Source organism: Ipomoea triloba, chromosome 3 (genome assembly GCF_003576645.1).
Source record: "Ipomoea triloba cultivar NCNSP0323 chromosome 3, ASM357664v1".
In the NCBI taxonomy this organism is placed as follows: domain Eukaryota; kingdom Viridiplantae; phylum Streptophyta; class Magnoliopsida; order Solanales; family Convolvulaceae; genus Ipomoea; species Ipomoea triloba.
This window is the reverse complement of record NC_044918.1, coordinates 15998727-16056882: the sequence shown is the minus strand read 5'-3', so window position 1 is coordinate 16056882 and position 58156 is coordinate 15998727. Positions and strand designations below refer to the sequence as shown.

The window sequence follows — 58156 nt, the reverse complement described above, 5'->3', positions numbered from 1 at the left end:
AAAAAAAAAAAAAAAAAAAAAAAAAAAAAAAAAAAAAAAAAGAAACCACAAAGTTTACAAGTTCGGCTCTTAGTGGGACACTAGCGGCCTTTTGGTCTTCTTAGTTTGAGTTGGTTAGCTATGGGCAACCTAAGCTGGTTTACCTCCTTGTGGTCCTTTGCTGGTTAGGGTCACAAGGCGGGGTTTACTCAATGTACACCTTCGGATAGCGGCTGTGGATTACCCTCGTCACTCAAAAAAAAAAAAAAAAGAAGATTAACCAAGTAGGCTTTACCAGAAGCAATGGCTTGTCTTATATGCTTCAGCTCATCCCAAGCTGAACCTGCATGCTGTCATTTTTCCATTATTACTAAATGGATGATGGATTTAACACATAATGTTACTGAATAGAGAATAACATTAACATGTTCCAATTCTTCCCTGTTAGAATTTAGAAGGTATTTGATATCAAACTCCTCACTGCATCTTTAATACATGGTTTGAAATCCTTCAAGGGGCAACTCATATCAAGATAGCCAAACATTCTTCCTAGGATACTCATAAATACAGATACTGATAAAAGATGCAAAATTAACCAGGATACCTATTTAATGGAAAAAATGAACTGTATAAGATTAGCAGTCAAGATGGCCAAATGATGCATTAAAAGGTTCAACATGCCAGCTTGTTTAGTAGAATGCTGACACCATTGAAAGTTAAGCGAAGGGGAGAAACAATTACTCAGTTTGTATACCTTTAAGCTGTTAACTTGTTCCAACAAAGATTTCTATTTCTTTTTAGCATCTTCAATATAAACTGGAACTTACTTGATAACTGGAGGTGCTTCTTCAATAGCCTTCTTTGCTGCTTCTCATTCCTTGACAACTAAAGCATTTATGTCATCAACTTTCTTTTTCATGGCTTCCAGTGTTTTCGAGATTCCTGCAACTTATTAGTGTGCATTTTGGTTTGGGGCATAATTACCGATTGAAATCAATAATTTTACTCCTCACCTTTTTATGTATAGAATCTGCTATTGCAATAATAGGTTTTCACAATAACACATCCTTAAGCTGAGGGAATCACCTATTTATATGGTAACTTATAATATAAAGATTTAACATAGACTGAAGCTATGAAGAAAAAATGTCAGAGAATAATATCTGTTTTAGAAAATGAGAAACAATGCGTTGGGTTTTGGACCCAGGGTGCCTTGATTAAGCACACGCTAATAAAGATTAAGGAAATCTAAGACAACGTAAGTAGAAGAATGGATTCTTCACTATCAAGAAACTATCCCAAACGCTACGAGTGTTTGGGGAGCAATTCTATAGTATCAGTCTAGCCTGAAAAATTGTGTATCCTTTTACATGTTCTCTGGTTACCTATTTATACCCAAGGGTGGACCTTGTTTTCTTTCCCTAGCTAATAGGGCTTGTGCTTTAATCTGTTACTGCCTCCTACTCCACTTCTCTATGGGCTGTCCTTAAAGCTCCTTTCCCAGGCTTCGGCTGCCCATTCACGATTGGGGCATGTGTTCTGTCCGTTCGACCTTGTCCTCTGGTTCCCAATCATGGTCTATGTCTTCGAGCTCGAGCTCCTCTTCGTTTGGCTGCAATATGTCCCTTAGGGGCATGGGCCATATGCCAAAACCCCAACACACTGAAACCATGGGGGTATAAGAGGGGCGTGCCTGCGCCTGTACTTGAGCTTGTGCTTGTGCTTGTGCCTGTGCCTGTGCCTGTGCCTGTGCCCTTGCCCGTGCTTGTGCTTGTGCTTGTGCTCGCGCCTCTGCTTGTGCTTGTGCTTGTGCTCGCACCTCTGCTTGTGCTTGTGCTTGTGCTCGCGCCTCTGCTTGTGCTTGTGCTTTTGCTCGCGCCTCTGCTTGTGCTTGTGCTTGTGCTTGCGCCTCTGCTTGTGCTTGTGCTTGTGCTCGAGCCTCTGCTTGTGCTCGCGCCTCTGCTTGTGCTTGTGCTCGCGCCTCTGCTTCTGCTTGTGCTTGTGCCTGTGCTTGTGCCTGAGCCTACATGGGATTATAGCAAATTAAATCAAAAGTGAGACCAAGCAAATAAAAGTGGACAATGAATGGTTTTACAGTTTTAGAGTCTGAGGCACTGAATAAAAGTCCCTCACTAGTTAAGCACTGGAAAAACCTATGTACATGGCAGGTAAGCTTATGGTGGGCACTTGCCTTGCCACCTCCTGCGTGTGCCAGTTCATGTAATGGCAAAAGGTGGGTTTTTTTTTCTTCATTTTTATTGTTTCAAATATGAAAGCAGCAACTTCATACTTACAAACCCAGAAACCCTTCACATCTAATAAAACTTTCTCATCTGCAGCCTTATAATTAGAGTACGGACTAGGTTGTGAATCTTGGAAAGGTGCAGGGTAGTAGGCAATGGAGCTTCTATTAGTTTATATGCACATATTTTCATTACAATACTAAGATAGTTAGACTTTTACTTCCCCATAATATTCTATTCCAAAATGTCATAGGAACTAACCAGTTTTAGCTTCCTTAACTCTCTTCTAGCAACTCTTCCCCTCCATCTGCACTGTGAAACTATTGCTCCTCTTTTAAGCTTCTTATATTGCATATAAGCTTTATTGCAGCGCCATTGTGCCTGAGAAGAAAAGGCCACAATTTCAAAACTTAATAATGGAAGGCAAATTATGATAACCACAAGTGAACAAAGAAGAAGACAACACTACCTGAATCCTAGTAGCAGCTTTGGTTTGTTTCCTAAATCTGAATTTTTTGCAGGCATCCATCTTACGAAAACCTATCTGCAGCGCAACTGCTGAGGCGCGGAGGAGGTTATATTTTTCTCTCCATAGGTTTCGACGCATTTTGACCTGAATTTTTGTTGCAGCTGCCTCCGTTTTAATTTTAACAAAAAGTTTGACAGCAAGTCTACCTAAAAATCCAATTGAGTAATTAACAAAAACCCAAGGTTCTCTTCTTTTATTTTCTCTTAGCAGGAAGAAAATAGTAGAAACATGATGTTCCAATGCAAGAAAGTGTAATTCAATGCTAAACATTCTCTTTCTTATGGGCTTTCCTGTGCCTATGACTCCGATGATCAATTCCTTAAATAGCTCACCTCGGCACAGAGATTGCATACAAACTGCAGCCTCCCTCAGAGCTATAAACCTTTTACGAGCAGTATGGGTTCTCATTCGTCCTTGTATAACCTTTGATGCACTGCTTAGAACCTCTGCTCTTCGTGCATCCAACTCTGCCATTTGTCCAGCTCTAAGGAATACCTTTGTCTTGCCCATCTGTGAAGTGAAGAGGCATTAAAAAAGATATCAGAAGCAAATCTGATGGATGAGAACTAAATCCTGTGGCCATTGAAAAATGACAGTATTTTCAATTTTTAGTATGCTCCAGCTATTGGCATTCTGCAAATGTAATCAATGTTGCAGAAGGCGCTAGTCGGGCGCCTAGCTGCTGGAGTGCCTAGGCGGTTGAGTAATTATTAGAAGAAAAGAAAAGAAAAAGGCAGTGGGATGTTAGCTGTTAGATTGTTATAATCTCCAAACTAGTCAACTACATATGCTAGATTGTTAGTTGAGTACATGGTTGTAGGAATATAGAAGAGTAGCTGAGCAGGCGAGAGGGAATTAAAAGAATCACTTGGCTAAGTTGGGCACCGAGGTGCCGACTCGGTCAAGTTAGGCGCTGAGTCGGCTAGATGACTAAAAGCCGCCTAGGGATAAAATTGCCTCGGCCCAGGAGCGTCAAGGCCAATTTTTACAACACTGAATGTAATGGTGTGAAGTTAAGCATATAGATAATTTTTTTCTGTGATTTCAGGAAAATCAAATATTTTAATTTCCAATACCTGTGTAGACACAAAAAAAAAAATAAAAAAAAAATGGAGTAATGAGATGAGGAAACAGCCATCAGTGACCTCAAGAAATAACAAAAAAGATGGAATGGATCTGACGTTTACCTGGTACCCTTTTAGTCCCCACTTGTCCAGAATCTTCTTGCAAGCAGCCTTCTCATCATAGCTAGTGGTGAAGGGGATTTAGATTCCACAAAGACAATTGAAATATTAAGCCATAAATTTTTTTTTAAAAGTTAATAAAAACTGCACATATTAGTCAATTTAGCATCATCATCATCAATTCATCATCATCATAAACAGTTTTTGCTAATTCACTTCAAGTAGAAGAAGAAAAAGTAAGAAGAAAGACGAAAGGAAGTCACTTACTTTCCTACCAAAGCCTCTGTAGCAAGGAGCCTAAATCTGGTTATGAACTCAGAGAAAGGGCGCCGAGTGGGGTATCCAGAACAGTTTATTTTAATTGCCTCTAGTACACCCTTAAGAGAAACCAATTGGTCATAATCAATGCCATGTAAAGTGAAGATATGTACCTCCAAGGATTAGTACACTAAAACCATTTCTTTCTAAACTTTGTTTGGGGGAGCATACTTACAGCACAGCGCAGTTGTTGCAGAATGTTTACATTTTCAAATATGGCAGGTTTGAGAACATTATTAGGTTTAATGCATCTGATGTAGTGGGGTTCTGTAGCATTCAGTGTGTCCATTAACTGTTGTAGTTGTAACTGCATCATATATTCAGGAATTCATCAAATTGTCAGTTCTTAAGACAGAAAAATACAGAGTGGATGATAAGTATGAAATCATAGATTTAGACATGTCACAATCAATGTTGAGATACCTTGACACGTGAACCAATTGAAGAAAACTTGGAAGTTTTTGGAGATTTAGGAGATTTCATCGGAGATTTAAGCTCTTCAAGTATGTCAGGGAAAAGGCCAGCCACAAAGGAACACTTGGAAGCATTTAAGAGGTCTTGGTGTTCAGCAACCACATAGTCTTTGTTTTTGTCTAAAAATTGGTCAGATTGGTATTGCACCTGATAATATATGTAATGTTACAGGATATATAAAACCATAGTACACACTAATAACACTTCAAAAGCATACTCACTTCTCCAGCATAATGTGAAATTGTGAAGTCTGTGCGAGACAGTTTGGGCTTGATAAAGCGCTTATGTTTCTTGAAAGTCAGATAAAGTTTATTTGAAAATGTATCAGGTGTTGACTTTGGAAACATACTGAAAATAAATACAGTAGATGAGAACAACAAATAATCAAATGGCTAAACAAAACCTCAATCCCTAAGCTGCAAGCAAATTAAGTAAATATTGAAGGAAAACTTGTCAATTATAAATGTTAAGGCATGGCATCAGATATAGCTATCATACCAAGCTTCATCAAGCAAAGCAATGATCCCACCTGGTCTCTGCAAATGTACAAACTGTGAGTTACAAGATATGATGCAGACAAAACTAAAAGATTCAAATTTAAACAAGAAAAATTTGAACGACTTGTAAACATCTTCGTATGTGCACAGAAGACGCTTGAAATAAAACCATCAAAATTTTCAAATCTATAAATTTTGTAATTTATTAAACAAGGGACTTAAAGTTGTTTGCATTGCTTGAGTTTAAAGGTTGGCATAGATGATCATACTAGCAAAACTAGAGTAATTTGCTCAAAGGGGAAAGTGGCATACCTTTTCAATAAGATCTAAAACATCTTGGTTATCCACAAATTCAATGTAGCTCCAATCAATAGCCTCTTTTGTGTAATCTTCTTGTTGGCTCTTGAATACATGCTGTTAAAATGCATTGGAAGCTCAGAAAAGAAGCTATAACATACCAATGATCTATGTGGTCTTTTGTTCAATTGTTCAAAGCAGTACCTGATTAAAATGTTGCTGCAGCTTCTCATTTGTAAAGTTGATGCAAAATTGTTCAAAGCTGCAAGTTTATATGCTCAATAAAAATAACAGGAACTTGAAGCATTTAATATATTCAGCTCCTCTAAGTTATCACAGCTTGCAAGAAATCCCAGATGTTAGTAGCTGTTATACCTATTGTGCTTGAAGCTTTCAAAACCATAAATGTCGAGGACCCCAATGATACACTTTGATTGGGAATCTTGCCCAATTGAAACATTTATCTTATCTACCAACCTGCATATTTTAGGGAGGAAATGAATACATGTTATCATGAAATCTGTAACACCCTATTTAAATAAGAGTATTAATGGAAGTTAGCAAGTTGTTTACCAGTCAAATAACCTAGAATATATAGCCTTGGCCAATCCATCCCTGCTCACTGCAGCACTAAGGGGATCAAGACTGCGTTTTATAACTTCCTCAGGAGTGATCATTACCCGTTTACGCAGTGCATCTTCCAGAGCCACAGGGTCACACCTAAATGAAGGAAGAATTAGAGACATACCAATTCTGGAATGTAGAAATCATATGAAATTTCAAGGTGACAATGGGGCGAGAATCATTTATACATAAGAAGTTCTGTTGCTGTCTTGAGATGGAATTTGGCATTGGCATCCTTTAGAACTGATGAATCAGCCTCTTTTCCTTTTGCAAACTCAATATTACCAAGATGAAGAATTGCAGCAACAACTCTGAAAATTGCCTCCTGATGGAGTGGTGGATATGCATGTGAGTGGCTGGATAATCTTTTGTCATTCCACTTTACTGTTAAATAGTAGGAAGTAATTAAGCAAACGAACTCTTTCAAGGGCATACCTGCTCTTCCTTACTAATCCCAACAATATCCATAGCTTTTCTAGTGGCTAGATAATCCTGTGCGTCACTTACGCCTGCTATTTCATAGCAATTTGATTGGTTGAGGTAGTGAAATGTTTTGGGGTGTCCCAACTTATACTTATCAATTTCCTTGAATAAAAATGATTGTCAGCCACACAATCTAACAAAATGATAGAAATTTGAATCGGTACTGTAACTTTAGCTGTAACAAACCTCTTGTGGTGCTGCACAAAGTAGGTAAAAGCAGTGATAATTACGCTCAGCATCAGAAACTTGGCAAACACGGGATCTTTCAAGGAGGTAGGTTCTGATAGCTGCTCCTGATATTCTTCCATGTTTATCAAACTGAATCTCAACAAATTTTCCGAAACGGCTGCAGCAGTTTTAGATTTAGGAGAACATCAAACTCTTCAGTACAGCATCTATAATATCCTTATCTACAAATGATCACAATGGATGCACCTTTCTAAAGGAGTGCATTATGTTAACATGCAGAAAGCCTAACCAATCCACATTGTATTGCAATATTAAAAAATAATGAAAAAAAATATTATTTTTTTTAAAAGGAAAAAAAATTAAAGAAGACAAAAAGCAAAAATGCGCAATTGTGTCTAGAGATTAACCTGGAATTATTATTCCTAACAGTCTTTGCATTGCCAAATGCTTCGAGAACTGGATTAGACTGCACTTCAATATCAAGAATTATGTGATATAGAACCATATAACAAGAATTTAAAGACAGAAAGAAAGAAAGGAAAAAGAAGAAGACTATGGACATGGCGTAATATTAGAGAAGAGATATGTCAATATCATACTTTAAGAACTTGCTGTTCAACTGTACGATCTTCAGTAGTAGCTGCACGGCCACCCAAAAAGGCGAGATAATGCATAAGCATTTTTGTTGTCTCAGTTTTACCTGCTCCACTTTCACCACTAACCAGAATGGAATTGCTTTTCATTTCATTAATCATTGCCCTGTTTTCATTGAAGGTAAAAGATTCTTTAATGTAAATGAAAAATCATAGTCATTGACCCAAATTGGATGGGATTAACCTGTAAGCAGCATCAGCAACAGCAAAGACATGAGGACTCAGTTCACCTAGCGGTGCTCCCTTGTAATGTTGCATCGTCTGTGCACTATAGAGATCAGGCAGTTTTTGGAATGGGTTTATAGCAATTAGAATATTCCCAGTGTAAGTCTGTCATAGTACAAACATTAAATGAGGGGTCACTGTAGGCATAATGCACAAAGTTAAACCCAAAATGTAGCACGTGTTGAGAGACAAAACGCACATAGATTTCATTTAGCTCATATCTGAACTTCAGGTTTTGCAGAACTCCAGGCTCATGCAAATAAGATAGCTTTGTCATGTCATCAACACCTTCAGCAGGAGCTTCTGTGTCTTTAGGATAAACATCTGATAACTTTCTAACAACCTAAAAAGAATACGATAGAAGAACATGTAAGGCATTACCTGACAAAATTTCCCACATTCCGACACTGAAAGTAAGCATGATTTTCCCTCAAGCACTACTAGTCGACAGCATAAAGACTATTGATTGTAACACACAATTATATAAGGTACATGGAATGATGTAAATGGTTTAGATATATGTGTCTTTCTTAAACATGCAGAGCATAACAATGAAGGACATGAAATCATAAATTAAGACATAACTTTATTTCTCTGATGGCCATAAAGGAAAGAAGTTAATGGCAATTTGATTTTCAATCTAAATTACAAGAAAGCAATTTTTAAATAAACCTGACAAAATAAAAGAATGAGAATATCAAGTTGCAGTACCTTTTTGCCATCACTTGTCTGGATCTCTATTTTATCACCATTAATTTTGTGCACTTCACCATCAAGCCAAGCTACATCTGGGTCCTCAAACCAGACCTGAGATCCTACAATTATGTTTACTGAAGTTCCCTGCCAAAGACAAGATAAATAGACACATTATTAGGTTGGTCTTTTGCATTGACTTCAACTTTAAACAATTTCCTTAATTTGGCATGATCCAAATTGATCCCTTGCAATTTACCACCAAGAGAATATGGTATTGATTGAGCTATCTGATTAATATCAACTGCTTTTACTACATATTAAAAGTTGTACTTTGGTTTCAAAGACTGTTGTTGAATGCCTATTGCCCGAAGTTACAGGCATTTCTCCTTGATCCAAATAAGGTAAAAAGTTACTGCCATGCTAGAAAAAATTTCAGGGGATGAAAAGTATATGGTTTATTTTTTGTTGAAATGTAATTTCACAATTTCTGCTCAATGTTTTTATTTTTCATATAAACTTCATTATTTTAAATTCTTTGAACAGTACCGTCAAGCTCATTCTCAATGGTTCACTGTCATACAGCCATATATGCTTTACAAAGGCAAAATTATGTTGATAAACTACATTGCAAGACCAAATAAGTATTATAAACAATAAATAAGTAATACTCCGCAACAAATTTATTCAGATTCCAAGTACATTGTGAAATTATAGAGAAGATCGAGCTGGCATACCATTTTCAAGCTTTGAAGCTTAATGCTTGGCTCCTCAGAGATGATTTAACTTGTTCCGATCGCTTTTGATCACGCTATCCATCATCCTCCGGAATGAATGAAATTCCTTTCCGAACCAATCGTGACCGCAACAATGAAGCTTCTTCCTTCCTGGAATATCGAGCGTTGGTGTTGATTGGTATTGTAGGAAATAGCTTTGATTCTTCTTTAGCTCCGGCATTCGCGGATCCTCTCCTCTGTCCTCTCTCCATCTTCAAATCTCTAGTGGTTCCCATTCATCTCATTCTCACCGTGAAGAATATAGGTTAGCCATACTACAGTTTTATTAGTTGTAAACCGCCTTGTGCGGCCGTTGTGACTAAAAATGCAATATAATAGATAATTAAAGAACTAAATTCGTGTTTTCAAAAAAAAAAAAGAACTAAATTCGTTTAAATTAATTAACAAAACCAAAATTTCAAAATGGAAACAATTTAGTAGTCAAAATTGGTGTCATTTTTCCGAAAAATGTTTTTCAGAAAAATGACTTCTAAAAAATGACTCATTTTCGAAAAAATATTTTAGTAATATTTGGTGATAGTGATGGTGTGGTAATAATGGTAGTGGTGGTGGTATGGTGTTGTTGTTACGATGTTGGTGGCAGTAGTGGTGGTGGTGTTGGTGATGGTAGTGGTAGTGCTGGTGGTGTTGGTCGTCGTCGTTGTGTGATAGTGGTGTGGTGGTGGTGTTTGTGATAATGGTAATAATAATAATTCAGAAATAAACTTAAAACAAAAGAGATGGAAGATATATGGAAAATAAAGAATTCAAAACATGTATTCCGATTAAAAAACTAGGAATACATTTTCTATCAAATTGGGCATTTTTTTTTCCATTGACCAAAATGAATATTTCCCTGTGACTTCATTTTTCTTGAATATCCAAACACCAAAAAATTAAAAAAAAATGACTTCCGAAAATCATTTTCTTGATTTTCAAACAAACCTTTAAATATATTACCTATCAATTAGCACTAATGGGATTAAAGTGTGACATTTTAATACTCAAAACAGCCTCATCAATTCACTTGCTTCTAACTTATTTTAACTTATCCAAATCAATCTATTGTAAAATGTTATTATTATTATTATTATACCTTAGGGTGATAAATAATTAATCAAGGGCTTACCTTTTCAACACATCATTAACACTGATGGAGTTAAAGCTAAGCTGTGTGAAAATCACTGACCAATTAAGCAAAGAATAGTTGGTGACCAAATAATAAAGAAGATGATTATACTGTTGGCCAAACACTTGTTTGAATTGGTAAAAAAAAAAAAAAAAAAAAAAAAGCGCCCATAATTAAGAAGAGAGTGAAAAGGTCTTCAAGTTAATTAAAAATCATGTGAATGGAATCAGTAAAACTGAAACAAATAATTGACTCATTCTAAGGCTAATGTCTACTTCTTTTTTTGGCTTATAGGATTCAATATTTCATAATGTAACTGCAAGACTAATTCATATTTAATATGTATTGTTGTCAAAAAAAATTTGACTATTACTCAGAAATCTTAGCCTTTGTAGTTACTATAGTAATCTATTGTTTCAAATGGTTGAAACATTATGATCTACATTGTCACAGGCTGACAGGGAAAGCCGTTGTTTTGTTTTGACATTTTACGTTGTTGAGTTTTACAGTTACCTTCAAATTAAAACACACTACCAAATCAAAAGAACCTTCCAAAACCCGGAGAAATTTTCCAACGCCATGACGCTGGATTCTAGAACACCAACGCTATATTTTCTCCACCCTCCTTCACACCTACGATTCTCCTCAGCTTTATTTTCTGTCTGTCCAGTGCAAATACTTAACCAGCAATCTTCTTGCATTATATATAAATAATGTAAAGATAGTACCATTAAGTGCAAGATTTGAGGGTGATAGAATGGGGAGCAGGGAAGATAATAATAATAATGAAAGCCGCACAGGCAAGAAGAGCGGCAAAGAAGCAGTGAAGGTGAAGTATATATCAGATCCTGTAACTGTGAACGCCAAGGATGCGTCGGAGTTCAGAGCCATAGTTCAGGAGCTCACCGGGAAAACCAATCACGCCCGCCATGCCAATGCCAAACTGCCGGCCGGCGCCGTTTCCGGCGGTAGTTCACGTGCCAAAACCAGCTAGCCACGCTTTAATTTTACTGATTCAAAGGCAAGCTTACATAGTATATATTGTAATATAATAAGTCCGAGGAGCTGAGCATTCAGGTTAGAAACTTAGAATTACATGCATGTATTGCATTTTACATTACAGCCAGATAGAGGTGTTGTATGTTTAATTTTAACCATTAATATTATGCTTTCGAATTCCAATATGATATGATATGTTATAATACCGACCTTGATTCAATCAAAAAGGTTTCTTTATAAACAAAGTAATAGATGCCAGAAATAAAATTCCCAGACTTATCACTTAATTATTTTACCTCCCAACATGTGCCAAAATATAGTGGGGCTATTAGCTAAAATTAGGTGTACGTGGTAGAGTGATAGTGGGTATATCACCATATGAATTGGCCTAGTCAAACCACAATAAATATAAATATAAATATATATATATATATATATATATATATATTTATTTATTTATTTATTTATTTATAGACTAATATTCAATTGCATCCATCTATTTCTGAATGTGCATGAGTTGTATTTGTGTGCATGAGTGTAATAACTTGTGTGCATTTATGAAGAATCTCACAGAAAGATGTGATCTAATTTGATTTTATATGTACGAGTAAGATCTAGTGTAGTTATTGTTTCCTGTGTGGATGTATGACTTAAGTGCACCACCACATGTTCAGAAATACAACTAAGAGTGTTTAATTTACAAATGCACCATTCAATTTGTAAAATGCACGACACCTGGGTTCATTTTTTTAACACAATAATGATGTAAAGTTACACAGCTGCTATATATATGTGTGTGTGTATGCACTTAGATAACTGCACTTTTCCATATCATTTAGTGCACTTCATAACATTGATCAGTGAACTCAAAATTTGTCATAATTATCATATTATAACTATGTTCCTGTTTCAAAGCTAATAATTTGTCCATATCAACGGCTATTTCGTGTTCTCTATTTTCCCCAAGTATTGTTAGTTTCTCAAGTGAGTACCCAAATTATATAATGATAAAATCATACTAATTAACCATACACAATTGTATCAAGTACGATTGCTATGATGCTATTCAACATGTTTGTGACTTGTGAGTACCCATTAGATTGCCCTAAACTCTTGGGTGAAGCAAAAAGGTAGAAGAGCAAATCAAAATGACTTGAACATTTACATGATGATCAGTGCCATAAAGATGATAGACTAATTTGAAGATAAAAATAAACCCTAATTTGGTCAAAACACATAACACAAGTTTGTAAAAAGGGCACCTAAATTCAGTCACATACATAGTACCAAACCACCCTTAACCAGTCCATAAACCTGCAACTTTGTTCATTCCTCTTAAGCTACACTTTCTGCAAACTAAAACATTCCTAAGCGCACTTATAGGAACGCAGTCGTTTCATTCCTATCTCTCATTACCTCATCAGTTCCCATCGTCGGCGGCTTTTAAGTACAGCGTCTCGCCGCCGTCTGCGGCGGAGCCGGTGCGGGGTTCCATGGAGAGGGAGCCGCCGAGTTCCTGCTTGCTCCCGCCGCCCAATCCGCGGCTGAAGTCGGCGAAGCTTCCGGCGGCGTTGTGCGCCTCGCTTTGTAGAATGTGGAGGCCGCCGCCGCCGCTGCCGCCGGCGGAGCTCATCCCGAGCTGGCCGTGCAGGGCGGCCTGCTGCTGTTGATACGCCGATAGCGGCTGTTGTTGGCCGTACAGCATCGGCGAGCGCGCGGCGGCCATGAGAGACTGCGTGGAGATCTGCTGCGCCGCCTGTTGGTGCTGCAGGTATGCTCCTCCGGGCTGCATGATCCCGCTAGAAGGGAACTGCCGGGGCCCGAGAAAGGGTGGTTATTATAGGAAATGGAAACCAAGAACCGCCATAGCTCAGAGAGGAATTGAGGAAGAAACAAAATATTAATAGTGTCTACCTGAGAATGCATGCTGGGAGGTTGTGGCTGTGAATCAGCAATGGCGGCCAGATACATCAGGTTACGTTGAAGCCTGGCTTGGTTCCTATCACAAAATGTTTTTTGAGTTATACCACCAGTTTTTCTGAGCAGACCCTAACTATAAAAGACACTTTTAAACCACTACCATAGTATAGAAGACAACTTTAAACCAGTACCATATTCAGAATGCTATCACAAAATGTAAATTAGGACTCTATCATCATGTTTTCATAACATATTACACCCAAGAATATGCCTACTAAGAAGTAAATTCTGTTTTCTTACTACTCCGTAGTAAATTAAACTAGTCTAAATTGTTCATAGTTAACTGAATAAATTGTTCATAATTGACATAGTAAAAAGTTACTAGACAGCTTTTATGAGTCAGCCTTAGTAATATTATGGTTATCAAATCAAGAGTCCGGATAGCGGATAGGGTTGGGCAAAACATATGGTACATTAGGTTTTGCATTAGGATGCTGGACATTCCATTTCTTGCAAGGGAAAGAGGGAGGGTTCTAACAAAGAAGATGAAGAATGAAAGCCAAACCAAAGGAACAAATTTAAGAAAACCATGAAAACAAGCAGCTATTAATTAAATGATGGCAGAGACATATGATCACCAACTTTCTGGGCAGGACAACTCAAGAGTGAGGGGAAACAAATAAAACAAACTAAACAAACAACACATACTCAGCACACTCGTTGAGTTTCCCAGAGTTCTGGCTCTCAACAATCTTCAGAATCAGTGATTTGTTCTCATCCAGATACTGCACATACACAACAAACACAACAGGTAAACACAAGTATGAAGTTAAGTTGAAAACAAAGAAACAAAAGTGGTGAGACCCAATACTGAGAAACATGAAAAAGAAGCTATTGGAGCTAGCAAGCAAAGCCAGTTATTAGCAAGCTGACAATAAGAACAAGTAGCCAAAGACAGATAAAACCAGAATAAGGATATATATAGTATATATATGCACTTCATCCACCATGTATGTAGGGATGATGAAAACAACACAACACAGGGCAATAACAATAACAACAGAAAACACTACTGCACATATAACAGAAGAAAAAAAAGATCAGATATGAAGGTTGAAAGAGATAAAAGAAAAGAGGGTTTGGGAAGAAATTGAATTGAATAGAAAGCTAAGTAAGACCTGTTGAATATGGTCAGTAGTGACGGTGGTGGGATAGTAAGCTGCCATCATGGGCTGCATCTGTATCAGGTGCTGCTGCATCAACCCTCCTCTTTATACCACCCCTTTCTCTCTCTATATATGTGTGTATGTATGTGAATAAAATATGTGGGATGAGAGAGAGAAGGGGTTGGAACAAGACTGGAGTTTGAATAGTGACAGTGGAAATGGGACAGTGAAGCAACAGGGGGGGGGTTGTGTACTGGGAAGTGTAGAAGTAGTACTGCTCAGTCTTAAGCTACTGATGGATAATACATACACATCAGTAGTGTTCTTGTAGGAATTTCTTCTCTTTCTTTCTTTCTTTCTTGCAAGCTTGTGATAGAGAGAGAAAGAGAGAGAAAATTAATGGAGAGAATCTTCAAGGCCCGTATAGCCTCGAGGGGGGTAAAGGGGGGTTTTACCTTACCTGCCGCTTTGGGCTCTGAACCATTCTTTTTAATCGCCCTTTGTGAACCGGAATATAGTATTCTATCCCTAACTACTCACCCCTGGCCCACCTACTTCTTTTTCTTTTTGAGTAAGTAAAATGTGATTTTTATATCAATAAATCATGAATTTGATTCTTAATAAATAGTAACACTTTCTTAATCAAACTCGGTCTACAATAATTCCCACACAATCGATGTTGAATTTAAAACTTTGATCTCCTCCCCCAAATATAACATACTGAATCACTGAGTTAAACATATCTACAATTTCTTTTTAAGTGAGTGAAAACATAATGTTTTGTTAATGATTTATCGTCAAAAGTAATTACACTTGGTCTGTTTAAAAAATGTAGACCAATGTGGGATTGGCCCACAAGTCCTTAGTTTTCTAGAAATTGTTGGCCAAAGTTTTACTCAAATACTCGGTTTGGTGAAGAAATAATACAATATACTCTATAGTATTTAGAAAGCATAATTACACTCTGGCAATATAATATTAGTTAGCTATTGAGTTTTTGTTCAATTTGACGATGATAGTTGTCATTTGTCTTATATAAATATGTCATAAGTTGTAATATATGAGTACACATATCACTTTGTGCTTAGAACAAATGTACAAATTTCATTGTAATGAGTACACCAAGTCACCAACCAATAAAATAAAAATTGTCTCGTGCAATCATTTTATATTGTATTAAACTGCTTTAATTTGCCAATAGTTACATTAATGTTTTTTTTTTCCTACATTGTTCATTCTTCTATTGATTTATCTTACAAGAATGATTCTTTTTTATTGCATTCAATTATTACAAGTGAGTATCAATGCTAATAAGTTGCTAACATCATTCATGTTACGATATTAGTACAATCCTCTTCCTATATGCTCTAAGGCCATCCATACTAATGGTTTTTGTTGGAGTTAATGTCAGATATTTGCCACCATGGCACGAGAGAAGGGAAGAGAGAGAATGAATGGATCTTCTGCAAGTTAGAGGTGCATAGTAAAGTAACCAATTGGTCAGCTCTCATCAAGCCTTCAACTGTTGTGCGCGTTGTGCGCACAGCAGCGCCCAGTGCACACGCCCACTGAGCGCGTCAAGCGCGCCTGACAGACTCTTTATTTATTTTATTTTTTTAAAATCATATTTGTGTTTTTTTTCCTCAATTCCATTTTCTCTTTTCTAATCACACTTACAAAAACTCTTCAATAACCGCGAAAAAAATCTATTGATAAAGAACAAGTAGGGGAATGAAAGTGAGAAACCTTTAATAGTTGAAATGGATCAAAACTTGAATTCAAAATTTAAAAAGAAAAAACAATTGAATGATAATTCTTAAAATAGAATTACAGTGGATCCAAGCAAAAACAGCAGAGAATCCAACATATTTAACAATATCAAGGAATAATCAATAATCTTGGTGGGTTAATATGTGAGATTAATATATATATATATATATATATATATATATATATGATCAGATTTCCTTCTTCTTCTTTTTTACTAAACATTTTCACTTTGGTAGGATTCTCATCTTTTTGGGAGCTTGGACTTTGGGTATGACATGGATAGAAGAGGGCAGCTGCCCCTTTCTCTCTCTATCTCTAGAAAGACCATTGTAGATCACGTGACGGATGATGATAAAGAACGTAAATCTACTGTTCACGACACGCTTATCCATGAAGACGACAGACAACATTGTCCACGTTGGAATTCGGGCTCCGACCGCGATTGGTCAGTTACTAAGGTGATGACGTCACCCACTGGGATTTTTTTTAAAAAAATTATATTTATATTTATATATAGGAACGGTTTCCCACGCGCTTTCGGTATCCTCACCGCTCCTCCGGTCATGTTGTGGTTCCGCTGGATTGTTTCTTGGGGGAGTCGGTGCGGTGTCCCACGCGCCGATGATTTGTATTGGGATTTCCGTCTCTGCTTCGCGGTGACCGAGGCCTGCGTGTAAGGCCCCGTTTGAAAGGTGTCAAAAAATATTGGTTGGAATTCGAAATATATTCCCATCGTATATTTATATTTTCGTACAATTATGCCCAATTTTCTATTTTCTTTTTGTTTTCATTTAGATGTGTATTAATTTAAATTTAAATAAATTCCACTCTTACCTAATAACTTACAAATTATTTAAGTTAAACAAATTTTATTATGAAGAATTTTCTATGTTCTTGATCTAACAATTTAAAGGTAGAAAAATGTATTATATAATCTTGGTTAAACGATTTTTTTAATAAATTCTTTTTTAATAACATGAGACATTTTAATTCATTCAAAGAAACTACGGAGTAATATTTACCTGTAGAGTGTAAATAAAATGATAAGTCTCTTTCAATTTAACTTTGATATCCTATTCGACACCAATAAAAATAATATTGGTATGTAGTTATAATTAACTATTCAAGGAAACATATAGTTAAACAAAAATAAGAATATAATATTTTCAAACTTTTTTTTTTGTCTCGCTTTCAATAAAATCAAGACATAATAAGAGTAATCTTTCGTACATACATATAACATTTTCTTTTTCTTTTCTTTTTTTTAAATAGATTTAGGGTGTATTTGGTTGACAGGTTTAGCTATCATGAATGTGTATCAAAGTTATTGTTATTGTTTGGTTGACAAGTTTTTAGAACATCACTATGGGTTTTGATTACCCCGCAATTGAAAAACTTGTTTCCTAATAAAACAAAGGTTTCATTCCATTATTCTTCATCAACCGCTTCTCATAACTCTTTAGATTTTTGTTTTTATTTATTTGTTTATATTGGTACTTTTGGTGTCTTTATATTAGAACTAATTGTCTTGATTTTTTTGTTCTTGTACTTTTAAAATCTTTATTCCCATTATATAGGATTAATGGATCATACATAACCAAACTGCAGTATTGATAATCATTCTCATTCCACATTACTACCAAACATGCAAAATACTTTCATAAAAAACTCATTACCATTACCAAGTATTTGATACTCATTTTAATTTCGATTCCAATATGCAAACCAAACGCATCCTTAGGTTCTTAAATTTGAAAATGATACTTTACTTTAAAAGAACAAGCTTAATTTACTTCAATTGTTGATTATTGATTTTGTTAAAGAAACAAAAAATACTATATATCATATATTCGAGTTATTTAGTTATTAAACTAAGATATTTTAAAATTTAACAATCAATCAATTAAAACTTGTCTAAGCAAGATTTTATTTTGCACACACTGACACACATTGACGTATTTTATATCAAATATGACGTTTTTATTACTTCATAAGTCATACCCAAACTCATTTTATGTATTATTTTATATACTTAAATCTATCTTTTTAGGGTTTGTAAAAATTTATATATCTACATTCAATTAATTTCAGCATATCGCAAAACAGATTACGTTATATACCGATAAAGGCTATTTTAAAAAATCGTATTCAATTGAAAGATTTTTGTAACAATGTGGCTCATGGGCCATGATTTATTTCCCATCTTACATCCAACCTCAACCACTTCTCATACTAAATTGATTAGACCATCCCCATACATACACATAAAATTTTTCTTAACATAACTCATAATAGATTCAAACAAACCAAAACCCATTAAACAACTATTCCACAATCTAATTGTACCTTCCCAAAGAATCATATAAACTGTTCATTTAACTACACACACTCAATCATCACAATCAATCATGAAAGTGGAGGACCTACCCTTGTTTGGCAATTGGGAAGGGAGCAGCAAGTAGCTATGTATGTGGGGCTGTGGGCATAACCAATCTTCATAACAATTTGATTCGCACGGACGACATGGTCTTACGTTCAGGTGTAAATCAAAGAAACATGTATACTGTACCCCGTACGTTTATTACCAATTAATCATTGATCATAGTAATGAATGCAAATTGTTGTTTTCCTAATTCTCCATAGACGAATGAGTAGCCACCATCAGAGACTCTGAGTGAATCTTATTATATGTATGTGGGGTAAACTATATTTGGAAGTGTTCGTTCGATAGGCTAGATCGAAAAACTGTTAGTAAGAATTGAACTCGTAACTTTCATGTATGATACAAGGCTACTTCTTTACAACTAAATTATTAAAATTGTACCCTAATAACTTGTGTCACATATTAATCAAGTCTTATTTATTTTCATTAGTTGCTCATTAATCAGAATTTATAATAAAATAAAATATAAATATAAAATTGAGGAGACACAAATTAATGCTAGTACAATGATGAAGTACTCTCTAACTTATTTCCTTTCAAATATCTAACACTTTTACGGAGTATTTTTTTATTTTATTTTTATTTTTTTTTTGCAAAAAAATATATTTGAGATATATTACCTAACTCTAGAGATGTAAAGTTTTGGATACTATGACATTATTGTCACATTAGATTTGTAGTTAAATTTAATAGTCCGTACTCCGTATAATCTAATTACCTTCTCCACTTTAACTATTATGGAATATATAATTTTGAAAATATTTTAATTTTTCCAGTTTAAATTAAATACATATACAGACGTATAAGTGCGTGTATTATTTATTTATACATTTACTGATATGTAGACAAAAAAATTGGATATGTAGTTTTTTAAAATTTTTTTGTGGGGTAGTCAATCAAAATTTTCAAAGGGTATAGTTTTTCTTGTTAACAAACTCATTAACGGAAGGATTAAAGCATCATTTTGTTAGCAATTTGAAAACTAAAAGTAGCGATATTTATGACATATGAATTGCCTTTGGTCTTTATAGTACAATTGATTCATTATGTATAGTTTGATGGGTTATCGACGGATATCAGTATAGGGACAAGTCCATCAATTAGTGGCTAGGCTGAAAAAAAAAAGGGTAAAGTCTAGTATTATACCTCTCGAAAATATGACTGTATATAAAGAAACAAAGTTGCGCAATTGCTGTAACGCTATGAGTTAGAATCTTTAGCTTGGTAATAAACGTTTGATTTTAAAAAGTGATATTAGAGTCATGTCACAAGGTTAAAAAAATAATTTAAAATTAAAATAAAAAAGAAGGGGGCATTGTGGGCATGGTATGTTTTACCCTGTGTGAGTGGGTTCAAGTAAAATAAAAGATGGGAACAGTGTAAAGCAGTTGCAGAAATGATATGATGTATGAGTTGGTCAGATCAGAAGACCATTCATTCAATCCAGACATCTTCCTTCTTGACTTCTTCTTCTTCTTCTACTAACATATATAGCAACTCAATAATCCAAGAACATATATAGGTAGCTAGCTAGGGGCTAGGGGCATGACACATTGACATACTATACAGTGATATATACACATATGTTGGGTGGGGGAGATAATGTATTGAAATTAGCCTTTGAGCTACCTACCTACCCACGTACCTAGCTAGGTGCCTAGGTAGCTAAGCTAGCTATATATCACTTTTGTAAAGCTAATAAGGAACCCTAGCTAGCTAGCTGGAGTTTGGGATTCCATGCACTTTCTTTCATTTTCATATATATTCGAATCAAATCATGATATATGGAGGAGATTATCAAGATATGATGACTATATGTATGTCAACAAAATATATAAAAGTGGGTGACCCATATTCCTATCCTATATTAGCTTCTGGTGATGATCTGATGCTCCCAGCTTTGGTAGCATGAATGCTGGTTGGGGTGCATGCTTAGCTTAATGCTTTCCTTCTTTTCTTTCTGGTGTTTATATGCTTTGATTCCTTTTCCCATCTGTCTTTTCAGTTTCCCATTCCCATTCCCCTTAGCTTTCCATTTTATCACCATTTTCATTATGCATTATATATATATATATTCCCCCTTTTGCTTAGTTTTTCATCATGTATGTAACACTAATTTGAAATAATGGATTTAAATTCATTATTTTATAGCTAGATAATCAACATATCAGAAGTATAATAAGACGATGAGTTGATGTGTGATTGTGAAAGAAAAATAGTGGCGGATTTTGTTAAGAATATGAAGGGTGACTTTGAAAAGAGTTAACAGTACTAAAAAAATTAGATATTTTGAAGGCTACCAAGGAATACATAGGAAAGTGTTGGGCACTATATACCTTGAACTCTCACACAATTACTCGGGGATAGACATTCAAAAGATACTTATGCTCTCAATGATTCTTAATATGCATTTTGGAAAATGAGGCAAACATGAATTTATAATATTAAGTTTAGAGTTCCTGGCCACATAATCGGGAGAAAAACAATCTCAACCAACCAACAAGTGTATATATGATTGGGAAAAATCCAAGGGAAACCCTAAAAGAAAAATAATAATAATAATAATATTACTGATAAACTAAAAGATGCTACCAGGAAAAAGGTGTTACATTTTATTGAGCAATATTATCTTTAAGAGTACTCACATTGGTATTTTTTATTTTTTTTTAATTTTTGGGGGGGTTTTGCCTAAGATGGAGGGGAGAGAGTATAAGAGAGAGAAGATTGAGTATGTTGTAGTGATACTTGATAAAGGTTTAATTTCTTGAGGTCCACAAGGAAAGGAAAAAAACGTAACTCTATTGGTGCGTGTTTTGCACATTATAAGTGCATGCACTACACGTGTTAGTTGGGCGTATAAGTAATAATTGAGGTCATTTTTTTGCCTTTTATCTTCTTTTTTTTTTTCCTTCTCACTTTCCTCTTTTTTCTATTTGACACAAAAATTAACTATTGTGGTTGGACTAAGAGCAAACATATTTCATTAATTTTAATATATACCATTTTCAACCATATATATATCTATGGTCAATCATGGGAAGAGTGGGTTCAAACATGGGCTTGGCCCTCATAGAAGCGAGTGCCAATTCAACCAAATTGAAAGGGGGAAAAAAGAGAATTGAAGAAGAAAGAAAATGAAATGACAGCTAAGTTGGGTGAATGAATAGTAGGAGTAGGGAGTGGTAGGGCAAGATGACAAAGCTTCACATGCCCTTGGTAGTGTCACACCACTTTCCATTTTGGTGAATAATACCCATGGCATTTTCCCCCCTCTGCTCCCCTGTAAACTGCAATTATATATAATGTACTCTACCCCCCTTTGTCTTTTATACTTTCCCCATGTGACTTTGCTAAACATTCTCACTACTGCCTTTTCTTCTTCATGCATCTATCTCTCTCATCTCCACTCTTTTTGTGGTCATTGCTCTTCCACACATTAAAGATGGCCTTCCCTTCCCACTCCCCATGCATTTTCAGTTCACCACAATTGGGATGCAAATATCTGCAAATTTGCACCTTTTTTGGGAACTTCTACTCATTCAATCATCATGGGGAAACTATGGGCTTTTGCTCTCCATCTCTTGCTAGCCCAAGATTGAGCCTACAAAACATGATGAGGAATTTACCATCCAATTTGGGCTTTCTTACTAGCTCTTTTTGACCCAATTACAATTTGTTTATATGAAACCAACCCAAGTAACTTTTGAGTAATACAATACAATTGTTACACATGATGGACCCAATTCAGATTATATACATGTCGTGTCTCTATGTACATTCAGGTTAGTTACATGTACATAATCAGTTAATGGAAGATATACATAAAGTGTTAACTATAGGTGAATCATGGTTCATACTTCATAGTATAATTTGCAATCTTAATAATATACACACTTATAACATTGCTTTTAAGAACTATTGGTCGTGTTTGAAAATTAGCATTAAAAAAATTGGATTTACAAGCCCGATGGCGCAACTCACCCGGCAGTGGGCCCCACTCTCTATTGCCAAAAACTCTAAATTTGTAGAAGAAAAATTTCTCTAAAAACTCACCCCCACATTTGTTTTGGGATAAAAAAGAAGGAAAGAAAATAAAAATGAAAAACTAAAAAACCCATAACTTTCAACTTGCAAGAGATCAAAATTACATCTCTCTCCATCTTCTCTCACTTTCACATCACAATAGACCCCACAAAAATCACAAAATATCCATTGATATGAATGTCTTTAGAGCACCACAATGGTGATTTTTACTCAATCTTATAGGAGAACATAACTTATGTGGAGAAGATAGAAGATTTGGAGACTTCTACAATAAGTTATTTTTTGATGAATCTCCCAGTTGGCACATTATTTTTCCTTTTTTCTCTTACTCTCTCCCAAGTTTTAATTGGCACCTTAAAAAAAAAACCAATTGAAATTGCTCTTAAAATTCAATTTCTTTAAACAAGATATTGTATTTGAACTTTGTACATGAAAAATGAAATAATAAAACAATGAAACAATAGTTTACAAAAAAAAAAAAAGAAAAAAAAAGAGTACGTATTGTGTAATTCTATACAAATGAAATTCTGTAGAGAGGGAATCTGATCTGCAGCATGTTACTAAAGAAGCTAATGATGTTGAGAAGTATGGGCAACCCTTGTGATCGGGTTTTTGGTGGCGGCGGCGGCGGCGGCAACCGCCGGCCGCTCTGGCTTGCTACCCTCCAAGGTGCAACGGCCTCGTCTAGCTCCGGGAATGCGCGTGCAGGGATTAGCACCGGACGACGGCAAACGGCCCCTCGGAAGGGATTGAACCAGCATATCATGATGCTTATTCACCCATACATCTCCTCCTCTTAATACCCTCATCGCACAGCCGCTCTGCAGATTATTCATCACAACAAAAAAGGCCAACACCAACCACACCGCCGCCGTAGATCTGCGAGCCACCATTTTTTTTTTCTTTTCGCAATTCCGATCGATAGATAGATAGATAGATATTTCAACAACGTATGTATCAAATGAAATGAATTAAGGAGATATTGTTGCTTGTGAATCTGGGTGTTTTAATTTCTTCAATTCAGAAATGAAGGGGATTATGATGATAGTTATGTTGACTAGTATATTTATAGACCATATGCATATACACACGTAGTATGTGAAAGCCGCGGTGTTTTTGACCAATTAATACGGGGTTTGAACTTGCGTATAAAGCAAGAAATTGACGACGTGGAAAAAGTCTTCGCAGGAGTTGCCCGGCACCAACTTGGGTGTCAAGACTCCACACATCCTACATATATCTCATTTTTGCCCTGCACATTAAAGGAGAAAAACGTCATTAATGCATCTGGTTGGGCGTTGTGCTGCCCGATCAGGGCGCGAAAACTTGTTTTCCTAAGTGGGTTCCACAATTCTGATAAAAATAATGCTTTGCAGATAAATTTTACTTTCTCTCTCTTCTCACGCTCTTTCCTCCATATAAGCCTTGCTTTCTCAAACCACACCAAAAATTTATATTGAGGATGACCTAAATTACCTCTGAAACATAATTTCATTTTTTTAAAATGAAACCTTAATGTCATGCTTAATTCTTCAATCTTTTTAATGAGGGGTGTTTTGATCAAAATTTTCAATTTTTTTAAATATCATATTTTGTGTTTAACATATAATACAACCTAAGACATGTGAGAAATGTCATAATCTAGCAGGAGTAGTTTGCAAACAGAAGTCACATTCAACTTAGGTAAAGTAGTGTATAGCATGCAGTATCCATATATCATGCTTGTATACATCACATCGAGTTAGTTTTTTGACCCAGTCAAGAGACTTGCTTCAACATCACTACACAAATAATATTACTGCACAATAACGATCAAATATGTGAAGTATAATTCTTGTATCAGAAGATGATTTACTTCTCTAGTGTGATTTATAAGCAATTACACGAGTGAAATTTACTCTGTACATATATTCGAATAATAGTTAGAAGTTTTCGTGTGATTAAAAAATTACTTCATAATAACTATATTTATTACTCCGTATATTATATTATATTTTATTTTATAAACATGTGTAGAGCCAAGTCATACTCGGTCTGACTTAGCTGGCAAATCGTGTATGACTCAGCTTTCACACGCTTATTCATAACCCACCACAATCTTTCTAACATTTTAAGCCTTTGGGATGTGTGGGTTAAAATCACATGTCAAGGTTGAAAAGTAGATATCATTAAATGATTATTAATATATAATTAAAACATAAATGATTTAAACTTTATGCGAGCACCCTAATAGGTTTTTATGTTAGTTTTTGCAGAGTTAAATCTGGTTGTATAATTTTTAACTTATGTGAGTATTAATTTTTTTTCTTGATTTGTTCTCTTATAAATACTTTAATTTTTGTAGGAGAATAAAAAAAAAAGGCCAATGAACACGCTTGGAGCGCATTGCACACCCCAGCAGGCGCGTGGAAAACATGCATCCGCTGGGGTGCTAGCTGGCGGCCACTTTAAAATTTGGACCGTTGGTTATTCTCTCTCTATATATCTCTCTCTCTCTCTCTTTAATCTCCTCTCTCTTCCTTGACTTCCTAAAAACTAACCAAAAAAACCTTGACTATTGACAATGGAGCAACAAATTTCAAGAAAACTTTTCATATAATAGTTGGGTCCTAAATTATTATTTTTTAATTAAGAAATAAAAATCAAGTAGGTTCGCCCCTCTACTTGCAACAAATTATATCGTGGATCAAAATTCATTTTACACATTGTAAATCATGGATATGATCAAATTATGTGCATACAGTTAACATATTATGTATTTTCAATTAATATATTGTTTACATTATAACTTATTAAAGATAATTTGTTAACTAAATGTACATAATAACTACATGTGCATAATTTGTTAATTGAAAATACATAATATGTTAACGGTTTATATATAATCTAGACAAGAGTCCACAACTATAATCATTATTGTAAACTATGGTCTACATGACTGTGTGAACTATAAATTTAAAAAAAAAGTATATTATTTATGTACATAAAGTATATTATTTTGTATATTATCAAATAATGTATATTTAGTACACAAATAATTTACATGCACTTTTTATGGTCGACGTAATAATTTGCGTCACAACTCCATACGGTTTATGATAGATCCTTGATTCCTTGTCTACGATATAATGATTAACAAATGTCTACTTGCTGTGAAAATGAAATCGGACCATTAATTTGATTTTAGTTATTGGATCAATTTCACATAGTCCAGGTCCAGGATACTTGAGACTGGCCCCAAAAATTAGCCCATTTTTCTTGTGAAGTTTAAGCTTTAATGAAATTTCCTGATTTAACAAAATAATGAAATGTAACCTCAACACTTTACACTTGGATGTTAAACATATTATTGTACCATTTTTTTTTAATATATATTATACTTAGTCTTTCAAACTCAAGTTTAAATCAGATCAAACTTGTGAAAGAACTCAGCTCAACATTTGTTGTTTCATTCATAAAATTTGAACTCAAAACTTTATTTAAGAGAAACCAAATTCCAGGCCATATGCATGTGTGACAATTAAATGATTAATATTGTGGTTGGTGCATATAGGACTCCCTTTGAGAGGACATGGGATTAATATGGTGCATGCAAGTATTGGATTGAATTCATTGAAACTTGAAATAAAGTGTCAGCTAGGTTAAATTAATCATAACCCAAATTGGATTTCATAAAGGTTTGGTTCAAAAAATCACTACTACACTTTTCAATACCACTAGTTGCATGAATGAAGAAGGTTAAGTTATGCTACAAAGTTTCAAGTTTGAGTACCTGTGAGCTGTGAAATTATTTATTGACCTTTTTAGTTTGACTTAGTCAACTATGAATAAAATAGACTAATTTATCCCCTTGTGATCCTTTGTTGGCTAAGTCACAAAACTGAATTCAATTCACTAATTAATACGTACATTTGGATAGCAGTGGTGGAGATAAAAGAAGGTTAAGTTATATTAGAGGAATCACATGCATGCATATCATTGAACGTATACACATATGATGTTTGGTGAAGTGAACATCCTTAATTGACTGCCTGAAAATATAGGTTACAATACAGTGACACCAAACAAACAAACTATTTTTGACCAAAGAAATTGAAAGCAGTGCGTTAGTTAAACCTCTTTTTTACTTCTAACCAAACACGTACTATAATCATTCATGTCACAAGATCCAATTGCCAAACTATCCGGCTGGCAATTAAGATAACTCCGAACTCAGTTGGCAGCTATGCAGTTTAATGGTTTAACCTCATCAACTCCGATTTTCGATTAGACTATCTTTATTCATGTAATTCTCTCTCACTTTTAGAACCAACCTTACTGTCATGTTAGCATATTTGTAATTTATTACTATTTTCTCTACATCTCTATAATTTGAAATATAATAGTTGTGTGACTCTAGGTCAATCAAAATTCATCAATATGATCACGGAATTAAATATTGAGAAATCATGCTACCAAAAGATTATAATATATTAAGGATCAAATCTTATTTAATACAATTATAGATATTATTGTAATCAAGTTTATGTTCATTTTTTTTAGTGATTACTATTTATAGGATTATGGTATATAATTAAAGTTGCATTTGCATTTGGGAGCATTATTGGATTGAAAATTGTACAAATCAAATGAATTTGTGTCTGACGGTGATAGCTGTACTTATGGTCAAGTAATGAATTGAGAAATGATGAGTTGATTTAATAATAATTGTACAAGTTCACATACATGTTTGAAATTACTTAGCCAGCTTGCCTTTTTCAATTCAACCAACAATTAATTAGAGTAGTTGGCATTCTTCACTTCCATATATATAATTTTGAACCTTAGACTTAAAATTAAAGACTCTTTAAGGGAAAAAAAAAAAAAGAAAAAAAAAAAACAAAGTCCGCTCATATCCAGAAAATGGGTAAAGGAGGTAAATTGTGAGATGACTCAAATTAAACTCTGCACCTTGCAATAATTGTTAGTAAAAAAAATTAAGGAGTATAAATTTATTTTAGATTAATTGAGTACAGTTGTGGTCTGGGACGAGTTTCACATTTATGTTGTTCATGTATGAGGTTTTGTTCTTTGGTACTTTATGGTTTCTAGCTCAACTGTTTTTGTTGGTGCTCGAGCGGAGTGACATTGATGACGCTAGCTAGCTGCATGCCTGAGTAGACCCCCACATACACCACCATTCACATGATGTTGCATGCAAAAATGACCCCTACGGATAATATTATATTGTTGCATTATATTCCACTTGCAAATTTGTATTTTAGTTTTTAATAAGAGAACCATGAGTAATTCATAAATATAAAGAGTGAATTGAAGCATTAGTAATGAGTATAGTTAATTTAGAGTATAGGAGATAATACTCAAATAAGTTTAATGTCACCGTACCATAAAGTAAATGTGAGCTTGAAGAGAATTAAAGGATAAATAGACAATTGATAAAAGATTAATTAACTGAGTATATTACCTTCTCACTTTACCATACTAAAGGTTTTTGTGATTAATTCAAAGGAAATACATACAAAAAATCACACTTTAGATTAGAGCAACACAATAATGGTTTGTGTTGACATTTTAAGTAGAGGAAGAAAGAGAGGGTAGAATGAAGAGGCCGGAGAAAGGGTAGGTAATGGTATGATGTTGCATTGCAAAGAGGTTGTTGGACTTTTTATGAGCTCAACAAAATTAAAAAAGGTAAGTTGGTGCGCGTCTCACACATCATCATCACTTGCTGAGTACGTTTAATGTTTGTTTTCCCCCTTCAACTTTCCCATTACACAAAAAAAGTTGTACAAATATTTCAACAGTTGAGCTAGGTTGCTATTAGAATTTCCAAAGTCTTGTCTTAATCTTAGAGGATATGATCCAAATTAAAGGAGAGCATTTTATATATATATCCACAAGTAAGCAAGCATATAATATAAAAACAGCTTTTCTTATGATTGGAACAGTCAACACACAACCGTAAACTGTCCAATTCGATGAATACTTATGCACCACTAGAAAACTAGTTGCACTTATTTACCATCCTTTCCAACTGGCTACTATATACCCACCCACCCACTACCTTCAACATTTAATTCAATCTTCACCTTTCATTTCATGCAACGTCTGTATATTTATATATATATGCATCATATCAATCTTCATCTTTCATGCAAACATTTCGATCTTCTTCAATTCTTGGATATCTATTTGCAGGCAATATAATAATGGCCATGGGTGCTGCTAATAAATGGTGGTCTTGTTCTTGGGTTCCCAGCAGTGGTGTGTGCATTGTTGTTGGGGTTGTAGTGCTACTGATCCTAGGAGGTGCGGTGAGTGAAGCAGAGGGTCGAGCATTTTTCGTGTTTGGGGACTCGCTGGTTGATAGTGGCAACAATAACTACTTGGCCACTACTGCTAGGGCGGACTCCCCTCCTTATGGACTTGATTACCCAACCCACAGACCAACCGGCCGTTTCTCTAATGGCTTAAACATCCCTGACATTATCAGTTAAGTACATTAATATAATGTTACAATGTTGGTTGGTTACGTTGTTGATGTTTCAGTAATTAAACTAAGTAAAGCATGTGATCGAATTGATGAATAATAATTTAGTATATATGCATAATAATGCAGGTCAGCAGATTGGGTCTTCAGAATCCCCACTGCCTTACTTGAGCCCACAGTTTAATGGCCAAAGAATGCTTGTTGGTGCCAACTTTGCATCAGCAGGGATTGGGATTCTCAACGACACCGGAGTTCAATTTGTAATACTATACTATACTATACATACATCTTCTTTTCTTTTTCTTTTTTTTTCCTTTACTTGCCTGCAAGTTCGACTCTTAGTGGGAGTGACCTATTCACCTTCTTGGTTTGAGTCAATCAACTATGGACAAACTATGCTCGTTTAACTCCTTGTGGTCTTTTGCCGATTAAGATCACAAGGCAAGATTTATCAGTCTACACACTCGACTAGGGTCAGGTTGTTGACTTAGTAATCACAATAATGTTACAAATTTTGACTCCCAGTGAGCAATTTATTGGCTTTCTTGGTTTGAGCCGATCAGCTATGGGCAAGATTTAGTCCTTTAATTTGCAGGCTGAGACAGGTTTACCCGGTGTACACTCTCGAATAATGACCAGAAAATGCTACATTTGCAGGTGAATATAATCAGAATGCCCCAGCAACTGGACTACTTCAGGGCATATCAGCGGCGCGTGAGTGCAATGATAGGAGCCCAGCGCACAAAGCAGCTGGTGAACCAGGCTCTTGTTCTCATCACAGTAGGAGGGAATGACTTTGTGAACAACTACTATCTTGTGCCTAACTCTTTCAGGTCTCGCCAGTATTCTCTCCAGGATTATGTGCCCTTTCTCATCTCAGAATACAAAAAACTCTTGCTGGTAATTCTCTTCCCCAATATTTACTCCCATCAAATATTCCCGAAACAGTTTAAAAAACTGAATCCAATCAATTAACTAGTCTAACCCATGGTCCTGTTTCCCTATTATTTTTCTTAATTGTTGCAGAAGTTTTATGCTCTCGGGGTTAGAAGGGCCCTCGTGACAGGAACGGGACCGCTGGGGTGTGTGCCAGCGGAGTTGGCACAGCGCAGCAGAAACGGGGAGTGTGCAGCAGAGCTGCAGAGAGCTGCAGCCCTCTATAACCCACAGCTCAATCAAATGCTGCAAGGGCTTAACAGGCAGCTAGGCAGGACTGTTTTTATTGCTGCAAATACACAGCAAACTCACAACGATTTCGTTAGCAACCCCCGGGCATTTGGTAACTAAATCCCTTAAATGCAGATAGAACATTAGAATGTGATTATATTGCAACAATCTGAGCTATTTTTGGTTTGTTGCAGGGTTTGTTACATCAAAAGTGGCGTGCTGTGGACAAGGACCATACAATGGGCTCGGCCTCTGCACAGCACTGTCTAACCTGTGCTCAAACCGGGATCAGTATGCGTTCTGGGACCCCTTCCACCCCTCCGAAAAGGCTAACAGATTGATTGTCCAGCAAATCATGGGAGGCACGACGAAATACATGAATCCCATGAATCTCAGCACTATTCTAGCAATGGATCCCGACGCATAGATTCATGATTATTCCCAGCAGATTCATCTTGTTTCCCCTTTGAATTTCCCTTCAAGTTGTTTTTTATTCCCAGTAATAAGTTTATTGTCTGTTTAGAAGGAGGTATGCTCCTCAGGATTAATGTCAAGTGTGATCAGTTAAGCATTTCCAATTCTCTCAACCCTTTTGTTCAACAAAAAGACTATTCTTCTTTCAATATATTTCGGCAAAACAGAAGGTTAATCATAGTACAACACTACAAAGAATAGTTAAAGAATGAATTAATGTTGGTAGACTACATTAATCTATTATGGCGATTTCGGAGGTTATATCTCCTGGTTAGTGCATTGTTCATGCCTGGGTTTTCTGCAACTTCTTCAAGAAGTATATAGTCAGGGTCCTCCAGTTTATCAACATCATCGGGCAATTCGGTATCAACCCACAAAGACCAGTTAACCTCGCTGTCTGAATCGCTCTCCATTTCCCATGGCAGCTCCTTGTGTTTCTGTATTCCATTCACTTTCTCAATCAATGTCAGCAGCATCTGATGGTTCAAAATTTCATAGTCCCTGCAAAAAACATAAAGAATCTTAGGGCCCGTTTATTAACTGGAGATCAAAATATGAAAAACAGAAAACAGAAAACATGTTTACTGACACAGTTTTTCATTTTGAAAATGGGAAACATCTTTTCTACCTGTATGTCCAAATAGCATACAGAAGTTGAATTGATGCTGCAACCATGTACAGTGATCTGATAATGCCTATAACCCAAGATTGCTTCTCAATCTCGTATGTCCCGTATCGAACTATGGCTAATTCAATGGCAAATGTAGCACACAAACCTGAAATCAAGAAAAAGGTTACTTCACAAATGCAGAAAAGGTTACTTTTCCAATGTAGAAATGGAGTTACTTTACCTATATAAAGCCTAGGCCTCACATTGTAAGTCTGCTTCATGCTAGTGAACATGTAGAGAAGAAAGATCGACATCGAGTAAACCAAGAAAGCTTTGATCAGTCGCGATTCAAGGAGCATGGCGTTGTGCAACGCGAAGAGCTTGTCCAAGGCAACAAACATGCTCGCTTGCTTCGATTCAAAGGCTTCCTGTTTTCAAAAAATCGTGATTTGTAAGAACTAAGAAGCAATTATGTAAGGTTAAACTTAAACAAGTGGCAATGTTAACCTGAGCTGCTAATATTGTTTTCGAATTTTCAACAAGATGATCATGTGCTTGCTGCAGCTGTTCTTGCCTTCTAAGAAGCTCATCTTGCTGCTTATGCCCGATTTCAGCCAATTTTTGCAGAGTTCCCCTATGAATTCCGAGACATAACAGCAAATTTTTAGATTTGTAAATCTTGTCTTCTTTACTTTCTGCCATTTTTATTGTTTCTTGTTCTCGTGAATCTCAACAAAAAAACAAGAACGTGATGGTATTGTGCGTTTTACCTGCTTTCTTCGAGTGCTTGGCTCAGAAACGTGTTAAGAATTCGAATACCTTCAAGAGCAGCAGACTGGCCATTCAAGAGCTCTTTCTGTTTATCCAAAGAAACCCCTGCAATGTTCTCAATATCATCAGCTTTGCCTTGAAGTGTTCTCATCTTTGAAAACATTTCCTCTCCAACTTTCCCAATCTCCTTCTCTATTTCCTCAGCCTCATTCTTCAACTCATTCATCTCTTTATCCAAACTAGTATAAGACTGTTGAACCATTGCAATTCCCTCTGCTAATTTCTCCTTCATCTTTGCCTGCCCCTCAGTTAGCTCCTTCTGGGACTCAGAAATTCCCAGGGATTGTTCATGGATCGATTCTGAATGCCTCAACACCTCATTCACACGAGCTTCGACATTCTTTGAAGCCCTTTCCAGATCCTGAGTCCGGTAATCAACCGAGGCCAAAGAGTCATGAATTTTTGCTGAAGTTTGCAGTATATCATCCTCTTTCTCCCCAATGTCCCCTAGCTTCTCCCAAACATTCTCTGCAGTGTTCTTCAACTCATTCACCAGCCTCTCTGTGTCATGCCTAAATGCATGCATCCTACAATAGAACATGTTATAAACTTGTTCAAATTCAAGACTGAAGCTTTCTCAGTTTAACAGGTCAATCTTAGCATTGAAATCAAATGAACTATACTAACATACAAAGAAGGGAAAATTCCATTTTTAGTACTCCAGTTATGTCCTGTGGTACCGACTTAGTCTTATATGTCCAAAGTAGCGAGTTTAGTCTTTGAAGCTAGGACCAAATCTATCACTTTATTAAGTTGCAAAAATAGTCCCACAGACATATAACTAAAGAGGTCGCAATTTCAAATTTAGCCCCAGGTTACGGTTTTTGCCATTTAACATCCCAGACTATTATTTTTGGACACTTTTAGTCCTTCTCATGACTTCTCCTATTTTTAGTAAGGGAATTTTTGTCTTTTTCATATTTTTCTTACGTTATTTTTCCGGTTTCAACCGATTTAATTGATTTAGGACTTTAGGTAACATCTGATTTTTAGTAACCATATTTTTTAACCGGTAAAGTCCTAAACCAATTAAACCAGTTGAAACCTGAAAAATAACAAAAGAAAAATATGAAAAGACAAAAATGCTCTTATTAAAAATAGGAAAAAGTCATGAGAATGACTAAAAGTGTCCATAAAATAATAATAGGGGATGTTAAATAGCAAAAACGTGAGACTAAATTTAAAATTGACATCTGTTGGAATTAATTGTGTAACTCAAGGACCAAGTTACACGAAGCGGGGTAGAAGATGAAAAATGCAATTTTCCATAGAAAGAATGAAAATTTATTGTGACTTACTGCAACTGATGACAGATAGAGTCAGTCTGGAGGAAGAATTCGAGATAAGTTCTGTGGGCAGAATCATCCAAGTTCTTCAAACACTTAGACATGGCAGACCCTGCATCACAGCGAGGGAGGGGAGGCCTTCCAGAGTGGTGCTGGAAACAATCAGTGAGATGCCAAGCAAGTCTGGATTTGAGTTCCTCGTCGGAAAGAACCTTAGAACACTCAGCAAACATGCTCTGATAAGCCCTTCTCCAGCAAGAATTAGGGGCCAACATCTTCTCCTCCGCAGCTTCTACTAATTTCAACCCTCGCCCGCTATCGAAAGGCTCCATGGAGAATTCAGAAGAATAATAATGGTTTGGCGAGGAAGATCTGCATTGGGTTTGTTCCCGGCCGGCATTATTGTTGCTGGAACCAAAGATCCACCAGCCCCATGAGAAGCAACTTTGTGATGATAAAATTAGAATCATCAGACATAACGAAACCCCAACTTGTTTAGGAAGATGAGCCATTATAGTCAACCTCAACTAACAGACCAATTAGTTGGAAATCATAGTAGTTTTGGCGTAGATTCTCTTGAAATTGGAGACACAAGAGATCAGATTCCCAACAATATTAAACTGGAGGGTGCTGTGAGGTTGTATGTAGTTTAGGCAAGTTTAAGGAAATAGGAAGAAGAAGATGCATGCTTGGTGTGCAAGGAACGGCAGGGGGTACAAGAAATTAAAAGGACGTGTATTTTGGAAACATCCCTTTTTCCTAATCTTAAATTAATAAATAAATACCGCTTTTGATTGCTTACATTGACGTTGCATGCACCTGATATAATATCATCATGACATTGATTTTTATTTTTTTTTTCTGTATTAAATTCGCACGTTAATTTTCTTAAAGATGAGATCCTAAATTCCTAATTGTGGGCAATGATCCTTCGTTGAATCCTCAATCTCAAGCCTTCACACTTCGACCTGACAAAACATTTAGGATAATGTATATCATGGTGACTCAATAACTTAACAAACATGACCAAATGTCAGTGCGCACAAGGGATCTACTCACTTTGAGTATGATCCCCCACACTCCCGCGTGCCGCGATTCAAACTTTAGTATTTTCTCCCAAATATTACCTACTGAACAAATGAGCTAAATTCATGTAGGCAAAGATCCTGAATTCCTAACTAGGGTTGAGGGAGGGGTTGAAACACCATTCGTGCAGAACCGTCGCCGATCGCCTTCAATGGAGGAGGCGACCAAACGCCTTCCAGTGGTCGCCTTCCATGACTGAAGGCGACCATTTGGTTGCCTTCCGTCGGAGTCCGGCGACGGTAATCGAATTTCTCCCTGAACAGTGATTGATCTCATTGACCTGTTACAGATCATTTAAATGTTTAGGAATCTAATTGACTTTTTAATTATTATTTAGGGGCTTTTTCCTAAGTAATAACAAATACTTGCAAACATTACAACTCTTAAAACTTGTGCATAAATATTTTTGTATTGTTTCCTAAGAAAATAAAAGTTTTTGAAAGAGTTTCAACTCATTTCTTAATTAACCAAAATTAATTGAAAACGTTCAAATTTTGTTATTTAATATCCGGATGCTCTTATTTATTTTGAGCAAAACACAAGTCAGATGTGCAAGGATTCACTTATTCAAATGAAACAAAGAAGGCAAACGACTCAAATCAAACTAGACATCTGGATGAATATAATATGGAAAAAGCCATGCTCTTTAGTGAAGTTCAACATTTATTATAGGTCTAAGATCTCCCATCTCCATGTTCCTCAAACAGATCAACATAACAACGAATGAACGTAGAAACACTTCCAAAATAGAGTACGACAAATGTCAGAACCAACATATACTAAAAATCATCTGGCAGTTCTCAGCTACAACTGAAGAATTAGGCCACCTCCAAAATCATTATGTTTCTGTACACAGAGTTGTAGATACAAAGATACTTGTCCAGCCAATGCATCACCTTAAGGCTCCCTAATTGTATATTCTAAGGGGCTTTGTCCTTCTCCAATTTGCTTGGGTTCTGCAATTTAAAGATGTGTATATAATATGGCTCAGAAATATCAGGATCACCGCTAAATTTCATTTGAACTATAAATTAAACTTTGATCAAGTAATTAAGACTTAAGCATATATCTCAATAAAATAGTATAATTTCACAAATGTTCATACCAGGATAGAAGAATTTGGGCATTTAGGAGCATTATTGTCAGTATGCTCCATTCCAAGGTACTGCTCCCAATCACTACAAACTTCACTTTTCTGAAATCCAAAGATCACATTGAGGAAAAGCCATGCATATATAAACACAAATTTAATTAGAGCCACACAACAAAATAGGGGGAAAACTAATCAGAAAAACTAAGCCAAGGCATGCATTACCTCAAAACATTTTGACAAAATGTCAGAGTCCTCTAGGTACTTAGGATATCCCCTAGAAACTAATGCAAACTTCCACTGAAAAGTAATTATAATTCAATTTAGCAAAGATACAAGAATTTACAATAACAACAACAACAATAGTGTTATATGATGAAACTAAAAATGGTCCTGAAATTGTATCTACTGTCGTGCACTCATGCAATTAGAGAAATATGAGGAGAAAGAAAAGTCAAAAGCACCTTTAAAAACTCCTCATCAAGAACTTGTAGTTTCTTCCGTATGCGTGCTTTAATTTCAGCCAATATCTCACCCTCATGAAGAACAAGGATAAAGGGTTCCCCAAAATTTGTAACAAGCTTTAATATGAAATAGGAGTACAGTTTAGCAACCAGTTGAACAGCTCTTTGTAGAAAAGGGGAAACTACCAAGAATTGACATAATGAAAAGAATGAAGGACTTTCAATCCATTCCATGTACTTACTGCCTCATTCTGAGTTGTGTGCATAAAATGACAAGCATGAATCAAACGATCATGACGACCAAGGTTCTTCTCCTCTTCGGGAATCTGTGGTAAACAAAAAGTGAACCATAACACAATCAACAAGAAAACCAATTATTATTAACCTATCAGTGTATGTGTATCTTCTACAGCTTCAATTGAGATCTGTAGCATTTATATCCAGTGCTGGTAAAATTATTATTTATCTGTCTTTTGCATGTTTGGTCCTTCTGGATTGGGGAATGTTCCATAATCCAGCTTCATTATTGTGCAGCTGTTATGAATAAGTGATCCAACCTAAAAAAAAAGTAATCTGGACACAGAAAGCTAGATCAAACCTTCCAACCAGTCTTGTTGGAACCAAAAACCTTCATGTTTCAGAAGGAATCAACTATGGCATAAAGAGCTCAACTTTAGGTACAAAGTTCATTTAGGGCCTAAACTTTCCAACGCTCCACTCTCAAGGACCTATAAACTCTTTACTGTTCTATCTAATTAACTTAAGGACCTTTGGTACAATGGTACGCTTTGAGTAATTTAAATTCATGTGGTGAATTGGCATTGGAAAAGGCTGACAAGACTACAAAAGGCTAGATGACTCAGTTGCTTTCTTTTAGTTAAAAAGGAAAAAAAGAAAATTTGCTCACTAGATTGTTCATCCTTCAATATACTACTACTTGTGAGATCCTTAATAATTAGAAAGATTAGGTTATATATGGTTGTAGTACTCAAGTTCAGGTCCTCAAACAAGATTTCACTAATTCACACACTTCAAAATTAAAATTTTGAATTCCTTCATAAGATACACTGCTTTCTTCAACCTTGAAAATAAATCATTAATAAACTTGGAATCAATCTTCTCTCATCTTAGTGAATTTTTACAAAGGGGGATAAAGCATGTAATGCCCTGTGGAATTTTAGGTCCCATTTCTAGGTGGAAGAAGGGACACTCCAGAAATAGGAAAACCAAACCTGCCAGATTAACATACCTCTTCTGCACGTAATGTCATGTGGTGATCTATGGTTCCAATCCTTTCTTGTGAAGGGAAAATCTGAACAAACATGCATGTAATATTACAAATATATTGTACTATGAATTGAAATATGGAGTAGACTTGTAAAGCATACATGCATTCACAAAGCTGATATGCTTCTCAACAAATCTAAACTTTTTTTTTAAGCAATTGATTTTTTCAGACCACCAAGAGGATGCATGCAGCTTGGAACAAAATTTGCAATAGAATGAATGCTTAAAAGAAATGAAATGCAAGTTCATGTACAAAAGGAAATTAGAAAGCATCCTCCTCATTCACTCAAGACTTGAATCCTTTCTGGTTCCTCTTCCTTATAATAATAATAGTAATGAGGAATTCACCTAGGCAATGACCTAAATATATTTATCCTTTAATATTCATAGTATCATTAGTTATTAATTTTATGATACGGTCCATATACTCTATATTTTTTTTTTTGATATATAGTTTAGCAAATCTTTGATTAATATTAGATGATTAATAAGATTTATTTGCATCTATATATGCAAAGTCTAAGAAAAAATAGTCTCTCAGGTTGCAAGTTCTTTGATAAAGTCCCAAGTTTACAAGCAAGAGCAAACAAGTACCTTACGAATTTTATGACAGAAAATCTCCAACAATCTTAGCTCAGCATCTGGATGTGACAACTCAACCTGTTCCATAGCACTATAAAGGATGAGTAGATTTTCTTCTATTCTCTCACAGAAGCATACTTGTACAGTTAGTGTACTTTTCATAGTGCTGATTCAGGAACACCCAAGGGTTTCAGCAAGCAAGTGGTGTACAGTTCTTTCCCCCATTAAATCAGACATGAATATTTGTTTCTATTCCCTCTTATGTTAGGTTTAAAAGAAAAATAAAAATAAAAATAAAAGTTTAGGGCAGGTTCAAGTTTTGAGTGTATTGACATCAGGTGTGACTGTGTGAGAGCACACAATGTTGAAGAATTACCTTTGTCTTGAGGTCATCAAGAACATCCATCACGGTACTTTGATTTGTCAACGTAATAGTATAGATAGTCACCTAAAATAGAGGGCCATAGAAGGTAAATCAAATTAGTGTAAGGAAAAAGGGAGCAATAAGACAAACATAGAAGTAGAAACAAGCTTCCCAGACTCACTCCAATCTTTGCTGGACAGAAAGCAACTTTCAGAGTTTTCAGGTCTTCCAGTTTTGGCAATTGAATATCCAGGACTTCGTAATACAAAATATCTGAAACCTACATTAAGACAATGCTAAAACCAGTCAAGCAGAGGTGTAATGGTATAAAGAAAACAATGAAGATTGAGGTACACTTACGCATAAGGTACCTGACTATGGTGAATGAGCATGTCTAACAGATGTCTTACTCCCCGATACTTTATTGGATGGAGCATAGGGCATTGGGTAAAGTAGTTATGTGATGTAAGCCTAATTTTCAATGGATCATCCAAACCAAGATACCTGGCTACACTTTGAATGACTTTATCATAATTGTCCTCCTTTGAGCTATATGTTCATTGGCATGATTAATGAGCAAAAAACTGATAAAACAAAACCCAAAATGCAAGATTTGCAAAGCCACACATAGCATGGAAACTGAAAATAGGATCCATACAATTCAAGAGTGAACTCATCCTCACTGGGTTTCTCTAACGAACGGAAGCGAACAATAACCTGAGAGCCATGAGCCTGTCAAATGCAAAATTTATCTTTACACTTCAAAACACATGAGCTTTTGCACACAAGCAACACAAGGTAACAGAATTTGAAAGCATTATGTGCCAGTAGTGCAAAATAAACTAATAGCAACTAGCAAGAATGTTATGTTCTAACTCATTATCACCATTAGATATAACATGCAACTATGTCTCCAGTCTCATGGCTAAAATTAAATTTTAGTTGAAAGAAAAGCTAAGTAATTTTTTTTTAAATGTCTGCATTGCTTCATTTTATATTAGGGACAATAGAACAGGTTGCTAGTAACAAAGATGAAGATAATATAATGCTACATTCATGGCTCCAGAATTGTACAGAAAGCTAACAATTACTGAAACAATCATGAAATTCTCACAAGGTAAAACGCACATTTATTTATATGTTTTTTTGTGTGTAATTATATAAATTTATTTATGTAAATAAATAAGTATACACACACATATTAATTTATTTTTTATATAATTTGTATAAATACAAATTTGTATGTGTATGTATGTGTTCCTATGAGTGTGTATACGTATATGTGCATACAAATATACACTTTTAATATTATGAAAAATTAGCTATCTTTAACTTAGGAACAACTAATATTAGGAACTTCTTGGGAATAACACTCCATGAAATAGGAACAATTAATACTAGCCATCTTTAATATTATGATAAAAGGTATATACCTATTACAATTAGGTAATAGGCTTATTCCATTCTCAATCTATTCCATGAACCAAATATCATGTAAGAGACTTAAAATAATACTCTAGCCTCTACAAACTGCTCACATAAAAATGAGTACTTAACATATTCGTAGGAACACTCCATATTCTATTCCTGAAGTAAAATACATTGAACTCCTTTATTGTTTGCTCAAAATTGCACAAATATCTCTGATCTGCATAAAAATATGGAAACACAATACCATGAAAATTGGGGGCAGTATATACCTGGTAATGACGTACATAACCAGTCTCTTTCTTAGAGTCATAATCAATCATCTCACAAAGAGTTACAGTAGCTTCAACTACAATCGTGTCAAAGACAAGAAAACCCCTGTTAGGATCATTGAGCTCTATAAGTGGCATGAATTTGAAATCCCAGTTACTCTCTCTTTCGTTGAACTTGTGATAACCTGCAGCAGAGGATCAGTAAAATTATCAAACCACAAGTTACCTGGACAGTGCATGTATATATGGAACCAAATGATTGGTAAACTATGAAACTAGCAAGAACTAAATGCAGAATTACAGAAGAGCGTGAATTAGTCACCAAAAAATGTCTCAGTGCAGTAAAAGGGGTTGAAATATAACACAGATAAACTGTGTTATAATCTGGGTCTGGATTTTGCATCCAGAAGAGCATATAACTTGAGTTGTAGTATAAGTTAAGCGCCCAATGGAAGATGTTATACACAATACATTATTCAAAAATAAACAAGATCCCAAAACTAATAGTAAAAACTTCATAAACAAGACCACGTAATCAACCTGCTCAAAACGCTCAGCGACTCAGACAATATCCATTCACAATATATGGAGTGATAATTATGATGATGATAATGACAAGTACAAAAACTGTCAGAATTGAAACACAAAATGACACTGCAGCATAATTATTGGTAGCTCTCTTGCCCAAACAAAAGTATAATATCTGCTAATTTAGCATTTTGAATTCCTTATCTCTCCCTATAAGGCTATTATATTATTCTCTCCAAAACTGATTGACAAGTCAAGATGTTATAGTAGCAACTATTATTAGAATCATTAATAATGCAATCAATTAAATAATTTTACATTCTTTTTTTGTCATCTCGTCTTGGATGTGGTTAAACACAGATATACTGAACAAGGCATCTACAATCCACCCAGATGGCAATTCTGAATAATCAGCAACATCTAGGTATATCCACAAATGATCATCTCCTTTATAGCCTTTTGGGAACATTATTAACCTCCTGCACAGGCAACAAATAAAAGTTGCACCAAATACTAATCTCTGCATTCTGAACCAAGCGAGCACAAAATATATCACCGAATCATTAGGAAAATAAAAGTTATACAATTGCACAGAACCAATACCATTGATATCCTCTTCCCAGAGAAAAACTGCCTGAATACAGCCCCATGGCATTCAACCTCGAGAAATTCTCAATTGTCCATGTCAACCGTACTGAGGTTGGACCATCCACCTCGTATTCATATGTACATGATGTAAACACAGGATCTACATTCAAAATTTTGACATCATCAAAATCATTATAACAGCCCAAGCAAATTCGTTTTCCAAAAGGCAATCAAATGTTCTCTAACATTCAATTGATGATAACATCATGCATGCGCATTCAATCATATAATATAGACAAATTAATTTTGCACCGGATATCAGGCACGTTTCATATCTATCTCTAATTCATATGCTTCCGACCGCACATGCAAACACATAGAGTCGACAGAGTGCCCATGTATAAGCGATAGATACCTTCCGTAGGCTGGATACCTTCCGTAGGCTGAGTACCTTCCGTAGGCTCATCTTCCGTAGGCTGAGTACCTTCCAATTCCATAGGCTGAGTATCTTCCGTAGTATGATGAGTACCTTCCAATTCTTCGTCGGTATCAGGCATGTCTACATAGTATTCTTGCTGCGTACCTTCCGGTTCTTCGTCGGAATCAGCTTCGGTCACATAGAATCCTACCTGCTCCGAAAACCACATGAAGCAGCATGCGAAGTAAGAAATTCTGATCTAACTAAACTTCATGCTGTTACTCAATCCAATTCCGATTTCCGACTTTTTTTGCAATCAACAGCATTGTACTCAACAATCAAACAAAACGTACTCACCTCTCCTCTAATCAAACAAACAAAAATTTTGCTAAAATCACTTCCAAAACTACTCCGCTACTTTCAATGAGTACCACAATTGAAAGCAATAATAACCAGCAAAACAAACTAAATTGAAGTAGATACAACTCTCGGTGTGTGTTGTGCAGAAATGCGTGTATTGAATATAAACAGAGAGAAAAGAAAGATATCATTACCTCCCTTGGAGGAAAAGTACACGATGTAACCACAGGATCTACATTCAAAATTTTGACATAATCAAAATCACTGTAACAGCCCAAGCAAATTGGTTTTCCAAAACGCAATCAAATGTTCTCTAACATTCAATTGATGATAACATCATGCATGCGCATTCAAGCATATAATATAGACAAATTAATTTTGCACCGGGTATCAGGCACGTTTCATATCTATCGCTAATTCATATGCTTCCGACCGCACATGCAAACACATAGAGTCGACAGAATGCTCATGTATAGGCGATAGATACCTTCCATAGGCTGAGTAACTTCCGTAGGTTGAGTATCTTCCGTAGTCTGATGAGTACCTTCCAATTCTTCGTCGGTATCAGGCATGTCTACATAGTATTCTTGCTGCGTACCTTCCGGTTCTTCATCGGAATCAGCATCGGTCATTTCGGTCACATACACTTCTCTCTGCTCCGAAAAACTCATGAAGCAGCATGCGAAGTAAGAAATTCTTATCTAACTAGACTTCAAGCTGTTAATCAATCCAATCCCGATTCCCGACATTTTTGCAATCAACAGCATTGTACGCAACAATCAAACAAAACGTACTCACCTCTCCTCTAATCAAACGAACAAAAATTTTGCTAAAATCACTTCCAAAACTACTCCGCTACTCTCAATGAGTACCGCAATTGAAAGCAGTAATAACCAGCAAAACAAACTAAATTGAAGTAGATACAACTCTCGGTGTGTGTTGTGCAGAAATTAATGCGTGTATTAAATATAAACAGAGAGAAAAGAAAGATATTATTACATCCATTAGAGGAAATGAAGATGATCAGGAGCAGATCGACTGATCGAGAATGGTGATTGCGAGTGTACGATGATCGGCGAACTCAATGTCCGAGATTTCTCCGAGAGGAAAACAAAATGAATTATCTGCGCGGGAACTGGAAGTCGAGAGTCTACTCGAGGAGTTTTGGGAAGGTAACCGTCATGTATATATAACAATAATAAAAAGTATAGCTCCGTATTTATACAACATGCTCGGTACGAGGAGCTCATGTACACTGCCGAAGCAGATTTTTTTTTGTTAGGTGGAACGGAGGGAAAATTGTTTAGAAGATTGAAATAATGACATAATTGTTTGATAGTTTGACTACTAATGAATTATTTTATATAAACTATACTAGAAATATTTTGTGCTATGACTTCACGTATTGATAAGAACATGCACTACCAACTCGACCACCAATTTTGTAACATTATTCATCTCTTATAATACATAGATTTTTGAGTAATTTTTTGTAACAATTATGAATATAGTTACACCATGTTTGATTTTTAAAAAATAAATTTTATATAAAAAATACCATTGTGAACTAAGAAATTGAAAAATATAAATAAATAGTAAGTGGTGATAGCTCAGCTCATCACAACACATCAATTAATTGGTATAAATTTTAACAACGTACAAAGTATTAAATATGATTTATGACATGTATAATAAGAATTTAACAATAAGTCTATCTTTATTCATGCAATATTCTATCACTTTCAAAAGTAAATCATACTTTCACATTATCAAATTTATATTTTTTTTTTGTATTATTTTCTCTATATCCCTACAATTCTCCATCAATTTCATTTTATATTATAAACATAATAACAAAATAAAAAGAAAATAAAACTATAAAAGTCATACTTGCAAGCGCTTGCTATTATAGCAATCTTGCAAGCCACATAAGAACAAAATAAAATAAAAATTCACATTACTTTTCGCATCGGTTCATTTACTAGGATGATGATAGTATAAAGGTCAAGTGATATTTAATTTGATTTTTAATGGTTTCTGACTTAAAGATAATTATTTAAGTGAACATAATTATTAATCACTAGTACAAAAAAGGTCATAGGCTACACCTATAAAAGTGTTTTCGCTACACCCTACAGGTGTAGCCTATGCTACTGACGCTAAAAGGGAAGGCTTTTCGCGGCACCCGTTACGAGTGCCGCGGAAAGATTTAATTTTCTTTTTTTTTTTAAATAAATACTTTCCGCGGCACCTACTCCGGCTACCGTAGTTAACTCACCTTGTGGGTAATGTCACAGCCCACACGTATCACACGGATCATAGACTGACGTTTTCCGTGACAATAAACAATAAAAAATACTGAACCATACTACCGGAGCGTCAGTCGTTTCGTCCACCGATCCTTACGCCGTCTATGCATGCGTTCACAGATTTTGCTAGCTGGAGTAGCTGCATATATGCTATCTATACAGCAAGAAACCAGATGAAAAGAAACGGAAAATAAGGAAGTAACAAGTCATACACAAGTACACAACCAATTCCATTGAACAATGTCAATCCCAGTGTTCCAAACAAAAATGCTATACCACTAAGTTACTCCAACTAACTTATAATTTAGCAAAATTAATAAATTAAATTAATCCTTATCAGCCATCACTTTTTACCTAAATCTATTATCTCTTCAATCCTCCTATATATATTTGCTCATATCTTTCACTATAACAATCAATAATGATGATGACTTAAACAAATATAAAGTTGGACTTCATATACAGACATGTACTACTACCAGAATTGCATTTTGCTTAATTGGGAAGAAAATACTAATCATTGTCTTGAAAAAAAATGCATTTTATTTACTTTAGAGAGAGAGAAAAAGGAACCACAAAACTCGCACACAGAAAACGACACGCAAATGATAGAGACAGACAGGTTGAGTCGTGTTGGACAGCCTCATAGCCAAAATATAAAAGCACGTCTGCGTATACTTCCAACTCGACATGCATTTTGCTTCTTCAAAATGTCTGCGAAGAAGAAGGTGATCACAATCGCCATTGTTTTTCTCCTTTCCTCAGTGAGCGGACTCGGGAAACCGAGTCAGGTTAGCTCCAACTCGGTCCTGGTGGCTCTCTCCGCCGTGAAACCCGAAGGCGCCCCGGAAATTGACCCGAGAACGTTGAAGAGAACAACCACGGTAATACCAAAAGGGCCTCACTCGCCTCCCTCTCCACCGCCGCCTTTCCCGATCTACCAAGCAATGGCGTCGGAGCCAGCGACGGAATTTGACGGCGAGAGCCAGGTGAAGGACTTCGTGCAAACGCTCCTCCACTTCGGCGGTTACAACGAAATGGCCGATATTCTCGTGAACCTAACAAACTTAGCCGCGGAAATGGGGCACCTCGTGAACGCAGGCTATGCACTAACGGTTTTAGCCCCCAACGATGAAGCCATGGCGAAGATTACGGCGGAGCAGCTGAGCGATCCGGGGGCGCCGGAGCAGATAATATACTACCACATCGTGCCGGAGTACCAGACGGAGGAGAGCATGTACAATGCCGTCCGGAGATTCGGAAAGGTGAAGTACGAAACGCTGCGCTTGCCGCACACCATTGTTGCTCGGGAATCGGACGGGTCAGTGAAATTCGGGGACGGTGACAACTCGGCCTACTTGTTGGACCCGGATATTTACACCGACGGCCGTATCTCAGTTCAGGGGATTGACGGAGTTCTGTTCCCGGAGAAGAAGAAGACGAAGAATCAGAAAGACGTCAAAACAGGCAGTCGTAAGGTCAAAGTTTCCTCCGCCAAATCTAGAAGAGGTACATTAATCAGTATCCGCCAAATCTACAGGCCTAATGGTTACGTTACATTCTTTTTTTTTTTTTTTTTTTTAATCAGTATTCGAAGATGATTTAATTGAAAAAAACTACATAACAAAAAAATTAGCTTAAGTTGTATATAGTTGATCAATTCAACCCATAGGACTGATTTTATTTTTGCACACTGAAAATAGTCAAATAGGAGATAAAGATATTCAAATATTAAATTAAAATAATTACGATATTATTTAATTTTGCTTTTTTTAAACTGATTTTTTTTATATGATGCAGGGAAGTTGTTTGAAGTATCATGTCGGGTGCTACGGACCATTGGGCAAGATTCTTGGTTTTATTGCAAGTAAAAAAAAATTAATGAAAAGGCAATTTATGTTTCATTCATAAATGTATTTATTAAAAGTTTCATAATATATACTTGTTACAGTTAATGAAAAGTTTACCATGTCAGTGTATTATAGTATCCGATACAATTATGTATATTAATTTTTGTTATGCTTATATAAATTATTGATTAAAAAAAATATTAAATTATACTGTGATTTGATGCCGATATTGTAGAAGGAAACCTTTAAACCAATTGACTTTATCATCCATTGTATTACACCTTTTTGGTATCGTGGGTGGAATCCCTTTTAGATATACAGGAGTAGATGGTTAAGCTTTCTATTATTTATCATAACTCAAAGTAATCATTTTAATGTATATATATACACTTGTTTTCTTCCCCTGGCATGCCTAAAAGGCTAAAACAATGTTCTGTATATTTTAATTTACAGGCAAACCTAACAATGTTCTGTATATTGTATATACAAATCAAGGTATAAGTGTACTCTTTTTTGAGTATTATAATATTGGTTTATGTACACTCTTATCATTTTCTTAAATATACAACAGTAACTAATTTAAAAATTCAAAATCAATTCGGAACATTCACATCAATTAGGGATAATTTGTCCCGTCCCCGACATGGATGGGAATGGGAAACATTTTTGGGAAACGGTGACGGATCCCCATCATCGAATAATTATTATAATTTAATATATTTTTTATATATAGACACACATACTTAAGTATTTTAGTTTATAAAATGATGACATATGTTTTTATTATTTTTATTATTAAAAAATAATGCACTAATTTTTCACTTTAACTAGGAATTGATCGAAGACGGTGATGATAAATATTTTCAATTCTCTATCAAGAACAGGAATGAAGAGTATACGCCTAAAATTTTGGTCAGTATAGCATGATATGTAATACGGAGTATATATATACTACATAAGTAATGCATACAAATACATATGGCAATAGTAATTAATGCATGTTAATATATAGTAATATATTAATTTAATTTACATAATAATAATAATATACCTGCTATGAAATTAACACATTGTAAATTTGTAATATATAGTAATATAATTAATATCAAAAACAAAAGTTTCTCTCTCGCCTCTTTCGCGAGCTTTCTAGGGTTTTTCCGTTTTTGCCGTCTTTTGGTCGTTTCTTCCGATGGCGACGTCGGATATCTCGAACTTGTGTGCGAATCTGACCTTGGCAGATGTGGAAGATGAAGAAGTGTCCATGCAGGTTCAGCATGCTCCGGGGGAGCAATCAGACGGGGAGGGTTTCTTTTACGCAGTATGCCGCGTGGTCACGGGGAAGCCAATCCGGTTCACGTTTTTCCAAGAAACTATGGCGGCGGTGTGGAGGCCGGTTATGGGGGTCACCATGAGACAGCTACAGCCGCACAGATTTCTGGTTCGGTTCTATTTGGAGACTGATATTGTTCGCGTCCTTGCGGATGGGCCGTGGACGTTCGAACAATGCTTGTTGGTAATGCAGAGGGTCCCAGTGGGCGTTGATCCGGAGCAGATGGTGCTCCAACAAGCGGAATTCTGGGTTCAGATTCACGGGCTTCCTGTGGGTTTCCGTTCTGAAGTCGTTGTGGGTGCTATAGGGTCCTTCTTGGGTTCGTTGGTGAACACTGATGAAAGGAACTTTGATGGCTCGATGCGGTTGTTCTACCGTGTCAGGGTTTCAATAGATATCACTAAACCTTTGAAGAAGCAGATGAAGTTGAAGAAGGACGCTGGATCTTGGGCAATCATCGACTTTCGATATGAGCGATTACCCACATTTTGCTTTTTATGTGGTGTGATTGGTCATGGTGATAGGTATTACCCTAAGTTTAATCATGCTGTTGACCCTAAGGCGGAAAAGCCTTTCAGTGCGTATATGCGTGCTGGCGGAAGGCGTATTGTTCCTTCGGCTAGACTTAGTTGGGTCGCACCAGAATCCAATGTGGACAGGCAGTTGTGGCGATCGCCTGCTATGGATGTCATTGAGAGTTCTGCACGTACGAATGATTTGGGTAAGGGTGATATGCCTCTGCATGGGACTATTGCATCTACAGCGATGGTTCCAGTGATTGAATCTATACCAGCAGTAGTTATGGGAGAGCAGAAAAGGAAAAGAACTGATGAGAGTGGGTTGGCTCAGAATGCGGACCTTACAGCAATGGATTGTGAAGTGATGGTGCCAAAAAACGGATCGGAGGCGGGACAGCAAGCCTGCCTAGGATTATGAGTTTTCTGTCTTGGAATTGCCGGGGGCTTGGCAACCCGACGGCAGTTCGTGTCCTTGCAGATTTAGTCCGCGATAAGAGGCCGAAGGTAGTGTTTTTGGTGGAAACTTTTGTGGACAAGAGGATGATGGAGATGGTTCGTGTGCAACTCAGTTTTGATAGTATGTTTGTGGTCGAGGCAGTTGGCCATAAGGGCGGATTAGCCTTGTTATGGTTCGACTCGATTTCGGTGGATGTTATAGGGTATTCAAGCAATCATATTGATGTATCAGTAGCTTTGGATGTGGGTAGACCATTGTGGAGGTTTACCGGGTACTATGGCTTCCCGGAGAGACACAGGAGGAGGGAGTCCTGGCAATTGTTGCGAACACTAGCAGCACAGTCTACTTTGCCATGGTTGATTATGGGAGATTTCAATGATCTCCTTGATCAGGCAGATAAGCGGGGTCGGCATCCGCACCCAGAGTGGTTGATTTCGGGCTTTAAGGATACTGTGGCGGACTGTGGTCTCGTTGAGATACCTTTTGAAGGCCACCAGTTCACGTGGGAACGCTCACGGGGTACGGCAAATATGGTTGAGGAGAAGTTGGACAGGATTCTTACTTCTGATTCATGGCTGACTTTATTTGATGGTGTTCGGGCGTCTTCACTCCTATGCCCGTATAGCGACCATTTACCACTGTTTTTGATACCGGAAACTTTAGGATGGCGTGTTAAGCGAAAGAGATTCTGCTTCGATAACATGTGGTTACGGGAGGATAAATGCCGAGAGATTGTTACGCAGAGTTGGGATCGAACGAGGGGATTGGATATTATTACTCAAGTGGAATGCTGTGGTAAGGATATCTGGAGTTGGGGTCGTGATTATAACAAAGACTATCAACGTAAAATTGATGCATGCAAGCGTCGCTTGGAGTGTTTACGTAGCAGGTGGGATTCTAACAGTATACTTGAGTATTCACGTGAGGAGAAGGAGCTGTTGTTTCTCCTTGAGCAACAGCATATTTTTTGGAGGCAGAGAGCTAAGGAATATTGGTATAAGGGTGGTGACACTAATAGTAAATTCTTTCATAATTCCCTTAAGGCCAGGAAACGCAGAAATAGGATCCAACGGCTGAAAAATGAGGCTGGCAGTTGGGTTGAGGATGAGGCCGAGATGGGGCAGGTGATGATGAATTACTTTGTGAACCTGTTTCAGTCTGATCAGGGCGACATGGAGAGTGTTCTTGATTGTATTCAGCCTAAGGTGTCGCAGCAGGATAATGCTATGTTACTCCGACCTATAAGCTCTGAGGAGGTGCGTGTGGCATTGTTTCAAATGCACCCCGACAAGTCTCCAGGACCGGATGGTCTCAGTCCGGGCTTTTACCAACACTTCTGGGATATTGTAGGAGGCGAGGTAACCAGCTTTTGTAAATTATTCATGGAATCTGCTACGTTACCGGTTAAGGCAAATGACACGTTTATCGTGTTGATCCCTAAAAAGGAGAAACCGGAATGTATGATGGATTTACGACCCATTGCGCTGTGTAATGTATTGTACAAGATTGCAGCTAAGGTGTGTGCGAATAGGCTTAAATCCATGCTTGATGGAATTATTTCGCCAGCCCAAAGTGCTTTTGTGCCGGGGAGATTAATCAGTGATAATATTATGCTAGCCTATGAAGTTCACCACTATTTGAAACGGAAAACTCAAGGTCGGGAAGGGGTGGTGGCTTTGAAACTTGATATGAGCAAGGCCTACGATAGAGTATAGTGGAAGTTTGTGGAAGCAGTTTTGTTGAAAATGGGGTTTGCACGCCATTGGGTTGATATATTGATGGAATCGATTTCTTCGGTTAAATACCATATTCTCCATGAACAACAGCAGTTGGGACCGATCATTCTGGAGAGAGGCATCCGTCAGGGTGATCCTTTATCACCGTATCTCTTTCTACTTGTAGCCGAGGGATTGAGTGCCCTTATTGACAAGCATATGGGATCGGGACTTTTGCATGGTGTTCGTGTGTCGAAGGGTGCTCCCCCGATTTCCCACTTATTATTTGCAGATGACTGCTTTCTTTTCTTCAAAGCAAATCCCCATGAGAGTTCGGTTATGAAGTCAGTTCTTGACACTTATTCTGCATCCTCTGGCCAGCGTATTAATTTTGACAAATCTGTAGTATGTTTCAGCTCAAATGTTGGTCAGGCTAGTAGGGATACTGTGGTCCTTACGCTAGGTGTGAAGGAGGGCAATACAGCTGGGAAGTATCTAGGGTTACCTTCACTTGTGGGAAGAAGGAAAAAAGAGATTCTTGGCTTTATTAAGGAGCGTATTCTAACCCGAATACGAAGCTGGAATTCAAAGTTTCTATCTCGTGCAGGACGAGAAGTGTTGCTCAAAAATGTAATTCAAGCCATGCCGGCTTTTGCTATGATGGTCTCTCTTCTTCCTATTGGGCTTTGCAAGGATATTGAGACTATTATGAATGAGTACTGGTGGACGGGTACGGTTGGGAACGGCGATAAAGGGATTCGGTGGAGGAGTTTGAATGGTTTATGCGCCCCTAAGTCTAGGGGTAGTATGGGTTTCAAACTACTTCACGAGATGAATCTAGCATTATTAGGCAAACAAGCATGGAGGTTAATTACAAAGCTGGACTCATTGGTTGCTCGGGTATATAAGGCTCGTTATTACCCAAATTCTTCCTACTTGGAAGCAATGGAGGGTAGTAACCCATCATATATTTGGAGAGGCATGCTAGCGGTTCAGGAGGTTTTGCGTGATGGGTGTCAGCGGTGCGTAGGAGATGGTCAAAGTACGATCATTGGTACTGATGCTTGGCTACCTGAAGACAGTAATCCCTATGTCCAAACAGTGCTGCATGAATCTGTTTTCTATGCTCCGGTATCGTCTCTAATGAATACTCAAGGTACGTGCTGGGATATGGAATGTGTTAATGATATTTTTGATCCACAGGATGCATGTCTAATCTCTAAAATTCCTATCAGTAGACGGAGACCCCCGGATGGTTGGGCTTGGCATTGGGATCATAAGGGAGTTTACACGGTTAAATCTTGCTATCGTAGGTTGTCTTCTCATGCAGATGATGATCGCCCGTGGAATAAACTGTGGGCTTTGCATGTTCAGCCGAAGGTCAAGACTTTCTGTTGGCAACTAATCTCTTCTCTTCTCCCTACTCGTGATGCTTTATTGGCCAGGCATGTTCAATGTGAAATTCTTTGTCATATGTGTAGGTCTGTGGCCGAAAGTGCAGCTCATTTGTTTGGCTGTTGTAATGAGGTGAAGAAGCTCTGGTCTAAGCTGGGGATCATGGTAGGTTTTACTCAAAACTCTACTTTGTCTAGTTGGTTTTTTGAGTGTCTCTAGAGTATGAATGTTGAGAAGTTAGACAGTTTAGTAATGACTTGTTGGGGGTTGTGGAATAGCAGAAATGATAGCATTTGGAATGGAGCTCCCTTTGATGCTAATTTGGTTGTTCATCATTGATGGACAATTTTAAATAGTCCTCGCAAGTGCACGAGTCGACTGTAGTGATAGTGTGCAAAGGCAAGGGTCGAACCCACAGGGAATTGATACAATGCAATTTAGACAATGCAATTTAATGACTTGAAAAATAAAATAACGAACTTACAATTCAAAATGCTCGAAACAAATATCAAAGATGAGAATAAACTCAAATGTAAAATAATTGAGTCAAATCTTAGGAAAATAAACAAATAAACAGAACCAGAATATCGAATAACAATCAAGCTGGAAAAACCTAGGAACATGAATCAACTACCATAACTAGTTTTTGCAGATTAGTTCAACTTGCCAATCAATTTAGGGTTCGTTCTAACTATTATCTGACTAATCCGTATGGCGTCCAGATTCAGTCACGTATTCTAATGGTTCATACGCTTAAGACGTTTATTTAAACCATTAGAACCCATTAAGCTAGGTAGAACTTACGGAATACCCGGTTTATGAACCAAATAAACAATTTAATAAGACAACTAAATTATTTATTCATTTATCCTACGGAGCTTGAATTAACAGGCATAGTTTATACTCAGTTAATCCCCTCAAACAGACTAATTAATGCTTAGAATTGGCCAAATTCGACACAACTAGTCTCAATTCAAAACCATAAGATAAAGCAAAATTAATTGGCAAAAGCAAAAACTTAATCTACAAAATTTTCATGGCAAAACATTCATGCTCCTAGAAAGAAGAAAATTAAATATACATCTTGAATTCAACAATAATTGCCAACATAATAGCCATTAAGCTCTTAGAATTCAAAAAGAAACCTGGGAACAAAACCAAAAGCTCCTGCCACGTACCAATCTTGGATTTGCAAGCTTCCAAATATTGCCACGCCAAATTGAAATCAAGGTTCGTCCAGAGTTTTCTTCGCCCGTTCCGCCGAAACAAATTAATCCAAGTCGAGGTTAAAATTGCTGCTGCCGAAATCGTCAGTGTTGCACCGATCGGAAGTCCTTGGTTTTGTGAAAGGAATTGATAGTTTCGGTGATTAAGGATTCATCGTAACTCCTTCAACCTGCCTCTATTTATATTGGTTCAGCGAGCCGTTTGAATATCATGAGATGCGCTCGCCATGGCCGTTGCAGATCTTCTTTCTCGCGGTGTTGTTGACCGGTCAATCTGAAAGCTTCATACGCCGCATACGGGATAACGACCCAGACGTAAAATAACTTTTTTTTTCTCTTTTTTTTTACGTAAATAAACATATTTTAATAATTTAAAGCTCAGATAAAAAACAGTCTAATTTATTAATACTAAACTAACTGCAAACTACATTATATTATTAATTTATTTTTTAATTATTGGATAAGTATAAAGTAAATAAAAAAAGTGAAATAATATAGTAATAAGCAAGAAAAAATAACTATATACTAAAAATTATTAAATAAAATATAATAAATTAAAGTATACAAAATGCGCTTATCAAATTTCCCCACACTTATTTATTTGTTTGTCCTCAAACAAAGACATTATTAAGGAATGAAAGAAATAAAATCAAGTTTTAGCTCGAGCTTCACCCAAATTGCCTTTCAAATTTATTGCCTCATCAATGCAATGTTAGTGTCAACTCAAAGAATGCATAAAAGACTTGACTAGAAAATAAATAAATTAATTCACTATTTACGAAATAAAACTTGTGCACGTGTGTTGGTACCCTTATATGAGCTAAACAAATACCTTAATTAATATGAACATTTCACAAAATACAACCTAAGCCAAATTTAGAAATAATCTATCATAGTGCAGGTGCAAGACATGAAAGAACAAGGATCAAGGCATTTATTGAAAATTAAAATGCTCGTCTCTTCCAAAGTTCACTCATCATTTTCCTATTTTTGACTTTTTCCAAAGAGAACTTCCCCAAAAAACCTCGCCATTTTACGCCAGGCATGTTTGGGTTTTCAATTTTGTGTGTACTCATGAACCAGACCACGACACTTATTTATTTATTTATGGTACATGTGTAGGTGGTTGATTCAGCGGAGTAGAATCTCTGATTTATTGCAAATAAAATAAAATAAAAACACTCTCATTTTTTTTTTTGAATATTTTTTTCAAATATTTTATGGATATTTTCCACCTCACTTATGCCATAGAGATGATCCTTGAACCAACAAATACACCACATATAGCACTCAAGAATTATTTAAAAATTTGAAAAAGGTTATATAAAGTGAAATCAACATAAAAATCATCAAAGAGATTGCATTAAATATATAAGGGTTTTTGTGATTTTTTTTATTGTTTTTGTTTTTTTTTTTTTTTTTTTAAGAGAAAAGCTATTCAAAATATAACACTAAAGCAATTAACAACTAGCCACATGCAGCATACACACTAAGAGCTGACAGAAACTTGCATTATTTTCATCATAGGATATTCAAAAAGGCTTATTGGGTAAGAGCTCAAGTTCATACTTATTTATTTTGTTTAAAGTAATTTTTTTTGTTTTTTTTTTTTTTTTTTTTAATTTCCTTACTCGAAATGAGAATCACAAAAATAAATTAAAATAGAAATCCCTTCCCCACACTTATTCCAAACATTGTCCTCAATGTTGAGAACAAAAACTATAAGAGAACACAAAACCAATAGCTCATCAAGTTATCGAAAAAAAAAAAAAAAGGCATAACAAGCAAAAATGAAAATAAAGGAGAAGGGAAAGAGAAATGGGTTGCCTTCCAAAAATGCATTAGTGACGACACGGACATTCATAATCTTGCAACTCTACCTGTTCAACAATATGGGCTGAGGGTTCCCCCTCGAAGTACTGCTTAAGTCTTTGCCCATTTACCTTAAATTTTTCACCTGTTTTTGGATTTTCGATCTCACATGCACCGTGAGAAAACACTTCGCGTACTACAAAAGGTCCTGTCCATCTAGATTTTAACTTACCTGGAAACAATCTCAAACGAGAGTTAAATAACAAAACTTTCATTCCAGGTTCAAAATTTTTCCTCAAAATAGACCTATCATGATAGGCTTTGGTTCTCTCTTTATAAATTTTTGAGTTTTCATAAGCCTCATTTCTTATTTCATCCAATTCATTCAAAATCAATTTTCTTACCTCACCAGCTCTCTGCAAATCAAAATTCAAGAATTTAATAGCCCAATAGGCTCTATGTTCTAACTCCACCGGCAAATGACAAGCCTTGCCAAATACTAACCTATACGGGCTCATACCAATCGGGGTTTTGTAGGCTGTCCGGTAAGCCCACAATGCATCATTCAACTTGATAGCCCAATCTTTCCGAGAAGGATTCACTGTCTTTTCCAAGATTCCTTTAATCTGCCTATTACTCACCTCAACTTGGCCAGAGGTTTGTGGATGGTACGGAGTAGCCACCTTGTGAGTAATGCCATATTTTTTCAAAAGACCTGCAAAAAGTTTATTACAGAAGTGGGTACCTTCATCGCTAATGATAGCTCTGGGTGTCCCAAACCTGGCAAAAATATCTTTCAAAAATTGCAAAACAACTTTACTGTCATTTGTTCTGGTAGCCACAGCTTCAACCCATTTCGACACATAATCAACAGCCACAAGAATGTACTTATAACCAAAGGAAGTGGGAAAAGGCCCCATGAAATCAATTCCCCAAACATCAAACAAATCAACAACCAAAATATTTGAAAGGGGCATTTCATGGCGCTTACTTATATTACCTGTCCTCTGGCATCTATCACACTTAGCACAAAATTCAAATGCATCCTTGAACAAAGTGGGCCAATAAAAACCAGACTGCAAAACCTTCAATGCAGTTTTCTTTCCACTAAAATGTCCTCCGCAGTTTAGAGTGTGACTGTGATTCAAAATATTTTGATGCTCAAACTCAGGTATGCACCTTCTAATTATTTGATCAGGACAGATTTTAAACAAATAAGGCTCATCCCAAAAGAAATGTTTTATTTTAGAAAGAAAATGTTTTTTTCCTTGCGAATTTAAGTCTGGGTGAAATTGACCCGAGACTAAATAATTCACAATGTCTGCATACCAAGGTTCTTTATTCTGTAACGAAAGTAACTGTTCATCAGGGAACCTGTCATTTATAGGAATATCAGATGTAGGACAATTATTAGCTGCATCAGGCAAACGAGACAAATGATCAGCGACCACATTCTCACATCCTTTCTTATCCCTGATAGTCAAATCAAACTCTTGGAGCAATAAAATCCATCTTATTAGTCTAGGCTTAGCATCTTTTTTAGCCAACAAAAATTTTAGAGCAGAATGATCAGAATAAACAATCACTTTAGAACCAATCAAGTAAGAACGAAATTTTTCTAATGCAAAGACTACAGCTAACAACTCCTTTTCAGTAGTTGTATAGTTAACCTGAGCATTATCCAAAGTTTTACTTGCATAATGAATCACATAAGGCAGTTTATTAATTTTCTGTCCTAAAACAGCACCTATGGCATAATCAGATGCATCACACATTATTTCAAAAGGATGCTCCCAATTAGGTGCAGCAAGAATGGGAGCAGAAGTTAATTTTTCTTTCAAAAAGTTGAAAGCAGACAAACATTCATCATCAAACTTGAAGACAACATCTTTTGCTAACAGGTTACACATAGGCCTACAAATTTTTGAAAAGTCTTTAATGAAGCGCCTGTAAAAACCTGCATGACCAAGAAAACTTCGCACTTCTTTCACAGATGTAGGGGGAGGTAGTTGATGTGTAGCAAAAATGAGTGATGGTGAGTGTACGGGTGTGAAATGTCGTTCCGCTGAGGATTGGGGATTATGGCACGCAATATGCAATCACAAACTAGGCACTAGCACAAGGAAATCAACAAGAAGCTAAGGAAATGATAACAAGGTAGAACAAACACATATAAACAATAGATAAGTGCAAAATAAAGAAATAGGACTCAAGCTAGGGGAATTACTATCTAGATGCTTTAACACTTAAGTTTGGGGGAAGAACATTTTACCTAGGTTCTAGAGGCTAGCACTAATAAATCCAAGTTTCCACAAGGATTAGAACAAAGGTTGCCCCATTCCCATGGTGTATCAACCTAAGTTCTTGAAGAACAAAAGCTATTTAAGCCCCAAATCTACCCTTATTTCCATAGAAGAGAAAATGGGTTTGAGATTGGGTTGGCTCAAGTCTCCCATCCAATTCCCATTGAGATGAAAGACTTTCCAAAGACAAACAACAATCATTGGCCACTAATCATTGAAAGATAGAAACAAACCCAATTCAAACTCAAGAACCCTAGGTTGGGGTTCTTCCCCTTTTTCACAATAATCACAACTTAAGCATCCAAATAGATAATACAACCCTAACTCAAGCCCATAAACTAACTACTCATGATTAAATAGCATAAAGAACACAAAGACACAAGTAATAAACATAAATCTTGCAAAAGAAAAGAGATAAAGGAAAGAAAACTTCTCTATTGAAATGGGTGGAAGAATCTTGCAATCCAAGCTTCAAATCCAAGATTACAAGCTCCAAAAGTGTTAAAATACATAGATCTAAGCCTAATCTAACCTAAAAATATGAAAGAGAGTGAATGGGAGTGTTTAGGGTTCAACCATGGGTCAAAACCGTGTTCAAAATGCTCAAAACGAGCTTAAATAGTGAGCAGAGCAGGTCCCAAACGGCCTAGGAAACGGCCGTGTCAGTGGCCGTTTGCCTCCTCTTCAAAAACTGCATTTTCACACTGTAAATCGGCATAAATCAAACGCCCATGTACACGGCCGTGTCCCAGGCCGTTTGCCAACACTCCAGAAATTGCATTTTCGAACTCTGTGCAGCTGCTTTGACTTCTAGGCTGTTTTTCACCATTTTCCGTTCAGAATTACGAAATTTGTATCTCTAGAAAAGTTGTAGCCCTTGAAGTCTTATTTCCAATGGTTTAAAGATCACTTAATTTGGAAATTTCTAGGCTGAGATATGGTCCAATTACTAAGATGTCGACGTGCAGAAATTTCAACACATTGATCTTTTGCTTCTCTTTTGTTTTGGTTTGTCTAAATGACAAAGACCATTGAAAATACCAATCTTAGGCTCCCTTGGAAGTGTTGCACCCATCTACATAGCTTCATATTTGGCCTCCATTTGACTCCAATGCCCACCAAAATGCATGAAAATGCTCATCTTTGCTTCTAATGCTTTCCAACTCATACTCCTTGCAAAGTAACACAAATAAGCACTAATTCTCATGAAATTTGGAATGATAAATAAACAAAATAACTTAGTGAAAGGGGGAAAATGTAGACAAATAAGCACTTATCAAC

At 36.3% G+C, this 58156-nt stretch overlaps 6 protein-coding genes across 6 annotated transcripts; 2 read left to right on the top strand and 4 right to left on the bottom strand.

The window, feature by feature from the left end:
- Positions 1–2506: 2506 nt before the first annotated feature.
- On the bottom strand, positions 2507–9394 carry LOC116012291 (myosin-9-like). Its single transcript, XM_031251798.1, has 22 exons — positions 9126–9394; positions 8407–8535; positions 7895–8038; positions 7655–7800; positions 7417–7576; positions 7225–7283; positions 6815–6974; positions 6581–6730; positions 6334–6470; positions 6095–6241; positions 5897–5998; positions 5726–5783; positions 5537–5638; positions 5226–5263; positions 4949–5075; positions 4677–4874; positions 4429–4560; positions 4203–4312; positions 3939–3999; positions 3084–3261; positions 2692–2893; positions 2507–2603 (listed from the first exon to the last, which is right to left on the bottom strand). The coding sequence occupies exons 1-21, from the start codon at positions 9126–9128 to the stop codon at positions 2763–2765; spliced, it is 2472 nt and encodes an 823-aa protein (XP_031107658.1). The 5' UTR covers positions 9129–9394; the 3' UTR covers positions 2507–2603; positions 2692–2762.
- Positions 9395–12410: 3016 nt separating this feature from the next.
- LOC116012293 (GRF1-interacting factor 1-like) lies at positions 12411–14807 on the bottom strand. Its single transcript, XM_031251805.1, has 4 exons — positions 14391–14807; positions 13921–13997; positions 13207–13291; positions 12411–13102 (listed from the first exon to the last, which is right to left on the bottom strand). The coding sequence occupies exons 1-4, from the start codon at positions 14469–14471 to the stop codon at positions 12713–12715; spliced, it is 633 nt and encodes a 210-aa protein (XP_031107665.1). The 5' UTR covers positions 14472–14807; the 3' UTR covers positions 12411–12712.
- A 13973-nt stretch (positions 14808–28780) lies between these two features.
- Positions 28781–30879, top strand: LOC116012167 (GDSL esterase/lipase At5g18430-like). Its single transcript, XM_031251643.1, has 5 exons — positions 28781–29127; positions 29255–29385; positions 29783–30025; positions 30152–30404; positions 30487–30879. The coding sequence occupies exons 1-5, from the start codon at positions 28788–28790 to the stop codon at positions 30717–30719; spliced, it is 1200 nt and encodes a 399-aa protein (XP_031107503.1). The 5' UTR covers positions 28781–28787; the 3' UTR covers positions 30720–30879.
- A 93-nt stretch (positions 30880–30972) lies between these two features.
- On the bottom strand, positions 30973–34094 carry LOC116012166 (protein GAMETE EXPRESSED 1-like). The gene is made up of 6 exons (XM_031251642.1): positions 33506–34094; positions 32147–32734; positions 31884–32010; positions 31618–31804; positions 31395–31542; positions 30973–31267 (listed from the first exon to the last, which is right to left on the bottom strand). The coding sequence occupies exons 1-6, from the start codon at positions 34003–34005 to the stop codon at positions 30994–30996; spliced, it is 1824 nt and encodes a 607-aa protein (XP_031107502.1). The 5' UTR covers positions 34006–34094; the 3' UTR covers positions 30973–30993.
- A 1172-nt stretch (positions 34095–35266) lies between these two features.
- On the bottom strand, positions 35267–42454 carry LOC116012970 (ubiquitin carboxyl-terminal hydrolase 12-like). Its single transcript, XM_031252636.1, has 17 exons — positions 42448–42454; positions 42155–42192; positions 41634–41811; positions 41198–41342; positions 40913–41073; positions 40067–40251; positions 39025–39098; positions 38738–38915; positions 38548–38646; positions 38379–38450; positions 38015–38080; positions 37383–37445; positions 36376–36459; positions 36134–36250; positions 35895–35969; positions 35685–35774; positions 35267–35535 (listed from the first exon to the last, which is right to left on the bottom strand). Exons 1-17 carry the CDS (start codon positions 42452–42454, stop codon positions 35500–35502), a joined length of 1668 nt encoding a protein of 555 aa, XP_031108496.1. The 3' UTR covers positions 35267–35499.
- A 2420-nt stretch (positions 42455–44874) lies between these two features.
- On the top strand, positions 44875–46248 carry LOC116012969 (fasciclin-like arabinogalactan protein 18). The gene is made up of 2 exons (XM_031252635.1): positions 44875–45778; positions 46070–46248. Exons 1-2 carry the CDS (start codon positions 44875–44877, stop codon positions 46138–46140), a joined length of 975 nt encoding a protein of 324 aa, XP_031108495.1. The 3' UTR covers positions 46141–46248.
- The last annotated feature ends 11908 nt before the right edge of the window (positions 46249–58156 follow it).

Excerpts from the sequence above, each read along its gene's own strand:
- LOC116012969 (XM_031252635.1), top strand. The coding sequence starts at position 44,875 with ATGATAGAGACAGACAGGTTGAGTCGTGTTGGACAGCCTCATAGCCAA. Across the intron at positions 45,779-46,069 it reads CTCCGCCAAATCTAGAAGAG|GGAAGTTGTTTGAAGTATCA; the intron begins GTACATTAATCA and ends TATATGATGCAG.
- LOC116012291 (XM_031251798.1), bottom strand. Across the intron at positions 5,639-5,725 it reads TGCAGCAACATTTTAATCAG|CATGTATTCAAGAGCCAACA; the intron begins GTACTGCTTTGA and ends GCATTTTAACAG. Across the intron at positions 5,264-5,536 it reads TTTTAGATCTTATTGAAAAG|AGACCAGGTGGGATCATTGC; the intron begins GTATGCCACTTT and ends GTACATTTGCAG.
- LOC116012166 (XM_031251642.1), bottom strand. The coding sequence starts at position 34,005 with ATGGCTCATCTTCCTAAACAAGTTGGGGTTTCGTTATGTCTGATGATT. Across the intron at positions 32,735-33,505 it reads TCTATCTGTCATCAGTTGCA|GATGCATGCATTTAGGCATG; the intron begins GTAAGTCACAAT and ends GTTCTATTGTAG. Across the intron at positions 31,805-31,883 it reads AAACAATATTAGCAGCTCAG|GAAGCCTTTGAATCGAAGCA; the intron begins GTTAACATTGCC and ends TTTTGAAAACAG.
- LOC116012167 (XM_031251643.1), top strand. The coding sequence starts at position 28,788 with ATGCAAACATTTCGATCTTCTTCAATTCTTGGATATCTATTTGCAGGC. Across the intron at positions 29,128-29,254 it reads AAACATCCCTGACATTATCA|GTCAGCAGATTGGGTCTTCA; the intron begins GTTAAGTACATT and ends ATAATAATGCAG. Across the intron at positions 30,405-30,486 it reads TAGCAACCCCCGGGCATTTG|GGTTTGTTACATCAAAAGTG; the intron begins GTAACTAAATCC and ends GGTTTGTTGCAG.
- LOC116012293 (XM_031251805.1), bottom strand. The coding sequence starts at position 14,471 with ATGCAGCAGCACCTGATACAGATGCAGCCCATGATGGCAGCTTACTAT. Across the intron at positions 13,998-14,390 it reads CTACTGACCATATTCAACAG|TATCTGGATGAGAACAAATC; the intron begins GTCTTACTTAGC and ends GTGTATGTGCAG. Across the intron at positions 13,103-13,206 it reads CTCCCAGCATGCATTCTCAG|TTCCCTTCTAGCGGGATCAT; the intron begins GTAGACACTATT and ends GGGCCCCGGCAG.
- LOC116012970 (XM_031252636.1), bottom strand. Across the intron at positions 36,251-36,375 it reads ACACAACTCAGAATGAGGCA|CTTGTTACAAATTTTGGGGA; the intron begins GTAAGTACATGG and ends TTCATATTAAAG. Across the intron at positions 35,970-36,133 it reads TTGATGAGGAGTTTTTAAAG|TGGAAGTTTGCATTAGTTTC; the intron begins GTGCTTTTGACT and ends ATTACTTTTCAG.